The sequence below is a fragment of the Triticum aestivum genome, chromosome 3B, assembly GCF_018294505.1.
Source record: "Triticum aestivum cultivar Chinese Spring chromosome 3B, IWGSC CS RefSeq v2.1, whole genome shotgun sequence".
Lineage (NCBI taxonomy): Eukaryota > Viridiplantae > Streptophyta > Magnoliopsida > Poales > Poaceae > Triticum > Triticum aestivum.
In genome coordinates, this window is record NC_057801.1 from 673,527,776 (window position 1) to 673,599,711 (window position 71,936).

Here is a 71,936-nt window from a genome sequence, read left to right on the forward strand (position 1 = left end):
TGATGGAAGCTTACGTTGATGAAGTGAGAAAGCTAGAAGAGCACTTTGACGGCCTACAGATGGAACATGTTCCAAGAGCTCAGAACGACATTGCCGATGGCCTGTCGAAGTGCGCCGCACTTAAGTTACCTGTGGAACCAGGGATCTTTGTGCTCAAACTGACTCAACCGTCTGTAACGCCATCAACTGGACAGAGCAAGAAGAGGAAGTTGATTTCTGGTGACTATTTTCCGGCAGAGCTCCCCGAAGCCGCCGCCAAGAAGGTCCTCAAGATCAACACCAAGGGTGCTGAGGAGCAGTCTGCTCCGGCAAGCCTTAGGGTTTGTTCCGTTGAAGCAGACGCTCCCGACAAGTTTTGCTCCGGCAAGCTTGCCGGGGAACGTCAAGCTCCGGCTGAGCCGCAGGTTCTCGCCGTAGAAGCGGATGTTCCCGCAGCAGCAGATGTGCCTTTAGTCCTTGTTGTCGAGCCGCAAGCTCCAGCATGGGCACAGCAGATTGTCCGTTTCCTTCAGACAGGAGAACTTCCCGAAGAGCAAGAAGAAGCGGAAAGAGTAGCCCGGCAGTCAAGTATGTACCAGTTTGTCGACAACACACTGTACAGAAGAAGACTCAACGGCGTGAAATTGAAGTGTATTCACCGGGAAGACGGACAAAAGCTGTTGGCAGAGATACATGGAGGCATATGTGGTCACCACATTGGCGCAAGAGCACTTGCCGGCAAAGCGTTCCGGCAAGGTTTCTTTTGGCCGACAGCCCTCCAGGATGCAACTGCACAAGTAACCAAGTGTGAAGCGTGCCAGTTCCATTCCAAGCAGATACACCAGCCAGCTCAAGCTCTCCAGACGATCCCTTTATCCTGGCCATTTTCGGTCTGGGGGCTCGACATCCTCGGCCCCTTTCCCCGAGCTGTCGGGGGCTTTGAGTACTTGTACGTTGCAATCGACAAGTTCACAAAGTGGCCGGAAGTGGAAGCAGTGAGGAAGGTGACAGCACAGTCAGCAGTCAAGTTCTTCAGGTCGATTGTTTGCCGCTTCGGGATCCCTAACAGGATCATCACCGACAACGGCACGCAATTCACGAGCCGCACCTTCATGCAGTACGTCCAAGATCTTGGCGCCAAGGTCTGCTTCGCTTCTGTTGCTCATCCGAGAAGTAACGGTCAAGCGGAGAGGGCGAATGCTGAAGTGCTGCGCGGGCTCAAGACCAGGACTTTCGACAGGCTGCGCAAGTGCGGAAAGAACTGGATTGAGGAGCTGCCGGTGGTTCTTTGGTCGGTCAGGACGACGCCAAATCGAGCCACTGGCCAGACACCTTTCGCTCTAGTCTATGGAGCAGAGGCAGTTCTCCCCACGGAACTCGTATACGGGTCACCTCGAGTGCTCGCTTATGATGAGCTTGAGCAAGAGCAGTTGCGACAAGATGACGCGCTGCTCCTTGAGGAGGACCGTCTTCAGGCTGCTGTACGAGCTGCTCGATACCAGCAAGCTTTGCGCCGCTACCATAGCCGCAAAGTTAATGCCAGAAGTCTCGAGGAAGGCGACCTTGTTCTTCGGCGCGTTCAGTCCGCCAAGAATTCCAACAAGTTGACGCCGAAGTGGGAAGGCCCTTACCGGGTGAAACGAGTCACTAGGCCTGGCGCTGTCCGCCTTGAGACCGAAGATGGCATTCCGGTGAGCAACTCCTGGAACATTGAGCATCTTCGTAAGTTTTACCCGTAAGGCGCGGTTGCCGGAACCTGTTCCGGCAACCACCTTTTGTACAAGTCTTGCCGATGTTGCATGTAATCCTTTGTACAAAGCCGGGCGCAGACCCCGTGCATAAGTAAAGCTCATGTGCTCCGCACATCTTGTCAATTTCATGCTTTCTACTTTTCTTTGCATGCATTATCTGACACTTTGTGCAGCACCTACCCCCGGTAAGCAATAACGAGCCGTAAGGCTCCGTATCTTTATTTTCTCTTCTTTCTTCTTCTCAAAGGAAGGAAGGTTCCCTCGCCCACAAGTTTGCCGGGGGGAAAGGAGAAGATAATGGTGTGGACCAGGCGTCGTTCAAGGAAGTTTCGCCTTACCGGGAAGCAAACGACAGAAAAGCTAAGTTGCCAAAGTTTGAGCAATCAGTTTTAAAATTTTTAAGTTATCTTCCTCGAACGACCGTGGTTTGTATGGAAAACCTGTGCGCGGAGGAACCAACTCGTAGCTAGTTGCGCCCTTGTTTTGTTTTGAGTCCGCTCAACAACTTAAGTGAGCTGCGACTAGTTGCGACAAGGTTTCTTGTCGGTAGCGGCACCACCAGCAGGCTGCTGACGTCCCGCACTCGGCGCTCGCGGCTAAGGTGTCTGCGCCGACAAGTTCCCTAAAAGCGTAGGGCAAAAACATACAAAGGAAGGAATCAAGTAAAGGAAATAACATAGCAATCGCTACCCAAAATAGAGTCATATTACAAGATAGCTTGTCGCAGCTCTAACAGATTGTTCTCATAACATGACCAGCAGCGACAAGAAAAAGAGAAAACGGGCGGCCTAATCTACGCGATCGCCCTCAACCCTCTTGATCCCGCTCACCTTGTCCACAATGGGTGCGACAAGGGTCTTGAGCGCTTCCAGATCAGCATCCGGCGGCAAGGTCCTGAGGACGTTGGTGAGGTTGAGGCCTGGGTTGCGGAAGGCCACCTTCACCAGCACCTTTTGAAGAGCTCCCGCGCAGATCTTGCGCGACTCGTCGGCCAGCTGCTTTGGGATCTTCTCCCGGAGTCACTGGAGGGCCGTCGCCACGCCTTTGAAGAACAAGCTGAGCTTGGCGCTGGGTTGGAGGTGCTCATCGGAGGAGTACCCGAGATCCTCCATCCCCAGCTGCGCCAGCTCCCCGTCGATGGCTGCGGCAACATCCACGAGACCCTCGGTCCAGTGCTCCACATTCTCCCTAAAAGCGTTCTGGGCGGCAGCAGCACTCGCCAGCAGCGCCTCGTCGGCCTTGATCTTCTCCGACAAGGCCACCTCCCGCTCCCTGGCGCCGTCCAGCGTCTGAGTCAAAGTAGCCAGCTTCAACTCAAGATCCGCGTTGGAGTCCTTGGCGGCGCTAAGCTCTTTGCTCCTCTCAGCGAGACGACCTTGCAGCTCGCCATGAGCGGCGGCGTCCTTCTCGCGCTCACGCTTGAGCGCAGCAAGCTCCTCGCCGCTCGCCTTGAGATCGGCCTCCAGCTGCGCCACCTTCGTCTCCAGCTCCTTCTTGGCGGCCTCGGCAGCTGCGGCAGCATCCTTTGCTTCCTTGAGAGCCCCGCCAAATGTTTGCTCGCGCGCGGCAAGCTCCTCCTCGTGGCTGTCAAGGTTGACCTTGCGCTGCGCCAACTCGCCTTCCTGCGCGGATAGCTTCTCGGCAACAAGCCGCTGTTGCTCTTCAACTTCAGCCTTCTCGAGGAGGAAGGCTTTCCGCTCCTCGGCGACTTGCTCCCGCTCCTCTGCCAGGGACCGGAGAGTTTCCTGCCTGAAACCCCGGAGCTCCTCCGCGCGCTTCTCGATGTCCACTCCCGCCTTCGCGACAAGCGCTTCTCGGGATACCAGCTTGGCCTGTCGAGCGCGGTAGAGCGACAACAGCTTCCGCAGCAGCTGCTCCTCCTCAGGCTCGTCGCTGCTGCTGCTTGGCGCGTCGACCAGCGTCAGCCCAGCGGAGGCGAGCACCTCTCCATCCAAGATCTCTCCTTCGACCGGCGCCCTGGAGCTTGACGCCCAGGGGAGCTTGATGAAGATGCCGTCGCCGGCCTTCAAATAGGCGCCGGGCTGGGGCTCTTCGGAGCCTGGCGCTGCAGCAGCGGCGGAGGGATCGGCGGTCGGCGTAGCGCCTGACGCTCCTGCGGCCTCGGGGCCGTCAGTGCGATCGCCGGATCCCTCGCCAGCTTCTGCGGCGGCAGCTTTGGCGGCCTCTTCGCCGGCGGGATCATCAGCGCCGGCTTCTCCTTCGGTGGCAACGGCGTCGTCGGTATTGCTGCGCGCGTTCTCCTCGCCGGCGACCTCGGTTTCCATCGGCTCCGTGGCAGATGGATCTGACGAACGGAAAAAGGAGAAAAATCAAGCAAATATCCAAAAAGAAAATCAGAAGAAGAAGAACCCAAGGGAAGTTTTCAAGCAAGAGGATTACCTGTACTAGGACCTGCAGTCGTGGTCTCAACCACCGGAGGGTCGCTGGTGCTGTCCCTTGCCGGAGAATTCTCCCTTGCTAGAGAACGCTCCCTTGCCGGGGAATCCTCCCTTGGCGGTGTAGTTGAAGCAGATGGCATTTCGGGAGCGGCTTCCGGGCACTCCTGGTGAAGCTGCTCTGCTCCTACACAAACCAACAGTCAGATATCAGCAAAGAAAGAGCACCCATGCGCGCCTGACAGCAGGAACTAAACCATATACTTACGCTAGGGGCTGCGCTGGGGGCTGCTTTGAGGAATGGTTGCCGGGTCCGGCAAGGTGGTTTCGGACATGTCCCCTGCCGTCGCAATGGGATCATCCTCGATGACAATCACCGGGGCCTTGGCTCTCTTTGCCGCTCTCTGGGCCAGCGTCTTGAAAAGGAATGGGTTCAGAGTGAAGCAAATCAGATACAAGACAAAGCAACAAAATTGAAGAACTACAAGTACAGCAAAGAATCTTACTCTTCTTCTTCCTCGTCGGAGCTGAGCGCGGAGAGATCGAAGTCCGGCTCGCCTCCGGTACGACGAGGCGGAGGAGTAGGTTCCCTTATCCGCTTGGCAGGAGCTGTAGCGGTGGACCGGGAAGACCCCGCTCCAGTTGCCGCAGCGGCGTGAGGCGCTCCCGCGGCAACAGTGCTTGCCGCGGTAGAGCGTGTCGCACGGCACGGCGGCTGCTGACTCGCCTGCCGCCCCGCTACGTCCCCGGCCTTGCGGAGATGCCTTCTTGGTGGAGCAGGGGGCTCCACTGGCGGCGAGCTAGCTGAAGGTGGGGAGGAGGAGGAGCCGATCTTCAACGAATCACTCGCGCCCTCAGCGGGCTCGCTCGACTCAGGTTCAGGCCCGACAAGCTCTCCCTCGCCGGCAAGCTCCTCTCGCTCGGCAAGGCTTGCCGCCTCTGCTGCCTCTGCCTCCTCCACGGTGAATCCAAACTCGCCCGCGGCAGCTGCTGCCGCCGCCTCTTCCAGCCTAGTAGCGATGCGCTGCATCTCCGCATCGGTGGTCTCGCGAGTGAGGCTCTTCTGTTCATTGGAGCGGACCGCCACTTCTACCAAGCCGTCAAAGAACTCCTGCACGACGTCATCTGCAGGCTCTTGCCAAGTTGGGACAATTCCATGAGAAACGCACAGCGGCATCATTGCACGGATGCGGTCAAGCGAGGAGTTGTTGCACAGCGGAACGACACCCCTCGGCAACATGAACGCTTAGGGATGCTGAGGATCGCGCTTGAACAGTTCCAGGATCATCGCGTCCAGTTCCAAGACAGTGAAGTTGAAGTTGAGGCTTGGGCGCAGCCTCATGATATCCGCTGCATTCTGGAACTCCCAGGCGGGTCTCCTCCTCTCGTGCAGGGGGGCGATGCGGCGGCGAAGAAAATCTGCGCCAATGGTGCCTACGGTGAGCCCGGCAAGCCTGAGGCGTAGGATTCGGGTGACGGCAATCTTCAGCCTATCGTCTTCCGGGGCCACGTTGCTCCAATCGTTGCCGTGCGCTATTGGGGCTTGGCACTGGGCGGTAAAGGGCTGTGGGTTCTCCTCGACGATCCAGCACCAGTCTGCTCTCCATTCCTCCCACTTGCTGCGGAGCTCTCCCTCCAGATAAGCTTCCTTCTTGCCAACTCTCGAGATCCAGGCGATTCCGCCGGATAAAGGCTCCCCTCTCTCAACTCGGGGCATAAAGAAGTGGCGGAAAAGACTCCGACAAAGTTTTCGCAAAGATGTGCGAAAACTGCCATGGTTAGAACAGCATTGGGGGTGAAGTCAAGGAGGCGGAACCCGTAGGTGTTCATGATATCACAGAAAAATTCAGAGAAAGGCGGGCAGAGCCTACAGTAGAAGAATAGCGCGAAGAAAGGGTATCCATTCGGAGCCAGTTCCGAAGCGGCAGCTGGGAGTACCTTCGTACGTGGATGCGCTCGCGTCTCCGTCGACCAGAAGCGGTAGTAGTACTCCCTCAGCTCCTTCGCGGTGAGCTGGGGGGGGGAGATTGCCCGCTCCTTTCGCAGCGCCGCGAGCCGCTGCGCCTCGGCCGACTTCACGACCTTCCCCTTGTCGGCTTTCGGAGCCATGGCGGAGGTGGTGGGGGAGATCGACGGCGTTGGTGATGCTGGTGGCGATGGGGGGCGGAGCGCTGCTCTCTTTCAGCTTTGGGAAGAAGGGGGGAGCGGCGGAGATTTCTGAGATTGGAGTAGCAACCGGCGAGATGGGCGAACTGCCCCTGTTTCCCCTGCTTATAAAGAGGGAGGGGGCGGGCGTTCTGTCTTTCCAAATAAAGAAACCACCCACGATCTCTCCCATGACGCCGCATTCGACGCGTGCCGTTCGGGGAGGGTGCGGTGGATACAGAGTGAGATACGGCGTAACCCAGGCCGCGCATGCCCGTGCCCTGTTTTGGGCCGGCCCAACAGCGCTCGACACCGTGTGTGGCCCAGGCCCGGGGGCTCCTGTCGGTGTACTAGAGTAGGGGTACCCTAGTATCCCGAACTTGTGCACGGGCAGTTGCAGCACCCCGCGGCAAGGCTTGCCGGGTGATCGCCAAGGTCCTCCGTGGTTCCTGTGGGGCCATTCAAGAACAAAGTATTCAAGCCAAGGAGACAAGGCCCCAGCAAGAGGAGCTTGCCGGGAAGGCCAGCCAAGGCATCTCAAGGAACTTGCCGCGACGCGCCACGCATCCTGGCAAGGCCCGGTGAGCGACAAGCTTCCGGACGCGACAAGACAACGACCGCGGCAAGGCGCTTGCCGCGGCAAGCTACACTCTGTACCTGCGCTCCAGCACATCCACCAACGTGTCGCCCTAGGGCCTTTCCAGGCGCGCGTGGCAGGAGGCTGTGCAGCCAGCGGTGCACGGTGGCAAGCGGCGCTGACAATATTGCCATCATGGCGAGCGGTGGCGTCCCTGACGGTCCCTTTTTGCACTATTTGGGTGATGTAGACGGGCATTTAATGCCTTTGTCCCCTGCCGTCAGGGTTAGGTATGATACACTGTACAGGTAGTTGTACCAACCGCAATTCCTTTTCCATTTTTACCCTTGTCTACGTTGCCACCTGTCGGTGACCCCTTTAGCATATAAAAGGAGGCCCATGCGCAATGTAGAGGGGGGTTCAAAGGCAGGAAAACACTCATGCTCGGTCTCGTTAGCAGCTAGAGTGTACTGTAGCACTCAGCGCTCCCGAGCAAGAACTCAATACACTCACACATGCAGCAGTAGGAGTATTATCTCTCCGGAGAGCTCCGAAGCTGGGTAAACCGCTCGTGTGCTTCGCCTCGATCCGCTCTTCGTGCGATCTCCGCCCCCCGCCGAACCGAAAGGGGCCTGGCCCGCCGGCCCCATAGGTGTTCGTGGATCAGCCTCCCCGACAAGATCGAAGGCTACGCCCCTGGCTGTCAGGTCATATTTGGAAGTTTGAACTTCACGGCTGACATCCGCGGGGACTTGATCCTCGACGGATTCGAGCCACAGTCGAGCATGCCGTACTGTCATGATGGGCATGATTTAGCTCTGCAGCCGGACAGTACCCTGGAGGCCGCACTCGAACCCGCTCCGATCTTCGACTCGGAGCCGGCCGCGCAGACCAAGGATGGATGGCTAGACACCGCCTCGGGCGCTGCAACCTCTACGGCGATAGAGCCGAACACCGATCTTGTCCTCCATGAAGCTCGTGACTCCGAGGTGCCGGACTCCTTGCCGGACTCCGGACCTCCCGCGCCCCCTCCAGTCGAATCCGATTGGGTGCCGATCATGGAGTTCACCGCGGCGGACATCTTTCAACACTCACCTTTTGGCGACATCTTGAGTTCGCTAAAGTACCTCTCGTTATCAGGAGAGGCCTGGCCGGACTGTGGCCAAGACGGTTGGGATGCGGACGACGAAGAAATTCAGAGCCCACCCACCACCCACTTGATAGCCACTGTCGACGATCTAACCGACATGCTAGATTACGACTCTGAGGACATCGACGGTATGGACGACGATGCCGGAGACGACCAAGAACCAGCGCCCACCGGGCACTGGAAGGCCACCTCTTCATATGACATATACATGGTGGATATCCCGAAGGATGGGAACGGTGAAGGAATAGCGGAGGATGACCCCTCCAAGAAACAGCCCAAGCGCCGGCGTCAGCGGCGCCGCTCTAAATCCCGCCATAGCAAGAATGAGGATTCCGGCACCGGAGACGATAATACACCGGATAGCGCCGAAGACAACCCACTCCAGCAAGATCCAGCACAGGAGGAGCGGGACGCCAGCCCTCATGAGAGAGCGGCCGAAGAAGAGGTAGAGGACTATATGCCTCCCTCCGGAGACAAGGCAAGCCTCGACGACGACGAATTCGTTGTGCCTGAGGATCCCGTCGAACAGGAGCGTTTCAAACGCAGGCTTATGGCCACGACAAACAGCCTCAAGAAAAAGCAGCAGCAGCTTAGAGTTGATCAAGATCTGCTAGCTGACAGATGGACCGAAGTCCTCGCGGCCGAAGAGCATGAACTCGAACGCCCCTCCAAAAGCTACACCAAACGCAAGCTGCTCCCCCGATTAGAGGTGGAGGCATATGATCCCGCTTCACCAGGAGACAATACGGCTGATCGACCACCCCGTGGTCACGACAGAGAGGCCTCAAGGCCCTTCACTAGACCCATACCCCGGCATCACTCGAAAAGCACAAGGCCACAGGGGAACACTCCGGACCTGCGAGACATATTGGAGGATAAGGCAAGACAATCAAGATCGATCTATGGATCACGTGGGCGCCCCACGATACGTGACGATCACCGTCACCCCGGACACAGTAAGTCCGGCCGGGCCGAACACAACAGACAAAGCTCTTTTGAGCTCCGTCGTGATATCGCCCAGTACAGAGGCACCGCACACCCACTGTGCTTCACAGATGAGGTAATGGATCATCAAATCCCAGAAGGGTTTAAACCCGTCAATATTGAATCCTACAATGGCACAACAGACGCCGTGGTTTGGATTGAAGACTATCTCCTTCACATCCACATGGCCCGCGGTGACGATCTTCACGCCATCAAATACCTCCCCCTCAAGCTTAAAGGACCAGCCCGGCATTGGCTCAACAGCTTGCCAGCAGAGTCAATTGGGAGTTTGGAGGACCTGGAAGCCACATTCCTCGATAATTTCCAGGGCACTTATGTGCGACCACCAGACGCTGATGACCTAAGCCACATAATTCAGTGGCCAGACGAATCGGCCAGACAATTCTAGACATGGTTCTTAACCAAGAAAAACCAAATCGTCGACTGTCCGGGTGCCGAGGCCCTCGCGGCCTTCAAGCACAACATCCGCGACGAGTGGCTTGCCCGGCACCTGGGATAGGAAAAGCCGAAATCCATGGCAGCCCTTACATCGCTCATGACCCGCTTCTGTGCGGGTGAAGACAGCTGGCTAGCATGCAGCAACAACCTCAACAAAAATTCTGGCAGTCCGGATATCAAGGACCGTAGTGGCAGGTCGCGTCGCAACAAAAACAAACGCCGCATTAACGGCGATATCAGTAAGGATACGGCAGTCAATGCCGGATTCAGAGGCTCTAAACCCGGTCAACGGAAAAAGCCATTCAAAAGAACAACTCAGGGTACGTCCAATTTGGACCGAATTCTCGACCGCTTGTGCCAGATACATGGCACCCCTGAAAAGCCAGCTAACCACACCAATAGGGACTGTTGGGTGTTCAAGCAGGCAGGCAAGTTAATTGCCAAAAACAGCGACAAGGGGCTACATAGCGACGACGAGGAAGAGACCCGACCGCCGAACAATAGAGGACAGAAGGGTTTCCCCCCACAGGTGCGGACGGTGAACATGATATATGCCACGCACATACCCAAAAGGGAGCGGAAGCGTGCACTCAGGGATGTATACGCGATGGAGCCAGTTGCCCCGAAGTTCAATCCATGGTCCTCTTGCCTGATCACCTTTGACCGAAGGGACCACCCCACCAGCATTCGCCATGGTGGGTTCGCCGCATTGGTTGTAGACCCAATCGTCGACGGATTTCATCTCACCAGAGTCCTGATGGACGGCGGTAGCAGCCTAAACCTGCTTTATCAGGACACGGTGCGCAAAATGGGCATAGACCCCTCAAGGATTAAACCTACCAAGACAACCTTTAAAGGCGTCATACCAGGTGTAGAAGCCAATTGTACAGGTTTAGTTACACTGGAAGTGGTCTTCGGATCCCCGAATAACTTCCGAAGCAAGGAGTTAATCTTCGACATAGTCTCGTTCCGCAGCGGCTATCATGCCTTGCTCGGACGTACCGCGTTCGCAAAGTTCAACGCGGTGCCGCACTATGCATACCTCAAGCTCAAGATGCCAGGCCCTAGAGGAGTCATCACGGTCAATGGAAACACTGAACGCTCCCTCCGAACGGAGGAACATACAGCGGCTCTCACGGCAGAAGTACAAAGCAGCCTTTTAAGGCAATTCTCGAGTCCGGCCGCCAAGCGGCCGGACACAGCTAAGCGTGCCCGGAGTAACCTACAACACGACCACCTGGCACGTTCCGAGCACTCGTAGCAGTGCGGCCCCAACCCCAGCCCCTGTAAAATATTAAGACAGACCCTTCGCGTACTCGATTACGCTCTGAAGATACCATGGGCATGGGGCAAGGGGCTCGACCACGATAAGCCCAGACTGCGGCTCAACCGCACCAGGGGCTCTTAAGTGTGTCGTTTCTTTTTCTTTTCCTTTTATTTTTTACCTACAGGACTCCGTTCGTCGGAGGCCCTGTCCGGAAGCAGACATGCCGAACCCACGATGCAACAGCCAGGGAAGGAAAAAGGCTACGACGAAAATCCAGGTGGTCTCCATTATGAGCATTAACTCTGTTTTATGCATTATACCGTAGCCTACCCCTAGAGGGGGACATGTTAAACAGTCCCATCCCTTGCTTACCTCACCACTTGTATCGTCCTGCACTTACAGCAGTTTTTATTTGAATAAAGCAATGCAGTACATTTTTGCTTCCAATTGCATTTCTTTCTTACACATATGTTCATCTATGAAATGTTGCATCCGTACGTTTTGGTACGGCTAAATACACCAGGGGCTTATGTTTCCCGCGTTATGGTGTGATAAGTCCGAACACTTTCACAAGTGCGGCACCCTAGCATTATATGCATCGGCTCTGAATCATGTTCTTGGGTCAATAGTTGGGTTTGCCCGGCTCCCATGTTTTGGTACCTTACGTTCCGTTTTATCGGCTAAGGTAGCACTGGGAGAACCACTGCGATTGCGCCCCAGTTGAGCTGGGTTAACGCCTTAGTGGAGAAAGCTAAAACTGACCGTCATGATGAGGTGAGAGCTTGTCGCTGTTCGAGAGGTTCTTTGCGAGTCCCTAAAGACTTATGCCGCTTCGAGCAAGGATCCGGATTCTGTCCGGCCAAGGCGTGGATAGCGCCCCAAATTCGGCCTTCCGAAAAATAGGGGCTTCGCCGAAATTTAAAATTATAGAATTCTATGGCTAAGTGAGAGTGTTCAAGCATTATAAGTCCGGTTGCCTTGTTCGTTGTGTTGAGCGCCTCCCTAGATGGACCCAAAAATGGGAACAAGAGCGCTCAAGTTTATCCCGAACACCCTAGCACTCGTGGCATGGGGGCTGAAGCCGACGACTTGCCATCTCTCAGATTTGATAAACAGCCGCACAAAAGGTAATATTTTAAATTAACAAGCGTTGCTTAGCGCATATGAACCAAGTTTTCAGTGCACAGGATAACAAAATGCGAGTCTACTCAAATATTATATCTTTGGAGCACTCACCCGCAATAGTGCGGGCGCCCTTCAGCACACTCTTATAATACATCTCGGGCGTACGATACTCCTTGCCCTCTGGTGGTGGGTCCGTCACAAGCTTCTGGGCATCCATCTTGCCCCAGTGCACCTTTGCACGAGCAAGGGCCCGACGGGCACCTTCAATACAGGCGGAGTGCTTGATGACTTCAACCCACGGGCACGCATCAACCAGCCGCCGCACCAGGCCGAAGTAGCTCCCAGGCATGGCCTCCTTAGGCCACAGCCGAACTATGAGGCCCTTCATGGCCTATTCGGCCGCCTTGTGGAGCTCGACCAGCTGCTTCAGCTGGTCGCTAAGGGGCACCGGATGTCCGGCCTCAGCATACTGAGACCAGAAGACCTTCTCCGTTGAGCTCCCCTCCTCGGCCCGGTAGAATGCGGCAGCATCGGACACGCTGCAGGGAAGATCTGCGAACGCTCCTGGAGAGCTCCGAATTCGGGTAAGCGACGGGTAATTAACACTCACATGCTTACTTTGCATGAAAAATGCCTTACCCGCTACTATTTTCTTCACCGCCTCTATCTCCTGGAGGGCCTTGTAGGCTTCAGCCTTAGTGGCTTTGGCACTCTCAAGAGCCGTTGCAAGCTCAGACTCTCGAGTCTTCGAGTCACGCTCCAGGCTCTCGTGTTTCTTCACGAGATCCTGGAGCTCTTGCTGAACCTCCGCCACCCGCGCCTCCTATTTCTCTCGCTCGGTGCGCTCCTCAGCCGCATTGCGTTCGGCCGTGGCCACCGCCTCCTTCAGGGTCGCCACCTCGTTATTGGCCCCTGCAATACCCCAGTTATCCTTGTCATTTTTCTTGCAACCAAATCCTTTTTTGTAAGGTACAATTTTCATAAGGTATTACTCACCTTATTTTTCCTCGAGCTGCTTCTTGGCATGGCCGAGCTCATTCTCGGACCGCTCGAGGTTTTCCTTCAAAGTATTGACCTCCGCAGTCAGTGCGGCAGAGGTCAGTAGCACAACCTGCAATCCCATATTGACATATTTTCATGACTCCTACGTTTATCTATCTAAAGATCCTCAGTCCGGCTTTTCTTTCCGAACACCGAACCGAGCATCAGGGGCTACTGTCTATGCGGTACCATTTTACATATATTGACATTCTTACCTCAAAGCCTGTTAGAAGGCTGCTGCAGGCTTCGGTCAGCCCGCTCTTGGCGAGCTGGACCTTCTGAATCACCGCACTCATAACAGTGCGGTGTTCCTCTTTGATGGAGGCGCCGTTGAGCGCCTCCAGCAAATTATCCGGCACCTCCGGTTGGACGGAGGCAGCCGGCGTCGCGGTCTTGCCCTTCTTACGAAGGGGTCGCCCGCCGGACTCCGGAGCCACTATGGGTTCCGGGGCTGAGTCCGGTGCAAAGTCTGGGAGGTTGTCCTGCGACACCTCCGGGGCCCTCTCCTCCTGGTGGGTCCCTTCCTGGGATCCCACCTCGGCATCGTCCGCATCACGGGGGGTGGAGGCAGTCGGAAGAGAATCCATGTTCGACGCCCCTAAGGACCCGCTCGACGAAGTGGGGAGATCATCCTTAGGCGGACTGCAGGGTTGGATGCAACCTTAGAAAGACATAATGTGGCGGAAAACGAAAACCTTGAAGTTATTCGGGAGTCCGAATACTTACGATCTCGCCAGAGGCTTGGCCCTTGGAGGCCAGTCCTCATCGTCGTCACTGGTGTTGGCGGAACAGTTCGGGGGAAGAGTTTTTCCCCTCTTGGACCCTTCGGCCTCCCTTGTTGGGGAGGCCTTCCTTTTCTTCCCTTCCCCTGCTGGGGGAGAGGCTTGCTTCTTCGCCTCCTCGCCTTGGTGGGAGGAGTCGGCCTCAGATTCGTCATCCGATAGCACCTGAAAACGGGAACTCTTCCAAGTCCCCGTGGCCTTCTTCTTGGCCTTCTTCTCCGGCACCACGTGGGGTGCCGGAGCCAGCAGCCCCATTAGGCGGGCGTCAGCTGGGTCCTCTGGCAATGGGGCTGGACAGATAGCCTGTGCGGCCTTCTTCAACCAGTCCTGTCAAAGGAAAGGGAGTTTAGATCCCGCATAGAGTCAAACTATGAATAACAAGCGTCCCTTAAAGGACAAACTCATTTACCTCGTCAGTCGGGCGCTGCGAGCGGAATCCGCGATCTTCGGTAGTGGATGCGGGAGCTTCGGCGCCCTTGAATAGCACCTTCCAGACATCTTCGTACGTAGTGTCGAAGATCCTGCTCAGGGTCTGGTGCTGCGCCGGATCGAACTCCCACATGTTGAAACCCCGTCGTTGGCACGGGAGAATCCGGCGGATGAGCATGACCTGGACTACGTTGACGAGCTTGAGCTTCTTGTCCACCAGCTTCTGAATACAGGCTTGGAGTCCGGTCAGCTCCTCCGAATTCCCCCAAATCAGGCCACTCTCTTTGCAGGAGGTGAGCCGTGTAGGGATGCCGGATCTGAATTCGGGGGCCGCCGCCCAATCAGTGTTACACGGCTCGGTGATGTAGAACCACCCCGATTGCCACCCCTTGATGGTTTCCACGAAGGTGCCCTCCAGCCACATAACGTGGGACATCCTGCCCACCATGGCGCCTCCGCACTCCGCTTGGCTGCCCTTCACAACCTTCGGCTTGACACTGAAGGTCTTGAGCCACAAGCCGAAGTGGGTCTGGATGCAGAGGAAGGCCTCGCACACGACTATAAACGCCGAGATGTTGAGGATAAAATTCGGGGCCAGATCATGGAAATCTAGGCCGTAGTAGAACATGAGCCCCCGGACAAAGGGATGAAGTGGGAAGCCCAGTCCGCGGAGGAAATGGGGAAGGAATACTACCCTCTCATGGGGCCAGGGGGTGGGGATGAGCTCTCCCTCGTCAGGGAGCCGATGCACGATGTCGCTAGACAAGTATCCGGCGTTGTGCAGCTTCTGGATATGCCCCTCCGTGACGGAGGAGGCCATCCACTTGCCTCCCGCTCCGGACATATTTGGAGAAGGTTGAGGTGAGATGTGCGGGCTTGGGCGCTAGAGCTCGAGTTCGCGGAGATGTATAAGCCAAGGAGGAAGAAGGCGTAGGTAAAAGGATTGGATCTTTGTCCCCTTATATGGGAGGACGGAAACATGCGTCCCCACCAGCCTGATAAAACTCGCTTATCTCCCAAGCGCCGCAATCAATGACGCGGTTGGGTTACCCACGTCCGTATTGATGGGAATCCCGGAATAAGGGGAACACGATCTCTGCTTCGACAAGACGTGCCAAGGAAACCGCCTCGCTAAACACGCTGAGATGGAACAATAAAAACAATTTGAAGGCTTGGTAGTGGTGTGATGTTACGCCACAAAATACGTCAGTAGATTGAACTTGTGTAATATTATTCTCTCTACGGTTGTATGTGGAATTTATTTTTGCAGAGCCAGACACTATCCTGGTGTTCACAATCGTCTATAAATTATTCGGAGGAGGAACCCGCCTTGCAATGCCGAAGACAATAGTGCGCGCTGGACTCGTCGTCATTGAAGCCTAGTTCAGGGGCTACTGAGGGAGTCCCGAACTAGGGGGTGTCCGGATAGCCGAACTACCATCATCGGCCGGACTCCAAGACTATGAAGATACAAGATTGAAGACTTCGTCCCGTGTCCGGATGGGACTTTCCTTGGCGTGGAAGGCAAGCTTGGCGATACAAATATGTAGATCTCCTACCATTGTAACCGACTCTGTGTAACCCTAGCCCTCTCCGGTGTCTATATAAACAGGATGGCCTTAGTCCATAGGACGAACAACAATCATACCACAGGCTAGCTTCTAGGGTTTAGCCTCCTTGATCTCGTGGTAGATCTACTCTTGTAACCCACATCATCAATATTAATCAAGCAGGACGTAGGGTTTTACCTCCATCAAGAGGGCCCGAACCTAGGTAAAAACATCGTGTCCCTCGTCTCCTGTTACCATCCGCCTAGATGCACAGTTCGGGACCCCCTACCCGAGATCCACCGGTTTTGACACCGACAGGGATCCCATCACCGGTGGCCATCTTCATCATCCCGGCGCTATCCATGACGAGGAGGGAGTAGTTCACCCTCGGGGCTGAGGGTATGTACCAGTAGCTATGTGTTTGATCTCTCTCTCTCTCGTGTTCTCTTTCGTGTCCCCTCTATGGCACGATCTTGATGTATCCCGAGCTTTGCTATTGTAGTTGGATCTTATGATGTTTCTCCCCCTCTACTCTCTTGTGATGAATTGAGTTTCCCCTTTGAAGTTATCTTATCGGATTGAGTCTTTTATGAGAACACTTGATGTATGTCTTGCGATCCACTTGCTGTATGTTTTGGTGATCAACTTGCGGGTTTCATGACATTGGGAACCTATGCATAGGGGTTGGCACACGTTCTTGACTCTCTGGTAGAAGCTTTGGGGCACTCTTTGAAGTACTTTTATGTTGGTTGGATGAATATGAGATTGTGTGATGCATATCGTATAATCACGCCCACGGATACTTGAGGTGACAATGGAGTATCTAGGTGACATTAGGGTTTTGGTTGATTTGTGTCTTAAGGTGTTATTCTAGTACGAACTCTTTTATAGATTGATCCGAAAGAATAACTTTGAGGTGGTTTCGTACCCTACCATAATCTCTATGTTTGTTCTCCGCTATTAGTGGCTTTGGAGTGACTATTTGTTGCATGTTGAGGGCTTGTTATATGATCTATCTATGTTATTATTGTTGAGAGAACTTGCACTAGTGAAAGTATGAACCCTAGGCCTTGTTTCCTATCATTGCAATACCGTTTACACTCTCTTTTACCACTTGTTACCTTGCTGTTTTTACAATTTCAGATTACAAATACCTTTATCTACCTTCCATATTGCACTTGTATCACCATCTCTTCGCCGAACTAGTGCACCTATACAATTTGCCATTGTATTGGGTGTGTTGGGGACACAAGAGACTCTTTGTTATTTGGTTGCACGGTTGTTTGAGAGAGACCATCTTCATCCTACGCCTCCTACAGATTGATAAACCTTAGGTCATCCACTTGAGGGAAATTTGCTACTGTCCTACAAACTTGTGCACTTGCAGGCCCAACAATGTCTACAAGAAGAAGGTTGTGTAGTAGACATCAGGCGTTCGGGAGGGGGTCGACGGTCGAGAGTCCCTAATCTCTGAGGAGCCTCCATGAGACATCATGTCAGAGTAATGGGCCATGGGTAGCCTCACCCAGGTCCCAGGACTTATCAATACTTTGGGCTAGCTTTGCCTAGCCGGGCCCCCAGCTGAAGCTCCGCCCTCTGAGGGTCGGCCGGTTGTACGGCCGGCTACCAGAGGGCAGCCAACCTCAACCTACAGCAGTGCGAGTGGCCGGCTCTAGCCCGCCGGCCTCGAGAGAGGGCGGCATCAAGCAGGCGGCCACCTCACGGCCTCAGTACAACCGAGCCCCCATCGAGAGTACAAGTTAAAGCATGGCTACAGTGAAGCACGTCGCCCCTGATGCCCGGGGCAGGCATGGCTACAGTGCTCCGTATAGGTGGAGATCTCCACACGACGGGGCACTATGCCATGTCTCCCCTAACGTCGCTCCGAGCAGGCGGAGTCCTGTTCCCCACGACGGCCTGTCGGTACGGTCTGCCGGCGGCGGGCCCTATCGGGCAGAGACTCCGTAGAAGACGGCGGAAGCCCAATCAGTCGGACTCGGGAAGGGCCGACCTCCAGCAGGCGGCCGTCCCTTGCCCCGAGGCAAGCATGCCATTAAGCTGATAAGACCAGGTGTGGCTACAGTGATCTCCCACCAAGCGGCGGGACTGTAGCCACGCTGAAGATGACCAAGCCCTCGTCACCGACGGCACGGCTACAGTAAGCAGCCACCAACCAGTCGGTGGGGCCCACCAATCGGCAGGCCCCAATGGTCGGCGGAGAAGCCGAAGGTCGGAGACACTGACAGCCGGGCCCAGCACCCGGATGGATTACCATTGTACCCCTGGGGGGTAGGCCTATATAACCCCCAGGGCACCCATGCAAAGGGTTCCAACTCTTATAGAACTAGCCAGTTACCTAGGGCAGGGAAGAGCTAGCATTGCCTTCTCCTACCTCTAGACACAGCTCAAGGAGCACCTTGTATCACTAGTGCCTTAGTGATCATGCGGAGACCCCGCAGAGCAGGAGTAGGGGTGTTATCTCCACGGAGAGCCCCCAACCTGGGTAAAGTTCGCCGGTGCACGTGTCTACGCCTTATCCCGCTTCGAGGCATCGGAGACGTTCTACTCGCTCCCACCACAATAAGCCATCCTTTGGCATATGTCGCACCCAACCCCCGACATTTGGCGCCCACCATGGGGCGAGGTGCACCGTCTTCCGGAGATCTGCTCTAGACTGGAACCCTGTTCCTTTCTGGCGAGCAAAGCCAGCCCAGCACGCTTGATGGTGTTAGCCCTGACGCGCTACACAGCACGGAGATCGCCTGCACGGCGAGCTGCCTCGCCGACCTCGTCGGCAGGATCGACCTCTCTGACGAGCCGGCCTCCGACGCAGGCACTAGCTACCCTGAGAGCCGCCTCGTCAGCCTCCTCGACCAGCTTCATGTCACCAGCGAGCCTGCTGTGGACCTGGAGTCTGTTGGCTCCACCGATTCGATGATCGTCGACTCCGACGCGGCGTTGTTCGATGCGTTCCCCACCAACATGGTGGTCTACGACAAGCCGCCTCCTCACGAGCACAGCGGCGGGAGCACCATCATGGAGGTGCTCGTCATCAACATCGGGGAGCACTCAGACGAGCACGCTCGAGACCCTCTCGACGCGGCTCTGCGCGACCTAACGGCGCCCATCCCAGAGGGCGCGGATGCTGAGGTGCTAGAGGCACGCCGCCTCCAGCTTCTCGAGAGCGCTGGCCGCCTGGCCAGCATGCACCGGCTTTTAGATGCCTACCGGCGCGAGATGGATCGAGTCGTGGGTGGGGTGGCACACCGGCTCCTGAAGGGCCTAGCCACCTCAGCACGGTTCGGCAGCATGGCGCGACCATCGCCAGTATGTTCGGGGCTGTCAGCGTAGTCATGGTAGTAGAGCGCAAGGAGGAGGATAGAGCATTGCCAGTCCAAAGTCCAGTGTATTACTTAAGTGAAGTACTGTCCGCCTCCAAGCAGAACTACCCACACTACCAGAAGATGTGCTATGGCGTGCATTTTGCTGCCAAGAGGCTGAAGCCTTACTTTCAAGAGCACCCAATAACCGTCGTCTACATGGCTCCGCTTGCTGAGATCATCGGGAGCCGAGACGCCTCTGGCCGAGTGGCCAAATGGGCTATTGATTTGGCCCCTTACGCCATCTACTACCAGCCCCGCACCGCCATCAAGTCACAAGTGTTGGCCGACTTCCTCGTCGACTGGGCCGAGACCCAGTATTTGCCGCCTACACCAGACTCCACCCATTGGCGGATGCATTTTGATGGTTCAAAAATGCGCACCGGTCTGGGAGACGGCGTTGTCCTCACCTCTCCCAAGGGCGACAAGCTCAAATATGTGCTGCAAGTCCACTTCATCGCCTCCAAGAATGTAGCAGAATATGAGGCACTCATACACGGGCTCCGGCTTGCCAAGGAACTCGGCATCCGCCGGATCCTGTGCTATGGTGACTCCGACTTGGTGGTCCAGCAGTCGTCAGGCGACTGGGATGCCAAGGATGCAAACATGGCAAGCTACCGCTTCCTCGTGTAGCAACTCAGTGGATACTTTGACGGGTGCGAGTTCCTTCACGTACCAAGAAACGACAACGAGCAAGCAGATGCCTTGGCATGGATTGGCTCCACCCGACAAGCAATACCAGCCGGCGTCGCCCTATGCCGCCTTCTCAAGCCGTCAGTCAAGCCGTCTCCTGATTCAGATTCCATCTTTGTGTCGGCCCCTCCCGAAGCAGTCGGATCCGACTTAACGGTCCCAGAAGCCGGCAAGGGGATTTTGACAGGCGGCCCGGGGACTGCTGCAGCCGCACCCAGCTCGGGGACTCTAGAGCGCGGCCTGGGGACTTCAGCAGTCGGCCCGGGGACTTCATCATCACAGCAGGCGGAAGCAGCTGCCAACCCGCCGCCTCTCGGCCCAACCGCCCTCATACAAGTTGCAGTGGTGGCAGTCGAAGAAATTGCAGCACCATCCTGGGCTCAGCCAATCCTCAAGTTCTTGGTGAATAAAGAGCTGCCTGCTGATGAGATCTCAGCCCGGCAAGTGCAAAGGCGAGCATCAGCCTACACCATAATCAACAGAGAGCTAGTGCGACGAAGTGTCACCGGAGTTTATCAGCGCTGGTGGAGCCGGACCAAGGCCAAGCAATACTCAGGGATATCCACCAAGGCGAGTGCGGCCACCACGTGGCTTCAAGATCACTCGTGGCCAAGGCTTTTCGCCACGGGTTCTTCTGGCCGACTGCTCTAGAAGAAGCCAAAGAACTAGTTCAGAAGTGTCAAGGGTGCCAGAGGTTCCGCTCCAAGCCACATCTGCCGGCTTCTGCACTCAAGACCATTCCCATAGCCTGGCCCTTTGCTGTCTGGGGGCTGGATATGGTAGGACTATTCAAGACGGCCCGTGGTGGCATGACTCATTTGCTTGTCGCTGTGGACAAATTCACCAAGTGGATAGAGGCAAAACCAATCAAGAAACTGAACGGGCCGACTGCCGTGACCTTCATCGCCGACATCACCACACGATACGGCATACCACATAGCATCATCACCGACAATGGCACCAACTTCGCCAAGGGAGCCTTGGCTCGTTTCTGCGCAACACAGGGCATCCGCCTAGACTTGGCGTCCGTTGCCCACCCGCAGTCAAATGGCCAAGTCGAGCGTGCAAACGGTCTCATTCTGTCCGGTCTCAAGCCCCGACTGGTCGAGCCTCTGGAGTGTTCGACCGGCTGCTGGCTCGACAAGTGCCGGCCGTCCTCTGGAGCTTGCGCACAACTCCGAACAAGTCAACCAGCTTCACGCCTTTCTTCCTCATCTACGGTGCCGAAGCCATCATCCCGACGAACATCGAGTTCGACTCCCCAAGAGTCACCATGTACACCGAGGCGGACGCCAAGGAGGCGAGAGAAGACGATGTCGACTTGCTGGAGGAAGGTCGGCTGTTGGCACTCAGCCGGTCGGCCATCTACCAGCACAGTCTGCGCCGATACTACAACCGCAAGGTGAAGCCAAGAGACTTCCAAGAGGGAGACCTTTTGCTCCGTCTGATCCAGCGAACAGCCGGATAGCACAAGCTCTCGGCACCTTGGGAAGGCCCTTTCATCATCAGTAAGGTGCTGGGCAACGATTCCTACTATCTGATCGATGCCCAGAAACCCAGAGCGCACAAGAGAGACGATTCAGGCAAAGAGACGGAGAGGCCATGGAACGCAAACCTCCTGCGAAGGTTTTACAGTTGAAAGCAGTATGTATCACGCTACCTTTTGTACTATGTATAAAGACTCCGGGTCCCTCGAGAAGAGCTTGGGGACTACCCTCTTTTATCTGTATGATAAGTATTGTGCCTATAAGAATGTGTAGTTTTATTTCTTCCGCCTGGCACCGGGTTCGACCAGTCGGCCCGGAGCCTCGCCGCCTTCTGCTATATGCCGCCTCCTGCAGCCGGACAAGTAGTGTGTCGGCACCAAAAACTTTCCTTTGTCAGAAGCCACAGCTCGCAGAGCGACTGCATGGCGGGCACAGGTTGCCAGACAGTGCCCCACATGAAAAAACGACTAAGGAAAGAACGCATATAGTAGAGGCCGGCATCACACCTAATCGTCCGGCTGCCGAGCAGCCGGCCGGCCGGCCTCTGCTTTTATTACCGCATGCTCCGAATGGCTAAGTACTAGCCCTCCCACAAACAGCTAAGTACTCAACCCAGCCACAGTCCGCAGAGCGGCTGCTTGGCCGGCAAGAGGATAGCCAAGGGAGGGCGGCAAAGGATAAAACCAAGGAGCAAGAGGGAAGAAAAAGCTAGAGGTCGGCACAGAGCAATGATAGAATATTTACAAGGATAAAGGCCTACTGGCTGGCATTCAAACAAAGTTCGACATACACCCCACGGGTGGAACTGAAATTTAACCAAGTTGCCCAAGACTATAGTAAAACAGGGAAAGAGAGAAAATCCTAAGGAGCAGTGGAAGGTTCCGGCTGGGCAGTGCCGGTTGGCGCAGCAGAAGTTTCCGGCTGAATGCTAGAGTTGGATGTGCCACCAGACACGGCAGGCGGCTCCGTCTGGGCAGAAGAGTCGGCGGCGGTAGTCGGGCGGTGGAGGGCTGGAGGACGGAGTCAGTGGCATCCATCGGAGGAACGGGTGGTTGGTCGATTCCCGCCTGGCCGTCTCCAGTAGCAGTCGGCGCCCCGGTGCGCGGCTTATTGCTTGAGGCCCGGTCAGGCTGGGGCTGACCGTCCACCCCGACCTCCGGCATGTCGACATCGCTCTCCTCCTCCTCCTCCTCCTCCTCCTCCTCCCCTTCTTCCCCTTCATCGCTAGAGTTGATGACTTCAGCCGAATCTTCGCTATCCTCCGGGTTCAGCCCAAGCCACTCCTGCGGCGCTTTGTGTTGGGGAACGTAGCAAAAATTCAAAATTTTCCTATGTGTCACCAAGATCTATCTATGGAGAGACTAGAAACAAGGGGAAGGAGAGTGCATCTACATGCCCTTGTAGATCGCTAAGCGGAAGCGTTCAAGATAACGGGGTTGAAGGAGTCGTACTCGTCGTGATCCAAATCACCGGAGATCCTAGTGCCGAACGGACGGCACATCCGCGTTCAACACACGTACAGCCCGGTGACGTCTCCCATGCCTTGATCCAGCAAGGAGAGAGGGAGAGGTTGAGGAAGACTCCATCCAGCAGCAGCACGACGGCGTGGTGGTGGTGGAGGAGCATGGCAATCCTGCAGGGCTTCGCCAAGCACCGCGGGAGAGGACGAGGACTTGGGAGAGGGGGAGGGCTGCGCCAGAACTTTGGTAAAGCTCCCATGCGCCTCCCCACTATATATAGGGGTGGAGGGGGCTGGTTCCTTGCCCCCCAAGTCCATTGGGGCGTTGGCAAAGGTGGGAGGAAAGAAATCCCATCATTTCCTTCCCCACCGATTGTTATCCCCCCTTTTTAGGGATCTTGATCTTATCCCTTCGGGATATGATCTTATTCCTTCTAAGGGGGAATCTTGGTGCGCCTTGACCAGGGGTGTGGGGCCTTTCCCCCACTGCCCACGTTCATGTGGGTCCCCCCATGCAGGTGGGCCCCACTCTAGAACCTTCTAGAACCTTCCCGGTACAATACCGAAAATTCCTGAACATTTTCCGGTGGCCACAATAGGACTTCCCATATATAAATCTTTACCTCCGGACCATTCCGGAACTCCTCGTGACGTCCGGGATCTCATCCGGGACTCCGAACAACATTCGGCAACCACATACAAACTTCCTTTATAACCCTAGCGTCATCGAACCTTAAGTGTGTAGACCCTACGGGTTCGGGAACCATGCAGACATGACCGAGACATTCTACGGTCAATAACCAACAGCGGGATCTGGATACCCATGTTGGCTCCCACATGTTCCATGATGATCTCATCAGATGAACCACGATGTCAAGGACTCAATCGATCCCGTATACAATTCCCTTTGTCGAACGGTATTGTACTTGCCCGAGATTTGATCGTCGGTATACTGATACCTTGTTCAATCTCGTTACCGGCAAGTCTCTTTACTCGTTCCGTAACACATCATCCCGCGATCAACTCTTTGATCACATTGTGCACATTATGATGATGTCCTACCGAGTGGGCCCAGAGATACCTCTCCGTCACACGGAGTGACAAATCCCAGTCTCGATTCGTGCCAACCCAACAGACACTTTCGGAGATACCTGTAGTGCACCTTTATAGCCACCCAGTTACGTTGTGACGTTTGGTACACCCAAAGCATTCCTACGGTATCCGGGAGTTGCACAATCTCATGGTCTAAGGAAAATATACTTGACATTAGAAAAGCTTTAGCATACGAACTACATGATCTCTGTGCTAGGCTTAGGATTGGGTCTTGTCCATCACATCATTATCCTAATGATGTGATCCCGTTATCAATGACATCCAATTTCCATGGTCAGGAAACCGTAACCATCTATTGATCAACGAGCTAGTCAACTAGAGGCTTACTAGGGACATGGTGTTGTCTATGTACCCACACATGTATCTGAGTTTCCTGTCAATACAATTATAACATGGATAATAAACGATTATCATGAACAAAGAAATATAATAATAACTAATTTATTATTGCCTCTAGGGCATATTTCCAACACTTTGGCACCTTCCTCGACCACCTCCGGGACGAAGACGCTGGTATCGGTGAAGTCGGCGATCGCCGCCGCCCTGTTGATGAGTTCAGATTCCACCGCTGCCAGCTCCTCCTGCGCCTCCAGCCGGAACGTGGTCAACTCGGCTAGATCTAGCCCAGGGTACCACACCTTGAAAAATTTCAAGGCCCGGCACGCTCCTGCCCGGGCTGCCGAGCCTTTCCAGGCTTCCAGGCGGCTAGCCGCCACCTCCAGCCAGTCGGCAGTCCGGCTTGGAGTGCGTGGGGCTGGCAAGCCTGGCCAGAGGGCGAAAACCGCCTGGGCGCCGATGCGCTGAAGGCGGCGCAGCATTTGATGGGCAGGCCGAAGGCGGGCCTGGATGCTAAGGACCTGCTCACCAAGAGTCCGGGGGGCGTCAGCAGCAATTTGCACGCCCTCTGCCCTCCGCTCCTCGCGCTGGGCATCGATCATCTTGATCGCGGCGACAGAATGGCCCGGGAAGAAGTCTGCTTGGGCAGAAGAAAGAAAAAAAACCAAAGTTATAAGCAAGGGATCGGCCCAGATGAGGGCCGACAGTTCGAAACAAGGAACCAAGAGAATGAAGCTTACCATCGACCAAGTCTTCAATGCTGCTGAAGCAGGCCGTCATCTGGCTCCTTGTCGGACCAGGCGGAACGCTCGACTTCAAACTCGGCGAGAATGTTAGCCTCTTTCGTCTTCACCTCCAACTGGGCCGCCTTGAGGGCCTCCGCCTGTTCGGCAAGCTGAGCGACCAGGCGGTCCCGCTCTTCGGCCAGCTTGCCGCACTCCACCTCCTTGCCCCGCAAGGCGGTGTTAGCTTCGCCCAGCTGCTGCTGCAAGGCGGCATTGGCCTTTGAAGAAAGAAAGAGAAGGAAGAACTTCAGTCAAATAACAAAGAAGGATGCAGATAACTAAGGAGATTCGGCCCGACTGCTCAGCAGTCGGCCCGAACCTCGGGGACTACGCTCTGCGGGTGTGCTGGCGCGCCCCCGCAGAAGAAAGGAACAGAAACTTACTCCGGCTCTCAGACAGATGGCCGGTCTGCGTCTCCAGCTCCTGGACCCTGGAGTTGTAGGCGACCGCGCGGAGGTTATGATAGTCCTGCAGAGGGGAACATCAGACAAGATCAAAATTTTAACTCTGACAAAGATGAAGTTCCGGACCGCCTGCTCAGTAGCCGACCCAAAACTTGGGGACTACACCTAGTGGGTGCGCTGGCGCGCCCCCACGAAAATTGACAAAAGATCAAAAAAATGAAGAAGCAGGAAGCTTACGTGGATAGTAGCTCACGATTCCAAGAACGTCTTGTTGCAGCACCTGAGGGCTTCGGCTTCGGCCTAGAGCTTGGCCTGGATGTCGAGGGACGCCCATTGAGGGCGCCCGTCCCGCCTCCACGCACCCAGCCGGTCGGCGCGGCGTTGGACGCCTCAGTACCAGGGACCGACGAGCTCGTGGCTCCAGTCTCCAGCGGTCGCGGCGCCGAGGCCGCCTTCTCAAGACAACGTTTCGCGGGCCTGCGGACCTGAGGAGTTAGGTCCGTCACCACCAAGTTCTCAGCCAGTGGCACTGGCGGCTCAGCTGGCTGCTCGACCCGCGCTTCGCTAGTCGGTGGCGGCGGCGGCACAAAGACGTCCGTCATGGCCACGTCGCCGCCCTCCCTATCCATGACCGGGTGCTCATCGCCGGTTCCCCCGGTCGTCGCTTCAAACTCCGGCGGAGGGGGCGTGGTGTTCAATGGCGTCACGAGTAGCGGCTCCTGGCGACGCATGGCCTCTGCGAGCCGGTCCCTCTCTGCGGCTTCGGCCTATGCCTGCGCCAGCCTCCTCGCTGCGGAGGCCGCGGCCTTGTCCGCCTCCGCCTTCGCCAGGCGGTCGGCCTCTTCGTCGCGCGCCTCCCGCGCGCTCCGCTATGCCGCCTCCCGAAGGTCGGCAGCCGGATCGATCCGCCGGCTGGTGGAGGAGGTCGTCATCGGCCTCATGACCGAGGCGGCACCCGACTTCTCGAGTGTGAGAGGGGCCCTGAAGATATGAAGACACGACAAGGATTTTACTTTTGGGCCGGATCGACAGAAGGAGTAAAGTCTAGAGAAAGACACTTACGCCGACACCATGATGGGCACCTTCGGCTGCTTCTGATACTTGGCTGCCTTGGTTGCGGCCTCTTGCCGCCTAGTCATCGCGGCCGGGTTCTTGGGTTTCTTCGGCGCGCTGTCGAACAGGGCAGCGCCTTGCTTCTGTTTTCGCTTACCACCACGGGCGGGTGGCCCGGTAGAGGGACCGGCGCCGGTGTTGGCCGTGCTCCGAGTGGGGCGCGGCTCGTCCTCGTCATCGTTGTTGTCGGGCCAAGTCTCCACGCCGCCGCCTTCCTCGGTGGTGCCTGCTCCGCCGCCACCGCTGCCTGTTGCATCGTCCGCCAGGGCGCCGCCCCCAAGTTGGGGTCATCCTCGTCGCTCACCGCTCTGTCCGGGTGGTAGTCACCACCCGGCCCCGCGATGGCGGCTGCCGCCTCGGACATGTAAATCTGTACTCAAGAGAGGAGTCGAATCATAAGAAGAACAAGACCCAAAGACAAATCTAATGGAAGGAATCGAAGGACTTACGGCAGGCGGCGAATTGTGGCGGGAGTACGGCCGCTTCCTGTACCGCCATTTTTCCTCCGACATCTTGAGGTTGGAGATCTCGTTCACCATCCACGCTACCTCGGCAGGCGGCATCCCCTTCGTGCACAGCCAGCACGGGTCGCGATGCCCGCCCATCCGAAAGATAGAATGAGGGCGGCTCTGGAGCGGGAGGATCCGGGGCTCGACAAAAGGCAACGAGGAGATCGGAGGCCACGAGGCACTCCGACTCTTGGAGCACCCGGAGTCGACCGATGGCAGCCGCCGCGTCCGCTGACACCGGCTTCGGCTTGTACCCCCAGTTGAGCCGAAGCCCGGTGGGGGGCCGGCCTCATAAGGCGGCAGGTTGAGGAAGTCGGCGGCCGGATCTACATTCTTGATGTAGAAGTAGGACTACTGCCACATCTTCACCGACTGGGCCAGCTTGATGGTGGGGAAGGCGTTCCGCTTCGCCGGCCGGCGCACGGCGACGTAGCCCCCGCACTCGGCCGGCGTGTCCTTGGTGGAGGTGCCGAGCTTCCCGTAGAATAACGCTCCCCACAGCTCGAGTGTGGGGAGGATGCCGATGTAGCCCTCGCACGCGGTGACCAAGGCGGAGGGCAGGGTCACGGAGTTGGGCGTCAGATGATGAGGCTGGAGGTGGTTGAAGTCGAGGAACGAGCGGAAGAAGTCGCTCGCCGGGAGGCCGAAGCCGCGGAGGAAGTGCGAGTGGAGGATGACCCGCTCATCCCCCTGCGGCACCGGTGAGATCTCGGTCTCAGGCGGCACCCGCGCCTTGACGAATGCCGTGCTGGGCATCCGGCGCGTGTCGCGGAGGAAGGTGATATGGTCCTCAATGACCGTCCAGTCGTCCCAGTTGCCGCCCTTCTCACGCGCCATGGCTACCGGTGGAGCTGCGGGAGGGGTGAGAGCGCAACGGCGGCGGCGGCTGCACCACGGCCGGCAAGGAGCGGCGACAACAGCTACGATGGAGAGCACGAGAGGAAGAAGAAGAAGTGGGAGGGGGCGCGCGTGCTTCGCCGCTCCCTTCCCTCCCCCTACTAATAGCCCCTGGGCTATGAAGCCGAGGGACGGGACATGGGACGTGGGATTAACTGCGCCCACGCCCCCATGTCCCCACGATCCCCATGAAGATTTACTGCACAGTGAATGATCGCGGGAGCCACGACCGCCCGCCTCGGCGTAGTGGATCCGCCCGCGCGCCGAGGCCCGGTAGTGGCGGGCCCGGCCCACTGTCACGTCCCATCGGGAGCGTGGGATGGCAGGCTGGCCGGGCTGGCGGGCGCCGCGTGGTGCTCCCACGGTGGGCGGCTGCCTGGGAAGCTTAGCAGGCACGCCACCTATTCTCCCGCCGTGAAGTTCGAAATTGGCCGACGACCCCGCCTTGTCGAAGCCAGCCTTAGAGGCCGGCGCGCCGCAAGTCGGACCAAGATGTCGGTGCGCCACAAGGCGGATCACAGCGCTCTCCGGAGCTCGGTAAGGGGGGAAAGCCGCTGAGTCTTCACGGCCCCTCGACCGCGACGCTTCGCCGGCTTCGGGGACTACTGTCGGAGTAATGGGCCATGGGTAGCCTCACCCAGGTCCCAGGACTTATCAAGACTTTGGGCTAGCTCCGCCTAGCTGTGCCCCCAGCTGAAGCTCCGCCCTCTGAGGGCCGGATGGCTGTACGGCCGGCTACCAGAGGGCGGCCAACCCCAACCTACAGCACTGCGAGTGGCCGGCTCCAGCCCGCCGGCCTCTAGAGAGGGCGGCATCAAGCAGGGGGCCACCTCGCGGCCTCGGTACAACCGAGCCCCCATCAAGAGTGCAAGTTAAAGCATGGCTACATTGAAGCACGTCGCCCTTGACGCCCGGGACAGGCGTGGCTATAGTGCTCCGTATAGGCGGAGATCTCCGCACGACGGGGCACTGTGCCATGTCTCCCCTGACGTCGCTCTGAGCAGGCGGAGTCCTGTTCCCACGACGCCCTGTCGGTACGGTCTGCCGGCGGGGGGCCCTATCGGGCAGCGACTCCGTAGAAGACGGCGGAAGCCCAATCAGTCGGACTCGGGAAAGGTCGGCCTCCAGCAGGCGGCCGTCCCTTGCCCCGAGGCAAACATGCCATTAAGTTGATGAGACCAGGTGTGGCTACAGTGATCTCCCACCAGGCGACGGGACTGTAGCCACGCTGAACATGACCAAGCCCTCGTCACCGACGGCACGCCTACAGTAAGCAGCCACCAACCAGTCGGCGGGGCCCACCAATCGGCGGGCCCCAACGGTCGGCGGAGAAGCCGGAGGCCGGAGACACTGACAGCCGGGCCCAGCACCCGGACGGATTACCATTGTACTCCTGGGGGGTAGGCCTATATAAACCCCCCAGGACACCCATGCAAAGGGTTCCAACTCTGGCCCAGGGCAGGGAAGAGCTAGCCTTGCCTTCTCCTACCTCTAGACACAGCTCAAGGAGCACCTTGTATCACTAGTGCCTTAGTGATCATGCGGAGACCCCGCAGAGCAGAAGTAGGGGTATTATCTCCACGGAGAGCCCCCAACCTGGGTAAAGTTCGTCGGCGCACGTGTCTACGCCTTATCCCGCTTCCAGGCACCGGAGACGTTCTACTCGCTCCCACCATGGTAAGTCATTCTTTGGCATATGTCGCACCCAACCCGTGGAGAGCCCCCAACCAGGTTCGTCGGCACACGTGTCTACGCCTTATCCCGCTTCCAGGCACCGGAGACGTTCTACTCGCTCCCACCATGATAAGCCATCATTTGGCATATGTCGCACCCAACCCCTGACACATCGGTTTCTTATTTCCTGGATGCACTACATGCAAATTGATTCCTAGAGAGTATACAAAAATAAAGTAAAAAATAGGTCGCCCACCGTGGGGCTCGACCCACGACCACAAGGTTTCTTATTTCCTGGATGCACTACATGCAAATTGATTCCTAGAGAGTATATAAAAATATACTCGCTCCCACCATGATAAGCCATCATTTGGCATATGTCGCACCCAACCCCTGACACATCGGTTTCTTATTTCCTGGATGCACTACATGCAAATTGATTCCTAGAGAGTATACAAAAATAAAGTAAAAAATAGGTCGCCCACCGTGGGGCTCGAACCCACGACCACAAGGTTTCTTATTTCCTGGATGCACTACATGCAAATTGATTCCTAGAGAGTATACAAAAATAAAGTAAAATATAGGTCGCCATGGGGCTCGAGCCCATGACCACAAGGTTAAGAGCCTTGCGCTCTACCAACTGAGCTAGACAGGCTTTTCTGTTCTTGTTTTGATTTCTCAGTAAATCTTCCTTGTGACACGCACAGAAGGTGTCACTGCATCCTACTCCCCCTAGCAAAAGAGGAAATAAACAAAAGTAGTGCATCTAACACAACATATTTATCTTTATCTCCATATTGTACACTTGGTGCTCTCTCTATCTAGGTTTATATGATGTGCACCTATTTGTAGGTCCTCATTTTAACCACCCATATACGTGCTACATGCCACCAAAAGCATAATAGGAACACCGATTTAGCATTCAGAAACAACAACGGGACAGTTCATGTTTGACGAGATCTACAAAATCGATAAGTCGACAATAATGGACAGGAATTAATTAACCCGAGGTGTGCACCTATAGAATACACTACTTGCAAGGCTGCTCCCTTTCCTCAAGACCTCAACAATCAGCATTTTTCATGGTGAAACAGGAGCGCGCTGGCCAGAAAGGGCGATCATAGCAGCCACACAAGCATCAGCAAGCAGGCTCGCGGGAACAAGCACTAGGAGCCTGCCAGCGATCTACAATCAGTTAGCCCATGTTCAACTGATCAACTGTCACCAGAGGACGCTTTGCAGCCGCAGCAGCCACCGCGTTCAGTTGGAAAGTTACCCTCTGGCTCTGGCTCTGGCTCTGGCTGTGAGACTGATGTTGCTCGCTGCCCCTCTGATCCTGCGAATAGTTTGGACTAGGATTGGAAGGAATTGTGTCGGCTCCCTCGTTGTCATCTTCTGCCTCTTCAGTCTGAGCTGGTGGCTTCAGTGCGGGTAGGAGCTGGTAGTTTTCACTCAACAAAGTGTCCTGCTCTGGTGGCAGAGGAATGGAGCCAGGCGGAGCAATAGACTTGGGCAGCGGGATCTTGTTCCGGCTGCGTGCCAACTCAAGCAGAACCTGTGACATCAACAAAATAACTCGTCAACCACATATGCATACAGAGTACTTTGTGTCAGCTAGAGTTTCCAGGGATCTGATAAAACATGAAACAAGCACTTGACTTCAAAGCATAGCCACAAGGGTTGTTCATAGCCTTTATGTACGCAAGATCTTGTTTAGTTTCACTTACCGGCTAACCCGCTAGTGAGTACACTTGTGAGTGACCCTCAATCTCTAGTATCTTTGTACTACCTAATAATATGATTCATCAACATTTTAGGTATATCTTCAGATGCCAGAGTCATACACATTGAGAATCGTACCCTGTTCATTTCGTGTTTCTATACAAGTCCAGCCATGCATTCCAAAACATTGTTTTCTACTCCCTCCGTTCCTAAATATAAGTCTTTGTAGAGATTTCATTATGGACCACATACGGATGTATATAGATGCATTTTAGAGTGTAGATTCACTCATTGTGCTTCGTATGTAGTCCATAGTGGAATCGCTACAAAGACTTATATTTAGGAACGGATAGTGGAATCGCTACAAAGACTTATATTTAGGAACGGAGGGAGTACTATGCTTAGCATGTTCCTGGAGATTTGGAGAGGTGGGAGTGGGGGGCACAGGGAAAATATCTGGTGCACCGGAGCTTGTGGTGCTACCGGTGCACCAAACTCACATTGTGCTTTTACAATGTTCAAAAAATTATGAAAAAAATTAGCACGCTTGCACAACATCAATGTAGATTGTCACAAAATTTCAAGTCAAAATTCAAAACATAACTCCCAAAACAAAAATGACAAATTCAACACTGAATAGTACATAACATAACTTGGGCTTTAGATTTGGCCCATTATCACACTGATGTTAAATTTGTCATTTTTATATCTCAAAAAATATTTCAACTTTTTATATGATATTTTGTGATATCATACATTGATGTTGTGTTAACATGCTAGAATTTTTTTCTGATTTTTTAAAATATTCTATGACATCCGGTGCACCGGTAGCACCACAAGTGCGGGTGCACCGGATACATTCCCGGGGGGCACCAGTGTACCAGTGAATTGGCAGATAACCGTCATTACAGGGTGTTATGTGGGGAATTCCATCTCGGAGGAAACCCACAGGCCACAGCAGTCACATTCTGCAGCACTTCAAATATGCATCCATCCAAGACACTGATCTGGAGTCACCTATATAAAGGTCCCGTAGCTGCAGTGACTGATGCAAGTTATCAATAAAGAAGTCTCCCCCTAATCTCTATTCGCCACTACCCCGTTACCTTTCTGATCTGTGATGGCCACAGTGCCTCCTAGTCGATACCTCATCAGCCCTCTAACAGATGCTCTCCCTTCTATGTGATTATTTGACTTGACCCATCCATGAAGAGTGTCCAAATCTGAGGCTCTAACAGATGCTTGATTATTTGACTTGACCCATCCATGAAGAGTGTCCAAAAACGGAAGTTATCAAGAATACACATAATATATCTAAAGAGTAAAGCCAACTAATAAGGAAACCGAGTATTCTTGTTTCCAGTTGCAACAGAAGGCTGCTACGGTACAAAGCAGCATCTCTGCACTAACAGAAGAGGGTATTTATTTCTTGCTTGGTTCTCAAAGGTTAAATTGCGTATATGGAACTACTAGTTGCACATGATTCCTAAGATTTTAGACCCTTCAGCAGATAAGCATTCAACTTTCCAAACAAGAAATGGGCTTAGCTGAACATTCCTAACAAGATATGGTGTCATGGACTGAACTTAAGTCAATGTTCTGCCCCAACTGGTCTCTCCTTGCATCATGTGTGCAGATATGGAAGGTTTTCCTTGATGGAGGTTAGAAAGTGCTCTTTTGCTTTTTTTACTTTTAGAAGGGGTTCTGTTCTGCTACCTTCACTTCTGACTTTTCCCACCAATTGGTATATTGAACTTGTATCAGCAATGATATTCGTACGTACAGGTTCGACAAAAAGTTTTACGTACCAGTTCATTGAAGTGACGGTTGCTAAAATCGTGGGAGCAGTAACAATCTAAAATAAACCAGTATGTATGGATTTCATAAGATTTTTAAATAAGAATAGGATTTTCCTTACATCGAGAAGGCGTTCGTTTCTGCTACTAGCTGCACACTGGGATTTAAATCACGGTGCTCCCTGATTACCCCACCAAACTGGCAAAAGTTCTGTCAGTTCCAACTTCCTAAAGGATAAAGAGTCATCTCGGTCCTAGTGGTAGGGTGATACTGGTAATGTACTTGAGATGAATCTGGGTTCGACTCCCACATTCCCTCCTTTTTTTTCATTATAATTTCAGTATAAAATTGTCTGATATGTTGGTCCCTCGGACGGCTACAAGTGTAGAAAAAACGACATATCATGAGCCCAAGGACTAAAAACCACAATCTCTGTATTGCGTTGCGGATGGTGGCTTCTAACCACCATGTCTGAAGCTTTGCTTGATGTGTTCTTATTGTGGAACGCCATATCTGGATTGTTTCTTCCGCGACACATCTGCACATCATCTACAGTGCTTGCTTATCCTTTCCCCAATGGAGTCCATAACATTCCCTCCGAATCTGATAGGTTCACAAGAAAGCCGGTCCTGGATCTAGAGTTTAAAGTGGACCCGTGTCCTCGTCATTGACCAATTGAATAAAGCTACGATACCTAATAATTTGTCGGAATCTAACGAAGATATATAGTGCTAGGGTTTTTGGTGAGATTGGTCGTACTCTTACCTCGCGGGGCGGCGGCTGGGAGAAGGAGAAGTTGACCTTGGCCTGGATGGCGAGGCGGACGTCGTCGGCGTCGAGCTGGGGCTTGGCTGCGTGGTCGGCGTAGACCTGGGCGTCGCCGAGCACGTCCCCGACGTAGCGGTAGGCCAGGTCCAGGAACTGGTGCACGACGCGCGGCTCGTACTCGCCCTCGCCGAGCCCCATCGACCGGAGGAGCTCCCGCACCACGCGCGCGTCGCGAGGCTCGTCCGGGCAGGAGGCTGCTCCCGCTGCCGCCGCCGCGGACGGAAGCGATGGCCGCACGCCGCCGCTGTCCATGCTCTGATTGCTGTGTCCTGGCTGGTGGGGGTTCCGGGGAACGAATCAGGGTTAGATGTTCTGACTTTTAAAAGATGGAAAGTTGTATCGCTGCCAACAAAGACGCTTTGACCGAGTGGTTAAGGCGTGTGCCAGCTAAGTACATGGGATTTCCCCGCGAGAGTTCGAATCTCTCAGGCGTCGTCAACTTTTAGTCTACTCTCTGTCCTATTTCATTCTACTCCTTTTTTGTCTATGTCTTATTTCTATCTACTCCATTTTCTCTCCGCCTTATTAATTAATTAATTAATTTTTGTGAAAGTCTTTTTCTCCAAAGCATCAAGTTTTTAATTCTTTGGCTTATTTCTCTATGCTCCATCTTTTCCGTGTTTTTTCTCTGTCTTATTTCATTCTACTCCATTTTTCTCTGTCTTATTTTTATATAATCAGGCGTTAAAGATTAAAGCCACTGTCATTTTTCTCTCTACGGCGGTGGACTTGGGGGCTGGCGCCTTGGAGCCACTGAACCAGGCCGAAGTAGCTGCTCGGCAATGGCTCTGTGGGCCAGAGGTTGATGCAGATGTCCTTCATGACCGACCTCGCCATGCGGTACAGCTCCATCAGCTACTTCATTTGGTTGTTCAATAGCGGCGGATGCGATGGCACCTGGAGCTGGGCCCAGAAACCCTTCTGCTCGGAGTCGCCCTCAATGGAACCATAGTAGCAGTCGGCATCCGACGCGCTCTAACACGTCTCCGCCGTATCTACTTTTCCCAACGCTTTTTACTCTTGTTTTGGACTCTAATTTGCATGATTTGAATGAAACTAACTCGGACTGACGCTGTTTTCAGCAGAACTACCACGGTGTTATTTTTGTGCGAAAATAAAAGTTCTCGAAATGGAACGAATCTTTTTGGAGATTTTTTATGGAATAAAAGAAAAATACTGGAGCCAAGAACCATCGGAGGGGGGCCCTGGGTGAGCACAACCCACCATGGCGCCCCTCCCCTCCTGGCGGGCCCTGGTGGCCCCGCTGACCATATCTCCGACGCTATAAAATCCTATTTTTGGAGAAAAAATTAGGGAGGAAGAATTATCGTGTTTCACGAGACGAAGCCGCCGCCGCCTCCTATTCTTCATCGGGAGGCCAGATGTGGAGTCCGTTTGGGGCTCCGAAGAGGGGAATCTTTGATCTTCGTCATCACCAATCCTTCTCCATCGCCAATTCCATGATGCTCCCCACCGGGAGTGAGTAATTCCTTCGTAGACTCGTTGGTCGGTGAGGGAGTCGGATGAGATTCATCGTGTAATCGAGTTAGTTTTGTTAGGGCCTGATCCCTAGCATCCATTATGTTCTAAGATTGATGTTGCTATGACTTTGCCGTGCTTAATGCTTGTCGCTTTGGGCCCGGGTGCCATGATTTCAGATCTGAACTGTTTATGTTATCATCATTAGTATATGTTCTAGATCCGATCTTGCAAGTTATAGTCACCTATTACGTGTTATGATCCGCAAACCCCAGAGTGACAATAGTCAGGATACTTTCTGGTGATGACAGTAATTTAAGGAGTTCATATATTCACTATGTGCTAATGCTTTGTTCTGGTTCTCTATTAAAAGGAGACCTTAATATCCCTTAGTTTCTTATGGACCCCGCTGCCACGGGAGGGTAGGACAAAATATGTCATGCAAGTTCTTTCCATAAACACGTATGCCTATTTATGGAATACATGCCTACATTATATTTATAAACCGGAGCTAGTGTCATATCACCCTAGGTTATGACTGTTATATGATGAATATCATCCAACGAATTCACCGATCCAATGCCTACGAGTTTTTCACATATTGTTCTTGCTAAGTTACAATTGCTATTGCTGCTGTTACACTTGCTACAAGTATCATTGCTATCACTGTTACCATTACTACTACTGTTGCTACTACCATCAAAACTATCATATTACTTTGCTACTATTACACTCTGATTTTTGGCCCTTTCTTTTTCTTTTAATTTTCTGAGATTTTTGCTTGAGTTTTCTTTTTCCGTGGCTATGTGGTCTGGAAAATGAATAAGATGACCTCTTCTTTTCTTCCAGAGTGGCTTGTCATCCCCAAATCCTTCCCTAGACCTTTCCATTTTCATCTTGGACCAACCTCAATATTATTTTCCTTGGGAATATTCATTTTTCTGTTAAAGGAATAACTCAATTTGCCTTAGGTTGTGAAGCAACCTATATGTCCATCACCCCTAAAATTCCCAAATAATTCTCATAGATTTTTTGGGTCATATCTTCATCAAATATGGCAAAACTTTTCATTGCCATGTTCAAAAATAATCCTCAAATAATTATTTTCCTATTCTACCCTAAATAGCACTTTGTGAAGCAAGTGATATTTATCTTTACTTGATTGACCCCAAACTTTTTGGACATCTTTTCTTGTACAAATAATTGACTCATGCCAAAATTTAACTTCATTTGCCTAGCCAAGCTCCCGCGATGATTTTTCAAAGTTCCTGTCTGATGGAAGCCTTTGTGAAGAAAGTACTGGCTAGGGTTATCCAAATGAATCAAAAAATTTGCACACTCCTTCATGTGCTCATATCATTGACCTCCTCCAATTTTCAGCTCTATCCAATCATCTATGTGAGCACAGCTTCAAATCTTTAGTTCTGGCAATATTTTCAGGTTGTGAAGCGAGTCTATTTTATGTTGCTTCATTAATTCTGAAAAATTACGAGATCATCTATCCATATAACATCCCTCCACCAAATTTGGGATCATTTCATTGATCCATTTGACCACCAATATTATTGCAAGTTTCTGGATAGTGGGGATGTTTATGAAGGAAGTACCACTTTGGCTTGCCCAAATGGTCTAAAAATTTTATAGCACTCTCATATGCCTAAATCATCCCTCCATGTCCATTTTCAGCCCAACCCAACACTCCTAGCGAGTGCTTCTTCCTCATTTCTAAATCTGGTCAGTAGGATACTTTCTACAACAACTACTAGATAAACCCCTCCTCTTGATCTGAAAACTTGCCATCTTATTAACATTAATGAGTGATAAACACCAGTCAAAGATCAGCCTTAATCTCCAAGCGTGTGAGCCACAACAAACTCCAAACACCTTGATGTTCACTTGTATTTTTGCTCCCCGTGATCATGCTAGTGCCACAAATGCTTGGTTTCTTCCTCCTTGGCATTATCCTCTGCTCACCTTGTCTCTTTGACATAAATTGGCCGATCGAAGTGCAATGTGTGCACCAGTGCACACGGTGACCACCACCCTGGTACGCCATGGACGCGAGCTGAGTGTTGTTTTGCTCTGGGTCCCTCCTCCCGGGCCATTTCCCTCGCGCCCTCGACACCTAGCCATGTCTAGGAGTTTCCTCTCGTCGCCGCCCTTCGCCCTGGACCCCTCCCCTCCGGCAGCTTCCTCCTTGGTGCTCGCTACCGCGCGCCCACGGGCGAATAGTGGCCTTTCGGCTCTGTTCGCGCCTCGGCCGCTTCCTCCCCGTGCTCCTCGACCTTGTCCGCCCCGTGAGCCTGCCCTCTATTGCTCCCCGTCGTCTTCCGTCAAGCGAGCTCGCGTGCCCACGCGTCCGCAGCGACGCCAGCTCGGCCATCCTCGCCCCGCCTGTTTAAGCCCCTCCCCGCGGCCTCCAAGCACACCACGTGCCTCTCCCACCTCCCAGAACCCCGCCCAGCCTCCCCGAGCTCGAGAAGCTCTTCTGCCCCTCCCATAGCCGAAGCGTCGCCGTGGTGCTCCGCTCAAATTCGCCTAACGCCGAGCTTCTCCCTCCACTTTTCCACCACCAGAGGATCACCCAGACCCCGGCGAACCTCCTCACCTCCCCGTTTCTCTCCGGAGCTAGCGTGGCCGCGTGTCCCCAACCTTGGCCATCGCCGTTGCTCTCTGCCACCGCGGCCACCTCGCGCTCGACCCCTCCCCGGCGCCCGTGACCAAGCCAGATTGATGCGGCGCCCTTCCCCGATCCCGCCGATGGTCTCTCCCCGGCCAGAGGTGGCCGGGGCCGCCCAGCCGGTCGCCGGCGCGCGCGGCCATCCTCTGCATCACGGGCGAGCGCAAGGTTGAAGGCGCTGACCTGGCCAGGCGGGCCCCGCTTCGCCTCGACCCCACCTGGCAGCCTCACGCATTGACTTAGCCGTTGGGCCCGCGCTTATAAGGGGAAGCGTATTCTCAGTTTTACGCTTTTGTTTCAGTGAAGGTGTAAAGTGCTGCAGCTTCAGCCAGAAATACGCCTTCATTGTTCCGAAAGCGTAGTTCCTGGAATGTGCCTTCTGTTTAACCCAGTCGGCCGAAACCGCTATATATTGAATGTTCACTCGTTAAGCAAAGAAAACGAATACTTTTATTTAATTTTCTGTCTATCGAATGAACGCCCGTGTCTCTTCAACCATAACTCCGAATCAGGTGATTCCAGTACCCACGTCTTCGCCTCATCGAGCCCGTTCAGTTGGTCACATTTTCACTATGTTTGCACATACTGGAAATGACCATTTTGCCTTGCCCCTAATCAGCCCCCTCTGAGGGAGAAACCTCCCCGGCAATTTGTTCCGCGGCTTCACCACACTTCTCCCCGGTGTATCCTTCATCCCCAGGCAAGCCACAACACCCACTTGCATGATAGTCATGCAGTAGCCATGGTTTTCAACTTGAATATTTAATAAATGTCTGCTTGTTTTGCAACTGCTATTGTTGTTTCGGTAACGCTTGTAGATCTGTGTTCACTTTCGTGCTATGTTCCGATGCATCTGGTTATCATGTACTAGTTGCCAGTATTTCTTTCGTATGTCAGGCTTGGTAGTAGTACATGTTGGTATTGGTAATGTTCTTCGTTGCATGACTATTGTCGGTTACCAAGTATCGTGGTTATGCATGTTCCTTTGCATCTAGCTGGTTACATGATTACTTGGTAGTGTTGTCATTATATTCTTGCATGGTATTTACTTCTGATGCTAGTGGTTATGCTATGCTTATAAGTAGTGTTATACTTGTGATATTCATGGTCGTCAATATGCCATGCTCAGTTGGATATATGATTTATTGTTGTTGAGATGTTAAGAAGTGATGGTGCACCTCCATGCTTATGTTGATATCATGCTCATGCATTGTAGTTGCATCATGTTATTTTAATATGGCTTAGCATATTGCATTCAAGTTTAACCAGACTTAATTGAACTTGAACAACTGTTGGCTGAGTCATGGTGCCACCAAATCGACCTGACCAGTGCAACCACACTTGCCTTATGGGGGGTTGTCGTGGATTTGTCACGACAGATGTCCTAGTGTGAGGACTTAGTCGTGAGGCCAACACATCTATGTGGTAGCTTGAGAGGGGTTGATCGGGATGAGAGACGCGAGGCGGATCAACACACAAGACAAGGATTTAGACAGCTTCGGGCCCTAGGAAACATCATCCGGTAGTAGCCCTACATGTCGTTTGTGGCTTGGTCTCATTATGCTCATGAGGGAGTCGCCGCATAAACCGGCTCTCCTAATTGTGTCTAGCCTTAGAGATTACTCCTCCCCTCTTGGGGTGCCCTGCCCCTCCTTATATAAGTTGAAGGGGTGGATTACATGTGGAGTCCTATTAGGATTAGGACTAGTCTATCTTCTAATACAAGCCGGATACAAGTCCGGGTCTTGACTCCTTGTAAGGGAAATATTCCTCACGCCCTTCCTCTTAAACCGGCCCACCATTAACATGAGTCGGCCTTCTGGGCCTAGTCTTCTATCTGACCCACCGTCGGAACCATTAGTATGTCGCCAGGCTCCTCGAGTCGTCAGACCAGTGAGCCACCGGACTCGTGAGTTGCCAATCCTCCGGCGGGTTACCAATGGAACGCCAAGTCCCAGCCGAGTCATATATCCGGCTGGGTCATACCGCAGGGTATATCCCCGACATTAGCCCCCAGTTTAATTTGGATTTATCCATGTTAAACTGATCCTGCAACATAAACACAAGAACAAATTTGCCAGGTTGTGCTTCGGGTTAAAAATTCTTGTAAACCGGCACCTGATCATCCTTAAGTCCTTGTCATTTCCTCCTTGATACATGTCTATGATCTCGTAGAAAATCTCCTTTAATATATATGTTCAAACTTTGCCAATGCAAAAATTTCGGGCACTTCTTCTGAAAATCCAGGTCAATAGGCCAGCTTCATAATCAATTTGTTGCCATTGGTTTCTCCCAGAAATATTATAAGAAATATTCCATTTGAGTCGACCTTCAATGCTCTGACTTGACAAAAATATTGGTCTTGAAATATTCAACTGATATTCAGCTGACTTAAAGATGTAGATCTTGCGATTTATGATTGCCAAAATTGACGGGTTATAAACAAATGATGTCGGGTCATGTAATTGACTTTCCTGAGCTATCCAAGCCAAAACTGAGAATATGATACCTGGTTTGTTTCAAAGAACTGAAAACTTGAAAATGTTCCTCCATTATATGCATATCACCTGTAGCCCCAAAGTCTTCAGAAGGGAACGTAGTAACAGCTTAAGACTTGCTTCAATATAAATGTTGCAACCTTGAAGAAATCCAAGTTTCTCATCTCAATCACTAGTCAAAACTGCATATACCACATATGTAGCCCCCAAGTGCCGGGTTATCATGCTTGCAGCAACCTGGGACTTGTAATTGCCTTGTGCTCATAAAAAACTTCAACCAATATAGCCCCAAGGACCGGGTCATTATGCAATAATGAGCAGGGACTTTGTAGATATGATCATGTAGACTTTTAAGTGTAGCCTCCAAGAGCCGGCTCATTACAATGTGATGAGTCGGGTCTTCAATAAGGCAAGTAAAAAATGACCTTGCATTAGCCCCAAGTGTCATGGTGCATGCTTGCAGCGACATGGGACTTCCATATTTGATATAATCATGATTTTAATAATGTAGCCCCCAAGTGCCGAGTCGTAAGCCTGCAGCGACTCGGGACTATTCCTTCCATTGCAGAATAAATCATATCCATTGATAAAGAAATAATAGCCATTGCGCTGAAGCGATTTTGAAAACCTCAATCATAATACTGGTTATTGTTAACCATAATAAAAATCCAGCCATGTTGGCTATTCAAGATTTGAGTAACATAATCCGGTATGAAAACCTTAATCATCCAATATCATCATGAAAATCCAGCCGACTTTGGCTATTAAAGATTTGAACACCTTATCGGTTGACAAGTAAATCCGGAGTTTAAATACCCGGTGGCTTTTGGCCAATAGCGACTTAATCCGCATTCATTGTAAACTGGAATTTTTGTAACCCGGCGGTTTATAGCGTTTGTGAAAATCAATAATGGATAACCCTTTTGTAACACCAATTTCAATTTCTGATGATGGGCTTGAACTTAATCATTTATGTAAGTCATAGCTCTGCAAATCCTGCACAGAGTTTAAACAACATATGCCCTGGCGACTCAACGTCGAAAGCCAGGGCCGGTTTAGAAAAACCTCATATAATCATAAAAAAATAAATATCATACCTGTGATACTTGTTAACACAGCCAACTCATCATATGTCTTGTAGCAAGGGTGACAACCCAAAAGTTTGAGCGTGCAATGCCCTGTTCGATTGTCATATTCTGCCGGCTTACAATGCCATAGGCAGCAAGGGGTAATATCCCAAACTTAGAGCAGAATGCTTCCAAGCATTTAATATCATCATATACTGGCGACTTGTCGTCCAAAGCCAGGATGGGTTATCATAAACCATTGATATACTCAAATATGAGTTGTAAGAATTGAGGCTACATGGCCTGAATCACCTTAAATCATATGTCAATATAATACCAAGATGAATCCAAAAAATGTTCAAAAAACCAATCAAAGCGAGAAAATGAGGCTTTCGTAGGCCGCCAAGCCTAAAGCTCTGAGGCTTTGATGGGCCGCCAAGCCACTGAGTTGACCTTTTACACTTCGTGAAACCGGCCTCACATGACCGCTGTTTTAACCTTGAAAAGTTCAAGGTCTATGTAAGATTGACTGTCAAGAGTATGGCTTGTCATTCCAGGATTACCCAGGCGGAGTGGTAGTTTCTACAAAGCAGGAGAACCCGGAAGGTTTTGGTGAATACACCTGGTGTTCCAAACCAGCTCACAAGGGTAGTAACACTATGTTCTCTTTGGTGAATACACCTATATTTGAACAGGAAGCCCCCAAGTGCTTGTGGCATTGAGCCGATCAAGAGGAATATTCACAGCTATGTTCTCTTTGGTGAATACACCTATGTATGAACAAGAAGCCCCCAAGTGACCTATGAAATTGTTGCATTGCGCCGATCAAGAGGGATATTCACAACTATGTTCTCTTTGGTGAATACACCTATGTTTGAACAGGAAGCCCCCAAATGACCTTTGAAATTGTGGCATTGCGCCGATCAAGAGGGATATTCACAGCTATGTTCTCTTTGGTGAATACACCTATGTTTGAACAGGAAGCCCCCAAGTGACCATATGAAGTGATAAGACAATAAGGCAGGATACCGATGTTTGAATCGCGCATCATGGCAGCAAGTTCTCTTTGGCACCCTTTAATTTTTCTAAGAGAACTTGCGAGAGATTAATTCTTCTTGAGCTGGGATTTTAAACCAGATACTGAGAGCTTCAAAGCTTTGTGGGAGACAAATTTCCCTTGAACCGGAATACTTTCTGATAACCCGGAAACTTTCTTTTGAGCCGAAATTTTCACCAATGTAGCAGTAGCCTCCGGGACCGGGTTATTTTCCCTTCAGTGACCCAGGGTCATGAATTGGCTGAGTCATGCCATTGTAGCCCCCGAGTCTCAAGACGAATCAAGGAGTTGGCTTGAGATTCTTCATATTTGACCATGATATAAATCGGTATGAGTATTCAACACAGTAATATAATAGTCCCTTTTGAAGTAGACAACTTGCCCTGCCTTAGAAAACTTGCAATCCAGAGTAATTGCTCTTTTAAAGAAAGAAATATGTAATATAAAAATATACTAGATGGATTTCACCTGATACGTTAGGCCAGTAATTATGCACCGCGGAGTTGATGATCACCATGGTGAAGCTGAAATCAATCATAGGTGAGCCGGCCATGACATTGTAAGCCAGCGCGGACGGGCGAGTCAATCGCATGCGCGGTTGTAAGTGCATATAGTGCCACCCCTAGTTGGTTTTGGAGTATTGACGACAAAGATGGTTGAGGGACTAATGTGTTTGTGAGAATTGCAGGATAACGTAGGTAGTGTCCCTCATTGATTCGGTTTACCTACCGGAGATGACCCCTAAAAATGTATGAAGACATTGACGACAATGGTGGTATGTGAAGATATTCATATTGAAGACTATGACATGAGAAGACAATGAGTGAAGACTATGGGGCGCGAAGACTGTGTTGTTTTGCTGTTTCCTTTTCTTCTTTGTTGAGTCATAGGAACCACCGTACTATTAAGTGGGGTCCAAGTGAACAAACTCAGAATGACTGAAGTGATGCTCAACCCAAATCCTATGTCTTCGAGCGAAGACAATGAGAGCAAATCTTATCCAGAGCTGGATGAGTCAGCTTTGCTTGTAGCCCAAGTAAAGTTGCCGTGTGTGTTTGAAATCTGACCGTTGGAACACGTGTCAGTTCCTTAGTGACCCAGGGTCATTTCGGACATATCAGGTCGGGTTGCCTTGTGGCTATAAATAGCCTACCCCCTACACCATAAATTGGTGGCTGCTCAGAGTTAGTTTACGGCTTTTGTTGTTTGAGAGCAACCCACCTCGAAGCCTTTGAGAGAGAGAAATCCTTGCGAGGACATAGCCCAAACACCCAGAGCCAAAGAGTGTTAGGCATCACTAAAGTCTTTCTGTCTGAGTGACCTAAAGACTTATTACACTTGAGGACTGTGTATCCTCCAGCCGGTTAGGCGTCGCGTTCTGAGCATCCAAGAGTCATTGTGGATCGTCGGTGAACGAAGTCTGTGAAGGTTCGGAAGTCTACCTTGAAGACTTACCAGAGTGATTGGGCGAGGACCGTGTGTCCTTAGCTCAAGGGGAATAAGGTGAAGACGCAGTCTTCTGAGTTGAATCTCAGCCTCCCAAACCAGATGTACAGTTGTCACAGCAACTGGAACTGGTCCAACAATTCCTGTGTCTTCAACAAGTGACTGGTTCTATCCTCTAACCCCCTTTACCTTAAGTTTGTCTTCGTGAAGTCATTGCCTATTTGTCATACCTGTTTGACTTCATTGCTTGACTACTATCGTTGATTGGCTTCATACTATCTTCCATCATGATCCTTACTACCAAGCTGCTATTAGTCTTGATACTTTCACATTATTGCATACTTGACTATGGTTTGCTCGTTGCAGTTTATCTTCCGCTGCATATCAATTAGGTCATTTCTATTGTTTGTCTTCGAAACTTCCATGTTTTGAAGACTTTGATAAAAATCGCCTATTCATCCCCCTCTAGTCGATAACTAGCACTTTCAATTGGTATCAGAGCAAGGTACTCCCTTGTTCCGTGTGATTCGGTTTAACCACCTGGAGTTTAGCTATGTCGACTGCAGGATTGAGGAATGTATCTTGCCCCACCTTTGACGGTCATGAGTATCCTTGGTGGAAGGCCATGATGAAGAAGCGACTCATGGCTATGGACAGCGAACTGTGGACCGTCACTGAAATTGGTCTTACCGATCTATGCAAGATGGGAGAGGCCGATGACATTCACAAGTACACTCTACTAAACCTCATAGCGAAGGATGTCATCTGCTCCTGTCTGTCCCGAAATCAGTTCAGGAATGTCATGCACCTCAATCATGCGAAGCTAATCTGGGACCGGCTTTCTGAGGTCTATGAAGGTCATCTTAATCGTCATGATCCTTGGCTTGATGACTACAAGGAGTCTCTTAAAGAGATGACCTTTCCACCTGAATCGTCCTCATCTTCACCATGCCTCATCGCAGGGGGTGCTAAGGTAACTGAATGCTACCTCTCTGAAACTAGTGATGATGAATCAGGTGATGAATTTGGCCCCAGCTATGTCAAACTTGCTTCCCTTGCCACTAAACAACAAAGAGCCTTGGAAAAGGTTCAAAACATGCTTTGTAAGAGCGATGATATGTTGGGTGAAGAAATGGATCAGTCAAAAGCATTGGCTGAGAGTCTTCAGAGACTTCATTCCAAGTTTGACGCCCTTCAAGATCAACATAATGCTCTCTTGTCTGATCACGAGAAGCTTTCTTCTGAATGTCTTCAAAGAAAGCAAGATCTTGAAAAGATAAGAGTGGACTATGGAGATCTTCTGAAGGAGCGCGATTCATTACTTTCTCAACAAATCAGTGTTACACAGGATGGATTTGAACCACCATGTCTAAAATGCATTGAGCGTGATAACGCTACCTCTATTGCTGAATGTTCCACTGCTGATGCTGTTGCATTGTCTTCAACTACTGATGTGGAAACTAACCCCTCTACGGAGGATACCACTACTATTGCTGATGAAAATGCTAGGTTGAAGACATTGCTTGAAACAGAGATGTATAAAAGTCTGAAAGGACATCAGACACTTTGCGATGTCCTCAAAAAGCAGATTCTGAATCGGAACCCTAGGAAAGAGGGTGTCGGGTTCGAGAGGAAAATGAATGTTGATGGTTCCTACTGGAAGCCTGAGCAGTATCCCAAAACCACATGGGTTGCTGCAAAGGAACCTTCAGTGGATCCATCCACCTTATCTAGCTTTACCTGTGCTAATCCTATTATCATTGATGAATCCTTTGATGCAAACTATAAACTGTTCAAAAATCAGAATGGTGAAGTGTTTGCCAGGTATATTGGTACTAACTGCAGGAATGGACCACCTATGAAGAAGATCTGGGTTCCCAAAAGCTGTCTTGAGAATCTTCCAGTGAATGTCATCATGACACCACCAAGGAAGAAGACAAACCCCAGACCTAAGGCGTCATATGGTCCAAAGGCTTCATACAGGACTCACCTGAGTCACCCTAACACCAATGTTTTGCAGGGAAATCATACTCAGACTTATGAATATGAGCGTGTGTCCTCAAACTGCTATGTTCATAGAACTAAGAATTTTTCTACTTATTCATATGAGTATCATTCATCTCCTGCAAGGCTATTTGCTAGGGCTTCAACGCCAAAGTTCTCAGATGCTGCACTTAGACTCATTGCTTCTAAACCACCCCTGAAGATGTGGGTGGTGAAGAAGAATTAACTCTCTTTTGCAGAATAAGGTCTCCAGCCTGCTATCAAAGGCGTCCAATACTATTGCTGGGGACCTAAAACACATTAAGGGACGCATGATAAAATGTCTTACTATGTATTTCACATATGAATCGCTTACCAGTCATACTATGGGTTCTAACCTTGATCTAAGCTGTGATAATCCTTGTGTGCGTCAAATGCTTATGCTTCACAACATACTTTGTGAAGTCTATCATCCTAACTGCACTGTAGGGTATGACACCTCGTGCTTCAGAATGGATTATGGACAGCGGATGCACTAATCATACGACTGGTGATTGAAGTCTTCTCATGGACTCAACCTTACGTCCATCCGACAAGAGTCACGTCACATTTGCTGACACTGGTAAAAGCAAGGTATTGGGTCTAGGTAGAGTTGCAATCTCAAAGGATCAACACATGGATAAAGTGATGCTTGTTGAATCCCTTGGGTTCAACTTAATGTCTGTCTCAATGCTTTGTGACTTGAACATAATTGTGCTATTCGGAAAATATCATTGCCTTGTACTAATGGAATCTGACAAGTCTCTAGTCTTTGAAGGGTATCGGAAAGATGATCTATACATGGTAGATTTCTCAGCAGGTCCACAGCTTGCCGTATGTCTTCTTGCAAAAGCTTCGGAATGCTGGCTCTGGCATCAGAGGCTGGGGCATGCTGGCATGAGGAACTTACACACACTCGTCAAGAAGAAGCATGTCATAGGCATTGAGGGTGTCAAGTTCAAGAAGGATCATTTTTGTGGTGCTCGCGAAGCTGGAAAGATGACTAGGGCAAAGCACCCCTCGAAGACAATCATGACGACATCTCAACCCTTCGAGCTGTTACACATGGACTTATTTGGCCCTACTCACTACTCTACCCTCACAACAACAGCTTGTCTCTATGGCTTCGTTATTGTTGATGACTACTCAAGATATACATGGGTGCACATAATTCTCTACAAGACTGAAGTACAAGATGTCTTCAGACGCTTCACCAATTGAGCCATGAACAATTATGGCGTCAAGATCAAGCATATCAGAAGTGAAAACGGCACTAAATTCAAGAACATCGGGCTTGATCTTTATCTGGATACAATGGGAATCACTCATGAGTTTTCTGCTCCATACACACCTCAGCAAAATGGCATTGTAGAGCGCAAGAACAGAACCCTCATTGAGATGGCTCGAACAATGCTCGACGAGTACAAGACACCAAGAAAGTTCTGGCCTGAAGCTATTGATACAGCATGTCACATCATCAACCGTGTTTACATCCACAAGCTTCTGAGCAAAACATCCTATGAGCTCCTTACTGGCAAGAAGCCAAATGTCAGCTACTTCAGAGTCTTTGGTGCTAGGTGCTGGATCAAGGATCCCCATCACAAGTCAAAATTTGCACCTAAAGCTCACGAAGGCTTCATGCTCGGTTATGGAAAGGACTCGCACTCTTACAGAGTCTTCAACCTCTATCACTACAAAATCATTGAAACTGTGGATGTGCGATTTGATGAAACCAATGGTTCACAAAGAGAGCTCCTGCCAAGTACACTAGATGAAGCTCCGTCAAGCGAATCAATCAAGCTGATGGGAACAGGTGAAATCATGCCCTCTGAAGCATAGCCTAAAGAGGAACTTATCATTTCTGCACCAAACCAACCTGAAGACAATGCTCAGACCAAAGACAATCGTCCCAATGATGACAATGATCAACAAGAGCAAGGTCTTCGTCCAGTTCATCCTTGTGTTGCTAATGAAGTACAAATTGAGAAGATAATTGATAGCATCAATGCGCCTGGTCCACTTACTCGCTCAAGAGCAACTCAGTTAGCAAATTTCTGTGGGCACTTATCGTTTGTGTCAATATCCGAACCCAAGAAAGTTGCTGAAGCCTTTATGGAACCTGAATGGATTCAAGCTATGCAAGAAGAACTTCAATAGTTCAAGCTGAACAATGTTTGGGAACTTGTCAAGCGTCGTGACCCTCGCAAGCATAACATTATTGGCACAAAATGGATATATCGAAACAAGCAATATGAGCATGGTCAAGTCGTCAGAAACAAAGCACGTCTTGTGGCTCAAGGATATACTCAAGTTGAAGGAATTGACTTCGATGAAACATTTGCTCCTGTGGCTAGGCTTGAAGCTATTCACATACTGCTAGCCTATGCTAACCACCACAACATCCTACTATATCAAATGGATGTGAAGAGTGCATTCCTCAACAGAAAAATTGAAGAAGAAGTGTACGTTGCTCAACCACCTGGCTTTGAAGATCCAAAATATCCTGATATGGTGTACAAGCTAAACAAAGCACTGTATGGCCTCAAACTAGCTCCTCGCGCTTGGTATGATACGATCAAAGACTTCCTGAAGAGCAAAGGCTTCAAACCTGGATCCCTCGATCCCACACTCTTCACGAAGACATATGATGGTGAACTGTTTGTGTGCCAAATATATGTGGATGACATTATCTTCGGCTGCACCAACCAGAAGTATAGTGATGAGTTTGGATACATGATGCAAGAGTAATATCAGATGTCCATGATGGGTGAGCTGAAGTTCTTCCTTGGTCTTCAAATTCATCAGCAAAGGAATGGCATCTTCATATCTCAAGAAAATATCTCAAAGACTGTCTAAAGAAGTTTGGAATGCAAGATTGCAAAGGTTACACGACGCCAATGCCAGCCAAACACCATCTTGGTCCCGATGACAATGGTAAAGAGTTCGATCAAAAGGTATACCGCTCCATGATTGGTTCCTTACTTTACCTATGTGCATTTAGGCCAGATATTATGCTTAGTGTTTGCATGTGTGCTCGATTCCAAGCGGCACCAAAGGAATCGCATCACTTAGCTGTGAAGCGAATTCTTAGATATTTGGCTTACACCCCAACACTCGGATTATGGTATCCAAAGGGCTCAAGATTTGATTTGGTTGGATTCTCGGATGCTGATTATGCTGGAGACAAGGTGGATCGCAAGTCTACATCAGGCACATGTCACTTTATGGGACGATCACTTGTCTGTTGGTCTTCAAAGAAGCAAAACTGTGTATCAACTCTCAACTGCTGAATATGAATACATTGCTGCTGGATCTTGCTGCGCTCAGCTTCTGTGGATGAAGCAAACTCTCAAGGACTATGGCATTAATCTGAAACAAGTACCTCTCTTCCGTGACAAGAAAGCGCCATCAAGATTGCCAACAATCCAGTCCAGCACTCGAAGACTAAGCACATTGAAATTCGTCATCACTTTCTCGAGTCATCAGACAAGTGAGCGGCCAGACTCGTGAGTCGCCAATCCTCCGGTGAGTTACCAATGAAACGCCAAGTCCCAGTCGGGTCATATATCCGGCCGGGTCATACCGTGGGGTATATCCCCGATAGGGGTCCTAACTGAGTCTATTGTCATGCCTCTCGCCGGTGCCTCCAACAAGGAAAGGTTATACACGGGCGCTACCTTGGCCAGGTAGGACGACATAAGCCTTGTGTGCCCGTAGTTGTTGTTTGGTGCCCGTATTGCCACAATGGTGGCTGTTGGATGTCTTTGGTAGACATCGGGGCCACTAATACGTCTCCAACGTATCTACTTTTCCAAACACTTTTGCCCTTGATTTGGACTCTAACTTGCATGATTTGAATGAAACTAACCCGGACTGAGATTGTTTTCAGCAGAACTGCCATGATGTTGTTTTATGTGTAGAAAAGAAAAGTTCTCGGAATGTCCTGAAAATCCACGGAGGCACGTTTTGGAATTAATAAGAATTTCTTGGCGAAAGAAATACACCAGGGGGCCCGCACCCTGTCCACGAGACAGGGGGCACGCCCCCCCTATAGGGCACGCCCCCTATCTCGTGGGCCCCCTGGACCTCCACCGACCTCAACTCCAACTCCATATATTCCATCTCGGGGAGAAAAAAATTAGAGAGAAAGTTTCATCGCGTTTTACGACACGGAGCCGCCGCCAAGCCCTAATCTCTCTCGGGAGGGCTGATCAGGAGTCTGTTCGGGGTTCCGGAGAGGGGGATTCGTCACCGTCGTCATCATCAACCATCCTCCATCACCAATTTCATGATGCTCACCGCCGTGCGTGAGTAATTCTATCGTAGGCTTGCTGGACGGTGATGGGTTGGATGAGATTTACCATGTAATAAAGTTAGTTTTGTTAGGGTTTGATCCCTAGTATCCAATATGTTCTGAGATTGATGTTGCTATGACTTTGCTATGCTTAATGCTTGTCACTAGGGCCCGAGTGCCATGATTTCAGATCTGAACCTATTATGCTTTCATGAATATATGTGTGTTCTTGATCCTATCTTGCAAGTCTATAGTCACCTATTATGTGTTATGATCCGACAACCCTGAAGTGACAATAATCGGGATACTTCTCGGTGATGACCGTAGTTTGAGGAGTTCATGTATTCACTATGTGCTAATGCTTTGTTCCGGTTCTCTATTAAAAGGAGGCCTTAATATCCCTTAGTTTCCACTAGGACCCCGCTGCCATGGGAGGGTAGGACAAAAGATGTCATGCAAGTTCTTTTCCATAAGCATGTATTACTATTTATGGAATACATGCCTACATTACATTGATGAACTGGAGCTAGTTCTGTGTCACCCTATGTTATAGCTATTACATGAGGAATCGCATCTGGCATAATTATCCATCACTGATCCATTGCCTACGAGCTTTTCACATATTGTTCTTCGATTATTTACTTTTCCGTTGCTGCTGTTACAACTACTACAAAAACCCAAAAACTATTATCTTTAGTTTTGCCACCGTTACCTTTATTATCATACTACTTTGCTACTAAATACCTTGCTGCAGATACTAAGTTATCCAGGTGTGGTTGAATTGACAACTCAATTGCTAATACTCAAGAATATTCTTTGGCTCCCCTTGTGTCGAATCAATAAATTTGGGTTGAATACTTTACCCTCGAAAGCTGTTGCGATCCCCTACACTTGTGGGTTATCAAGACTAATTTCTGGCGCCGTTGCCGGGGAGCATAGCTCTATTCTCTGAGTCACTTGGGATTTATATCTATTGATCACTATGAAGAACTTGAAAGACGCTAAAACCAAGATTTATCCCTCAACTGCGAGGGGAGGTAAGGAACTGCCATCTAGCTCTGCACTAGATTCTCCTTCTGTTATGAGTAAGCTTGCAACACCGAAACCTGCTACCGCTATGAATTCTGATATGTCGCATGCTATTGATGATGCTACTTCTGCTATGCATGATGAAACTACTTCTGTGCGTGATACTACTTTGCCATTAGGTGAATTTCTTGATGAACAACTTGCTAGAGTTAGAGAGAGTGAAATTATTGAAGATGCTATTATTGATGATAGTGATGATAAAAATTCTCCCAATGATTATGTATTGCCTGTTGTTCCTGAGGGTTATGTTATGAATGAAGAAGCTGCTAGAGCTATCTTTGCTTGCAATGATAGATATGATCTTAAGAAATTATTAGCTAAATGGAAGTAGCAGTCTCTTAATGCTAGAATGAAACCTGACCCTGCTTTTGCTACTTCACCTATCTGTGTTACTGATAAGGATTATGAGTTCTTTGTTGATCCTAAGATTATTACTCTAGTTGAATCTAATCCTTTTTATGGCCTTGAATCTGAAACTATTGTGGCACATCTTACCAAGTTGAATGATATAGCTACCCTGTTCACTCATGATGAAAGATCTCGCTATTTTTATATACTTAAGATATTTCTGTTCTCGTTAAAGGGTGATGCTAAGACTTGGTATAATTCTCTTGCTCCTGGTTGTGTGCGTAGTCCCCAGGATATGATTTATTACTTCTCTGCTAAATATTTCCCTGCTCATAAGAAACAAGCTGCCTTGCGAGAAATATACAATTATGTGCAAATCAAAGAAGAGAGTCTCCCACAAGCTTGGGGGAGGCTTCTCCGGTTACTTAATGCTTTGCCTCATCATCCTCTCAAGAAAAATGAAATACTTGATATCTTTTATAATGGACTAACCGATGCTTCCGAGGACTACTTGGATAGTTGTGCTGGTTGTGTTTTCAGGGAAAGAACAGTCGACGAAGCTGAATTACTATTGAATAATATGTTGGCTAATGAAAATAATTGGACTCTTCCTGAGCCAATTCCTGAACCAATTGAGCCAACTCCTGAGCCTATTCCTAAACCCACTCCGAAGAAGAGAGGTGTTTTATTTCTCAGTCCTGAAGATATGCAAGAGGCAAAGAAATCAATGAAAGGAAAAGGTATTAAAGTTGAAGATGTTAAGAATTTACCACCTATTGAAGAAATACATGGTCTTAATATACTGCCTGTTGAAGAACCACATTGTCTTGATAACCCGACACAGGTAGTAAAGGTAAATTCTCTCTACAGATATGATAAAGTTGAAATCCCCTCTACTAAATTTCATAACCCTTGCTTAGATGAATTTGATGAATTTATGGCTAGACAAGAAAGTTTTACTGCTTATGTTGGTAGAGAGTTAAAGAATAATGCTTTTGAGATAGGATGCGTGAGCGATAATATGGCTAGAGTTAAAGGTGAACTCCAACTCATTAGCAAATATGCGTCTATGGTTGCTACTCAAGCTGAGCAAGTACTTAAAGCTCAAAATGATTTGCTTGAGGAATTAAATAATAAAAATGACTTTGCTGTTAGAGTGGCTACTAGAACTGGTAGAATGACTCATGAACCTTTGTATCCTGAAGGCCATCCTAAGAGAATCGAGCAAGATTCTCAGAGAAATAATTTAGAGACACCTAGTTCTTCTAAAAAGAAGAAAACGAAAAATGATAGGACTTTGCATGCTTCTAGTGAACCTACTGTAGACATACCTGAGAATCCCAATGATATTTCTATCTCTGATGCTGAAACACAACTAGGTGATGAACATGATGTTGGAAATATGCCCTAGAGGCAATAATAAAATAGTTATTATTATATTTCTTTGTTCGTGATAATTGTTTGTTATTCATGCTATAATTGTGTTATCCGGAAATCGTAATACACGTGTGAATACATAGACCACATGTCCCTAGTAAGCCTCTAGTTGACTAGCTCGTTGATCAACTGATAGTCATGGTTTATTGACTATGGGCATTGGATGTCATTGATAATGGGATCACATCATTAGGACAATGATGTGATGGACAAGACCAAATTCTAAGCATAGCACAAAGATCGTGTAGTTCGTTTTGCTAGAGCTTTTCCACATGTCAAGTATCATTTCCTTAGACCATGAGATTGTGCAACTCCCGGATACCGTAGGAGTGTTTTGGGTGCGCCAAACGTCACAATGTAACTAGGTGACTATAAAGGTACACTACGGGTATCTCCGAAAGTGTCTGTTGGGTTGGCACGAATCGAGACTGGGATTTGTCACTCCGTATGATAGAGAGGTATCTCTGGGCCCACTCGGTAATGCATCATCATAATGAGCTCAATGTGACCAAGTGTCTGATCACGGGATCATGCATTACAATACGAGTAAAGTGACTTGCCGGTAACGAGATTAAACGAGGTATTGGGATACCGACGATCGAATCTCGGGCAAGTAACGTACCGATTGACAAAGGGAATTGTATACGGGGTTGCTTGAATCCTCGACATCGTGGTTCTTCCGATGAGATCATAGAGGAGCATGTGGGAGCAAACATGGGTATCCAGATCCTGCTGTTGGTTATTGACCGGAGAGGCGTCTCGGTCATGTCTGCATGTCTCCCAAACCCGTAGGGTCTACACACTTAAGGTTCGGTGACGCTAGGGTTGTAGAGATATAAGTATGTAGTAAACCGAAAGTTGTTCGGAGTCCCGGATGAGATCCCGGATGTCACGAGGAGTTCCGAAATGGTCCGGTGGTAAAGAATTATATATAGGAAGTTTCGTCCATCCAGAAAGTTTCGGGGGTTACCGGTATTGTACCGGGACCACCGGAAGGGTCCTGGGGGTCCACCGGGTGGGGCCACCTATCCCGGAGGGCCCCATGGAATGAAGTGGGAGGGGAACTAGCCCCCGGTGGGCTGGTGCGCCCCCCTTGGTCCCCCTGCGCCTAGGGTTGGAAACCCTAGGGGTGGGGGGCGCCTCCACTTGGCTTGGGGGGCAAGCCACCCCCCTTGGCCGCCGCCCCCTTGGAGATTGGATCTCCTAGGGCTGGCACCCCCCCTAGGGGGCCTATATAAAGGGGAGGGAGGGAGGGCAGCCGCACCCCATGCTCTTGGCGCCTCCCTCTCCCCTGCTACACCTCTCCCTCTCGTAGAAGCTTGGCGAAGCCCTGCCGAGATCGCTGCTGCATCCACCACGACGCCGTCGTGCTGCTGGATCTTCATCAACCTCTCGTTCCCCCTTGCTGGATCAAGAAGGAGGAGACGTCTTCCTCAACCGTACGTGTGTTGAACGCGGAGGTGCTGTCTGTTCAGCACTAGGATCATCGGTGATTTGGATCACGACGAGTACGACTCCCTCAACCCTGTTCTATTGAACGCTTCCGCCCGCGATCTACAAGGGTATGTAGATGCACTCCTCTCTCTTGTTGCTAGATGAACTCATAGATTGATCTTGGTGAAACGTAGGAATTTTTTTATTTTCTGCAACATTCCCCAACAGTAGTATCAGAGCTAGGTCTATGCGTAGTTCTCTTTGCACGAGTAGAACACAAATTTGTTGTGGGCGTAGATGTTGTCAACTTTCTTGCCACTACTAGTCTTATTTTGCTTCAGCGGTATAGTGGGATAAAGCGGCCCGGACTGACCTTACACGTACGCTTACGTGAGACAGGTTCCACCGACTGACATGCACTAGTTGCATAAGGTGGTTAGCGGGTGTCTGTCTCTCCCACTTTAGTTGGAGCGGATTCGGTGAAAAGGGTCCTTATGAAGGGTAAATAGAAGTTGGCAAATCACGTTGTGGCTTTTACATAGGTAAGAAAACGTTCTTGCTAGAACCCTATTGCAGCCACATAAAACATGCAACAACAATTAGAGGACGTCTAACTTGTTTTTGCAGCATATGCCTTGTGATGTGATATGGCCAAAAGTTGTGATGAATGATATATATGTGATGTATGAGATCATGTTCTTGTAATAGGTATCACGACTTGCATGTCGATGAGTGTCGGTGTCAAAGCCGACGGATCTCGGGTAGGGGGTCCCGAACTGTGCGTCTAGGCGGATGGTAACAGGAGACGAGGGACACGATGTTTTTACCCAGGTTCGGGCCCTCTTGATGGAGGTAAAACCCTACGTCCTGCTTGATTAATATTGATGATGTGGGTTACAAGAGTAGATCTACCACGAGATCAAGGAGGCTAAACCCTAGAAGCTAGTCTATGGTATGATTGTTGTTCATCCTATGGACTAAGGCCATCCGGTTTATATAAACACCGGAGAGGGCTAGGGTTACACAGAGTCGGTTACAATGGAAGGAGATCTACATATCCGTATCGCCAAGCTTGCCTTCCACGCCAAGGAAAGTCCCATCCGGACACGGGACGAAGTCTTCAATCTTGTATCTTCATAGTCTTGGAGTCCGGCCGATGATAGTAGTTCGGCTATCCGGACACCCCCTAGTCCGGGACTCCCTCAGTAGCCCTTGAACCAGGCTTCAATGACGACGAGTTCGGCGCGCATATTGTCTTCGGCATTGCAAGGCGGGTTCCTCCTCCGAATAATTTATAGACGATTGTGAACACTAGGATAGTGTCCGGCTCTGCAAAAATAAATTCCACATACAACCGTAGAGAAAATAATATTACACAAGTTCAATCTGCTGACGTATTTTGTGGCGTAACGTCACACCACTACCAAGCCTTCAAATTGTTTTTATTGTTCCATCTCGGCGCGTTTAGCGAGGCGGTTTCCTTGGCACGTCTTGTCGAAGCAGAGATCGTGTTCCCCTTATTCCGGGATTCCCATCAATACGGACGTGGGTAACCCAACCGTGCCATTGATTGCGGCGCTTGGGAGATAAGCGAGTTTTATCAGGCTGGTGGGGACGCATGTTTTCGTACGCCCATATAAGGGGATAAAGATCCAATCCTTTTACCTACGCCTTCTTCCTCCTTGGCTTATCCATCTCCGCGAACTCGAGCTCTAGCACCCAAGCCCGCACATCTCACCTCAACCTTCTCCAAATATGTCCGGAGCGGGAGGCAATTGGATGGCCTCCTCCGTCACGGAGGGGCATATCCAGAAGCTGCGCAACGCCGGATACTTGTCCAGCGACATCGCGCATCGCCTCCCTGACGAGGGAGAGCTCATCCCCACCCCCAGGCCCCATGAGAGGGTAGTATTCCTTCCCCATTTCCTTCGCGGACTAGGCTTCCCACTTCATCCCTTTTTTTGGGGGCTCATGTTCTACTACGGCCTAGATTTCCATGATCTCGCCCCGAATTTTATCCTCAACATCTCGGCATTTATCGTCGTGTGCGAGGCCTTCCTCTGCATCCAGCCCCACTTCGGCTTGTGGCTCAAGACCTTCAGTGTCAAGCCGAAGGTTGTGAAGGGCAGCCAAGCAGAGTGCGGAGGCGCCATGGTGGGCAGGATGTCCCACGTTACGTGGCTGGAGGGCACCTTCGTGGAAACCATCAAGGGGTGGCAATCGGGGTGGTTCTACATCACCGAGCCGCGTGACGCCGATTGGGCGGCGGCCCCCGAATTCAGATCCGGCATCCCTACACGGCTCACCTCCTGGAAAGAGAGTGGCCTGATCTGGGGGAATTTGGAGGAGCTGACCGGACTCCAAGCCTGTATTCAGAAGCTGGTGGACAAGAAGCTCAAGCTCGTCAATGTAGTCCAGGTCATGCTCATCCGCCGGATTCTCCCGTGCCAACGACGGGGTTTCAACATGTGGGAGTTCAATCCGGCGCAGCACCAGACCCTGAGCGGGCTCTTCGACACTACGTACGAAGATATCTGGAAGGTGCTATTCAATGGCGCCGAAGCTCCCGCATCCGCTACCGAAGATCGCGGATTCCGCTCGTAGCACCTGGCTGACGAGGTAAATGATTTTGTCCTTTAAGGGACGCTTGTTATTCATAGTTTGACTCTATGCGGGATCTAAACTCCCTTTCCTTTGACAGGACTGGCTGAAGAAGGCCGCACAGGCTATCTGTCCGGCCCCATTGCCAGAGGACCCAGCCGATGCCCGCCTAACGGGGCTGCTGGCTCCGGCACCCCACGTGGTGCCGGAGAAGAAGGCCAAGAAGAAGGCCACGGGGACTCAGAAGAGTTCCCGTTTTCAGGTGCTATCGGACGACGAATCCGAGGCCGACTCCTCCCACCAAGGCGAGGAGGAGAAGAAGCAAGCCTCTCCTCCAGCGGGGGAGGGAAGAAAAGGAAGGCCTCCCCAACAAGGGAGGCCGAAGGGTCCAAGAGGGGAAAAACTCTTCCCCCGGACTGTTCCGCCAACGCCAGTGACGACGACGAGGACTGGCCTCCAAGGGCCAAGCCTCTGGCGAGATCGTAAGTATCTGGACTCCCGAATAACTTCAAGGTTTTTGTTTTCCACCACATTATGTCTTTCTAATGCCGCATACAACCCTACAGTCCGCCTAAGGATGATCTCCCCACTTCGTCGAGCGGGTCCTTAGGGGCGTCGGACATGGATTCTCTTCCGACTGCCTCCACCCCCCGTGATGCGAACGATGCTGAGGTGGGATCCCAGGAAGGGACCCACCAGGAGGAGAGGGCCCCAGAGGTGTCGCAGGACAACCTCCCGGACTTTGCACCGGACTCAGCCCCGGAACCCATAGTGGCTCCGGAGTCCGGCGGGCGACCCCTTCGTAAGAAGGGCAAGACCGCGACGCCGGCTGCCTCCGTCCAACCGGAGGTGCCGGATAATTTGCTGGAGGCGCTCAACGGCGCCTCCATCAAAGAGGAACACCGCACTGTTATGAGTGCGGTGATTCAGAAGGTCCAGCTCGCCAAGAGCGGGCTGACCGAAGCCCGCAGCAGCCTTCTAACAGGCTTTGAGGTAAGAATTTCAATATATGTAAAATGGTACCGCATAGACAGTAGCCCCTGATGCTCGGTTCGGTGTTCGGAAAGAAAAGCCGGACTGAGGATCTTTAGAAAGATAAACGCAGGAGTCATGAAAATATGTCAATATGGGATTGCAGGCTGTGCTGCTGACCTCTGCCGCACTGACTGCGGAGGTCAATACTTTGAAGGAAAACCTCGAGCGGTCCGAGAACGAGCTCGGCCATGCCAAGAAGCAGCTCGAGGAAAAAGAAGGTGAGTAATACCTTATGAAAATTGTACCTTACAGAAAAGGATTTGGTTGCAAGAAAAATGACAAGGATAACTGGGGTATTGTAGGGGCCACTAATGAGGTGGCGACCCTGAAGGAGGCGGTGGCCGCTGCCGAACACAATGCGGCTGCGGAGTGCACCGAGCGAGAGAAACAGGAGGCGCGGGTGGCGGAGGTACGGCAAGAGCTCCAGGATCTCGTGAAGAAAGACGAGAGCCTGGAGCGTGACTCGAAGACTCGAGAGTCTGAGCTTGCAACGGCTCTTGAGAGTGCCAAAGCCGCTAAGGCCGAAGCCTACAAGGCCCTCTAGGAGATAGAGGCGGTGAAGAAAATAGCAGCGGGTAAGGCATTTTTCATGCAACGTAAGCATGTGAGTGTTAATTACCTGTCGCTTACCTGAATTCGGAGCTCTCCAGGAGCGTTCGTAGATCTTCCCCGCAGAGTGTCCGATGCTGCCGCATTCTACCGGGCCGAGGAGGGGAGCTCAACCGAGAAGGTCTTTTGGTCTCAGTATGCTAAGGCCGGACATCCGGTGCCCCTTAGCGACCAGCTGAAGCAGCTGGTCGAGCTCCACAAGGCGGCTGAACAGGCCATGAAGGGCCTCATAGTTCGGCTGTGGCCTAAGGAGGCCATGCCTGGGAGCTACTTCGGCCTGGTGTGGCGGCTGGTGGATGCGTGCCCGTGGGTTGAAGTCATCAAGCACTCTGCCTGTATTAAAGGTGTCCGTCGGGCCCTTGCCCGCGCAAAGGTGCACTGGGGCAAGATGGATGCCCAGAAGCTTGTGATGGACCCACCACCAGAGGGCAAGGAGTATCGTACGCCCGAGATGTATTATAAGAGTGTGCTGAAGGGCGCCCGCACTATTGCGGGTGAGTGCTCCAAAGATGTAATATTTGAGTAGACTCGCATTTTGTTATCCTGTGCGCTGAAAACTTGGTACATATGCGCTAAGCAACACTTGTTAATTTAAAATATTACCTTCTGTGCGGCTGTTTATCAAATCTGAGAGATGGCAAGTCGTCGGCTTCAGCCCCCATGCCACGAGTGCTGGGGTGTTCGGGATAAACTCGAGCGCTCTTGTTCCCATTTTTGGGTCCATCTAGGGAGGCGCTCAACACAACGAACAAGGCAACCGGACTTATAATGCTTGAACACTCTCACTTAGCCATAGAATTCTATAATTTTAAATTTCGGTGAAGCCCCTAGTTTTCGGAAGGCCGAATTTGGGGCGCTATCCACGCCTTGGCCGGACAGAATCCAGATCCTGCTCGAAGCAGCATAGGTCTTTAGGGACTCGCAAAGAACCTCTCGAACAGCGACCAGCTCTCGCCTCATCATGACGGTCAGTTTTAGCTTTCTCCACTGAGGCGTTAACCCAGCTCAACTGGGGCGCAATCGCAGTGGTTCTCCCAGTGCTACCTTAGCCGATAAAACGGAACGTAAGGTACCAAAACATGGGAGCCGGGTAAACCCAACTATTGACCCAAGAACATGATTCGGAGCCGATGCATATAATGCTATAAGTTCGGGGTGCCGCACTTGTGAAAGTGTTCGGACTTATCACACCATAACGCGGGAAAACATAAGCCCCTAGTGTATTTAGCCGTACCAAAACATACGGATGCAACATGTCATAGATGAACATATGTGTAAGAAAGAAATGCAATTGGAAGCAAAAATGTGCTGCATTGCTTTATTCAAATAAAAACTGTTGTAAGTGCAGGACGATACAAGTGGTGCGGTAAGCAAGGGATGGGACTGTTTAACATGTCCCCCTCCAGGGGTAGGCTACGAAATAATGCATAAAACAGAGTTAATGCTCATAATCGAGACCACCTGGATTTTCATCGTAGCCTTTCTCCTTCCCTGGCTGTTGTATCGTGGGTTCGGCATGTCTGCTGCCGGACAGGGCCTCTGACGAACGGAGTCCTGTAGGTAAAAAATAAAAGGAAAAGAAAAAGAAACGACACACTTAAGAGCCCCTAGTGCGGTTGAGCCGCAGTCTGGGCTTATCGTGGTCGAGCCCCTTGCCCATGCCCATGGTATCTTCAGAGCGTAATGGAGTACGCGAATGGGTCTGTCTTAATGTTTTACAGGGGCTGGGGTTGGGGCCGCACTTCTACGCGTGCTCAGAACGTGCCAGGTGGTCGTGTTGTAGGTTACTCCGGGCACGCTTAGCTGTGTCCGGCCGCTTGGCGGCCGGACTCGAGAATTGCCTTAAAAGGCTGCTTTGTACTTCTGCCGCGAGAGCCGCGTATGTTCCTTCGTTCGGAGGGAGCATTCAGTGTTTCCGTTGACCGTGATGACTCCTCTAGGGCCTGGCATCTTGAGCTTGAGGTATGCGTAGTGCGGCACCACATTGAACTTTTCGAACGCGGTACGTCCGAGCAAGGCATGATAGCCGCTGCGGAATGGGACTATGTCGAAGATTAACTCCTCGCTTCGGAAGTTATCCAGGGATCCGAAGACCACTTCCAGTGTAACTGAGCCTGTACAATTGGCTTCTACACCTGGTATGACGCCTTTAAAGGTCGTCTTGGTAGGTTTAATCCTTGAGGGGTCTATGCCCATTTTGCGCACCGTGTCCTGATAAAGCATGTTTAGGCTGCTACCGCCGTCCATCAGGACTCTGGTGAGATGAAATCCGTCGACGATTGGGTCTAGAACCAATGCGGCGAACCCACCATGGCGAATGCTGGTGGGGTGGTCCCTTCGGTCAAAGGTGATCGGGCAAGAGGAGCATGGATTGAACTTCGGGGCAACTGGCTCCATCGCGTATACATCCCTGAGTGCACGCTTCCGCTCCCTTTTGGGTATGTGCGTGGCATATATCATGTTCACCGTCCGCACCTGCGGGGGGAAACCCTTCTGTCCTCTATTGTTCGGCGATCGGGTCTCTTCCTCATCGTTGCTATGTAGCCCCTTGTCGCTGTTTTCAGCAATTAACTTGCCTGCCTGCTTGAACACCCAACAGTCCCTATTGGTGTGGTTAGCTGGCTTTTCAGGGGTGCCATGTATCTGGCACAAGCGGTCGAGAATTCGGTCCAAATTGGACGGACCCTGAGTTGTTCTTTTGAATGGCTTTTTCTGTTGACCGGGTTTAGAGCCTCTGAATCCGGCATTGACTGCCGTATCCTCACTGATATCGCCGTTAATGCGGCGTTTGTTTTTGTTGCGACGTGACCTGCCACTACGGTCCTTGATATCCGGACTGCCAGAATTTTTGTTGAGGTTGTTGCTGCGTGCTAGCCAGCTGTCTTCACCCGCACAGAAGCGGGTCATGAGCGATGTAAGGGCTGCCATGGATTTCGGCTTTTCCTGTCCCAGGTGCCGGGCAAGCCACTCGTCGCGGATGTTGTGCTTGAAGGCCGCGAGGGCCTCGGCATCCGGACAGTCGATGATTTGGTTTTTCTTGGTTAAGAACTGTGTCCAAAATTGTTTGGCCGATTTGTCTGGCTGCTGAATTATGTGGCTTAGGTCATCAGCATCTGGTGGTCGCACATAAGTGCCCTGGAAGTTATCGAGGAATGCGGCTTCCAGGTCCTCCCAACTCCCAATTGACTCTGCTGGCAAGCTGTTGAGCCAATGCCGGGCTGGTCCTTTAAGCTTGAGGGGGAGGTATTTGATGGCGTGAAGATCGTCACCGTGGGCCATGTGGATGTGAAGGAGATAGTCTTCAATCCAAACCGCGGGGTCTGTTGTGCCATTGTAGGATTCAATATTGACGGGTTTAAACCCTTCTGGGATTTGATGATCCCTTACCTCATCTGTGAAGCACAGTGGGTGTGCGGCGCCTCTGTACTAGGCGATATCGTGACGGAGCTCAAAAGAGCTTTGTCTGTTGTGTTCGGCCCGGCCGGACTTACTGTGTCCGGGGTGACGGTGATCGTCACGTATCGTGGGGCGCCCACGTGATCCATAGATCGATCTTGATTGTCTTGCCTTATCCTCCAATATGTCTCGCAGGTCCGGAGTGTTCCCCTGTGGCCTTGTGCTTTTCGAGCGATGCCGAGGTACGGGTCTAGTGAAGGGCCTTGAGGCCTCTCTGTCGCGACCACGGGGTGGTCGGTCAGCCGTATTGTCTCCTGGTGAAGCGGGATCATATGCCTCCACCTCTAATCTGGGGAGCAGCTTGCGTTTGGGGTAGCTTTTGGAGGGGCGTTCGAGTTCATGCTCTTCGACCGCGAGGACTTTGGTCCATCTGTCGGCTAGCAGATCTTGATTAGCTCTAAGCTGCTGCTGCTTTTTCTTGAGGTTGTTTGCCGTGGCCATAAGCCTGCATTTGAAACGCTCCTATTCGACGGGATCCTCAGGCACGACGAATTCGTCGTCGTCGAGGCTTGCCTCATCTCCGGAGGGAGGCATATAGTCCTCTACCTCTTCTTCGGCCACTCTCTCATGAGGGATGGCGTCCCCTCCTCCTGTGCTGGATCTTGCTGGAGTGGGTTGTCTTTGGCGCTATCCGGTGTATTATTGTCTCCGGTGCCGGAATCCTCATTCTTTCTATGGCGGGATTTAGAGCGGCACCACTGACGCCGGCGCTGGGCTGTTTCTTGGAGGGGTCATCCTCCGCTATTCCTTCGTCGTTCCCATCCTTTGGGATATCCACCATGTATATGTCGTATGAAGAGGTGGCTTTCCAGTGCCCGGTGGGCGCTGGTTCTTGGTCGTCTCCGGCATCGTCGCCCATACCGTCGATGTCCTCAGAGTCATAATCTAGCATGTCGGTTAGATCGTCGACAGTGGCTATCAAGTGGGTGGTGGGTGGGCTCTGAATTTCTTCGTCGTCCGCATCCCAACCGTCCTGGCCGCAGTCCGGCCAGGCCTCTCCTGATAACGAGAGGTACTTTAGCGAACTCAAGATGTCGCAAAAAGGTGAGTGTTGAAAGATGTCCACCGCGGTGAACTCCATGATCGGCGCCCAATCGGATTCGACTGGAGGGGGCGCGGGAGGTCCGGAGTCCGGCAAGGAGTCCGGCACCTCGGAGTCACGAGCTTCATGGGGGACAAGATTGGTGTTCGGCTCTATCGCCGTAGAGGTTGCAGCCCCCGAGGCGGTGTCTAGCCATCCATCCTTGGTCTGCGTGGCCGGCTCCGAGTCGAAGATCGGAGCGGGTTCAAGTGCGGCCTCCAGGGTACTGTACGGCTGCAGAGCTAAATCATGCCCATCGTGACAGTACGGCACGCTCGGCTGTGGCTCGAATTCGTCGAGGATCAAGTCCCCGCGGATGTCAGCCGTGAAGTTCAAACTTCCAAATCTGACCTGACGGCCAGGGGCATAGCCTTCGATCTGCTCCAGCTGGCCAAGCGAATTGGCCCGCAGTGCGAAGCCGCCGAATACGAAGATCTGTCCGGGGAGGAAGGTCTCACCCTGGACTGCATCATTGTTGATGATTGAAGAAGCCATCGGGCCTATCGGTGACGACACAGAGGAACTCTCGATGAAAGCACCAATGTCGGTGTCAAAACCGGCAGATCTCGGGTAGGGGGTCCCGAACTGTGCGTCTAGGCGGATAGTAACAGGAGACGAGGGACACGATGTTTTTACCCAGGTTCGGGCCCTCTTGATGGAGGTAAAACCCTACGTCCTGCTTGATTAATATTGATGATGTGGGTTACAAGAGTAGATCTACCACGAGATCAAGGAGGCTAAACCCTAGAAGCTAGCCTATGGTATGATTGTTGTTCGTCCTATGGACTAAGGCCATCCGGTTTATATAGACACCGGAGAGGGCTAGGGTTACACAGAGTCGGTTACAATGGTAGGAGATCTACATATCCGTATCGCCAAGCTTGCCTTCCATGCCAAGGAAAGTCCCATCCGGACACGGGACGAAGTCTTCAATATTGTATCTTCATAGTCTTGGAGTCCGGCCGATGATAGTAGTTCGGCTATCCGGACACCCCCTAGTCCAGGACTCCCTCAATGAGTATGACAACCGGCAGGATCCATAGGAGTTGTCTTAATTATTGTATGACCTGCATGTCAATGATTATACGCCATGTAATTACTTTAGTTTATTGCTAAACTGTTAGCCATAGTAGTAGAAGTAATAGTTGGCGAGAAACTTCATGGAGACATGATGATGGAGATCATGATGATGGAGATCATAGTGTCATGCCGGTGACGAAGATGATCATGGAGCCCCGAAGATGGAGATCAAAGGAGCTATATGATATTGGCCATATCATGTCACTATTTGATTGCATATGATGTTTATCATGTTTTTGCATCTTGTTTACTTAGATCGACGGTAGTAAATAAGATGATCCCTCATAATAATTTCAAGAAAGTGTTCCCCCTAACTGTGCGTCGTTGCGAAAGTTCGTTGTTTCGAAGCACCACGTGATGATCGGGTGTGATAGATTCTAACGTTCACATACAACGGGTGTAAGACAGATTTACACATGCATAAACACTTAGGTTAACTTGACGAGCCTAGCATGTACAAACATGGCCTCGGAACACAAGAGACCAAAAGGTCGAACATGAGTCGTATGGAAGATACGATCAACATGGAGATGTTCACCGATGATGACTAGTCTGTCTCACGTGATGATCGGACACGGCCTAATCGACTCGGATCATGTATCACTTAGATGACTAGAGGGATGTATAATCTGAGTGGGAGTTCATTGAATAATTTGATTAGATGAACTTACTTATCATGAACTTAGTCTAAAATCTTTACAATATGTCTTGTATATCAAATGGCCCACGTTACCCTCAACTTCAACATGTTCCTAGAGAAAACCAAGCTGAAAGATGATGGCAGCAACTATACAGACTGGGTCCGGAACCTGAGGATCATCCTCATAGCTGCCAAGAAAGATTATGTCCTAGAAGCACTGCTAGGTGAAGCACCCATCCCAGAGAACCAATACGTTATGAACGCTTGGCAGTCTCGTGCTGATGATTACTCCCTCGTTCAGTGCGGCATGCTTTACAGCTTAGAATCGGGGCTCCAAAAGCGTTTTGAGCAACCCGGAGCATATGAGATGTTCGAAGAGCTGAAAATGGTTTTCCAAGCTCATGCCCGGGTCGAGAGATATGAAGTCTCCGACAAGTTCTTCAATTGTAAGATGGAGGAAAATAGTTCTGTCAGTGAGCACATACTCAAAATGTCTGGGTTGCACAACCGCTTGACTCAGCTGGGAGTTAATCTCCCGGATGAGGCGGTTATTGACAGAATCCTCCAGTCGCTTCCACCGAGCTACAAAAGCTTTATGATGAACTTCAATATGCAGGGGATGGAAAAGACCATTCCTGAGGTATATTCAATGCTGAAATCAGCGGAGGTAGAGATCAAAAAGGAACATCAAGTGTTGATGGTGAATAAAACCACTAAGTTCAAGAAAGGCAAGGGTAAGAAGAACTTCAAGAAGGATGGCAAGGGAGTTGCCGCGCCCGATAAGCCAGTTGCCTGGAGTGAGTCAAAGAATGGACCCAAGCCTGAGACTGAGTGCTTTTATTGCAAGGGAAGTAGTCACTGGAAGTGAAACTGCCCCAAGTACTTAGCGGACAAGAAGGCCGGCAACACCAAAGGTATATGTGATATACATGTTATTGATGTGTACCTTACCAGCACTCGTAGTAGCTCCTGGGTATTTGATACCGGTGCCATTGCTCATATTTGTAACTCAAAGCAAGAGCTGCGGAATAAGCGGAGACTGGCGAAGGACGAGGTGACGATGCGCGTCGAGAATGGTTCCAAGGTCGATGTGATCGCCGTCGGCACGCTACCTCTACATTTACCTACGGGATTAGTTTTAAACCTCAATAATTGTTATTTAGTGCCAAGTTTGAGCATGAACATTGTATCTAGATCTCATTTAATATGAGATGGCTACTCATTTAAATCCGAGAATAATGGTTGTTCTATTTATATGAGAGATATGTTTTATGGTCATGCACCGATGGTCAATGGTTTATTCTTAATGAATCTCGAACATGATGTTACACATATTCATAGTGTGAATACCAAAAGATGTAAAGTTGATAACGATAGTCCCACATACTTGTGGCACTGCCGCCTTGGTCACATTGGTGTCAAGCGCATGAAGAAGCTCCATGCTGATGGACTTTTGGAGTCTCTCGATTATGAATCATTTGACACATGCGAACCATGCCTCATGGGCAAAATGACCAAGACTCCGTTCTCCGGAACAATGGAGCGAGCAACCAACTTGTTGGAAATCATACATACTGATGTGTGCGGTCCAATGAGCGTTGAGGCTCGCGGAGGATATCGTTATGTTCTCACTCTCACTGATGACTTGAGTAGATATGGGTATGTCTACTTGATGAAACACAAGTCTGAGACCTTTGAAAAGTTCAAGGAATTTCAGAATGAGGTAGAGAATCAACATGACCGAAAGATAAAGTTCTTGCGATCAGATCGTGGAGGAGAATACTTAAGTCATGAATTTTGGTACACACTTAAGGAAATGTGGAATCGTTTCACAACTCACGCCGCCTGGAACACCTCAGCGTAACGGTGTGTCCAAACATCGTAATCGCACTTTATTGGATATGGTGCGATCTATGATGTCTCTTACCAATTTACCGCTATCTTTTTGGGGATACGCTCTAGAGACAGCTACATTCACTTTAAATAGGGCACTGTCTAAATCCGTTGAGACGACACCGTATGAATTATGGTTTGGGAAGAAACCTAAGTTGTCGTTTTTGGGGATGCGCTACATATGTCAAGAAACTCCAACCTGAAAAGCTCAAACCCAAGTCGGAAAAATGCGTCTTCATAGGATACCCTAAGGAAACCATTGAGTATACCTTCTACCTCAGATCCGAAGGCAAGATCTTTGTTGCCAAGAACGGGTCCTTTCTGGAGAAAGAGTTTCTCTCGAGAGAAGTAAGTGGGAGGAAAGTAGAACTTGATGAAGTACTACCTCTTGAACCGGTAAGTAGCGCAACTCAGGAAGATGTTCCTGTGGTGCCAGCACCAACTGAAGAGGAAGTTAATGATGATGATCAAGGAACTTCGGATCAAGTTACTACTGAACTTCGTAGGTCCACAAGGACACGTTCCACACCAGAGTGGTATGGCAATCCTGTCCTGGAAATTGTGTTGTTAGACAACGGTGAACCTTCGAACTATGAAGAAGCGATGGCGGGCCCAGATTCCAACAAATGGCTTGAAGCCATGCAATCCGAGATAGAATCCATGTATGAAAACAAAGTATGGACTTTGACAGACTTGCCTGATGATCGGCGAGCGATAGAAAATAAATGGATCTTTAAGAAGAAAATGGACGCGGATGGTAATGTTACCATCTATAAAGCCTGACTTGTCGCTAAGGGTTATCGGCAAGTTCAAGGGGTTGACTACGATTAGACTTTCTCTCCCATAGCGAAGCTGAAGTCCGTCCGAATCATGTTAGCAATTGCCGCATACTATGATTATGAGATATGGCAAATGGACGTCAAAACGGCATTCCTTAACGGCTATCTTAAGGAAGAACTGTATATGATGCAGCCGGAAGGTTTTGTCGGTCCCGAGAATGCTAACAAGGTATGCAAGCTCCAGCGATCCATTTATGGGCTGGTGCAAGCATCTCGGAGTTGGAACATTCACTTTGATGAGATGATCAAAGCGTTTGGGTTTATGCAGACTTATGGAGAAGCCTGCGTTTACAAGAAAGTGAGTGGGAGCTCTGTAGCATTTCTCATATTATATGTAGATGACATACTTTTGATGGGAAATGATATAGAACTTTTGGACAGCATTAAGGCCTACTTGAATAAGTGTTTTTCAATGAAGGACCTTGGAGAAGCTGCTTACATACTAGGCATCAAGATCTATAGGGATAGATCGAAACGCCTCATAGGTCTTTCACAAAGCACATACCTTGATAAGATATTGAAGAAGTTCAATATGGATCAGTCTAAGAAGGGGTTCTTGCCTGTGTTGCAAGGTGTGAAATTGAGCTCAGCTCAATGCCCGACCACGACAGAAGATAGACAAAAGATGAGTGTCATCCCCTATGCCTCAGCTATAGGGTCTATTATGTATGCCATGCTGTGTACTAGACCTAATGTAAACCTTGTCGTAAGTTTGGTAGGAAGGTACCAAAGTAATCCCGACATGGAACACTGGACATCGGCCAAGAACATCCTAAAGTACTTGAAAAGGACTAAGGATATGTTTCTCGTTTATGGAGGTGACGAAGAGCTCGTCATAAAGGGTTACGTCGATGCTAGCTTCGACACAGATCTGGATGACTCTAAGTCACAAACCGAATACGTGTATATTTTGAATGGTGGGGCAGTAAGCTGGTGCAGTTGCAAGCAAAGCGTCGTGGCGGGATCTACATGTGAAGCAGAGTACATGGCAACCTCGGAGGCAGCACATGAAGCAATCTAGGTGAAGGAGTTCATCACCGACCTAGGAGTCATACCCAATGTGTCGGGGCCGATCACACTCTTCTGTGACAACACTGGAGCTATTGCACTTGCCAAGGAGCCCAGGTTTCATAAGAAGACCAGGCACATCAAGCATCGCTTCAACTCCATTCGTGAAAATGTTCAAGATGGAGACATAGATATCTGTAAAGTACATATGGACCTGAATGTAGCAGATCCGTTGACTAAACCTCTCCCTAGGGCAAAACATTACCAACACCAGAACTCTATGGGTGTTCAATTCATCACAATGTAACTAGATGATTGACTCTAGTGCAAGTGGGAGACTGTTGGAAATATGCCCTAGAGGTAATAATAAAATGGTTATTATTATATTTCTTTGTTCATGATAATTGTCTGTTATTCATGCTATAATTGTGTTATCCGGAAATCGTAATACACGTGTGAATACATAGACCACAACATGTCCCTAGTAAGCCTCTAGTTGACTAGCTCGTTGATCAACAGATAGTCATGGTTTCCTGACTATGGACATTGGATGTCATTGATAACGGGATCACATCATTAGGAGAATGATGTGTTGGACAAGACCCAATTCTAAGCGCAGCACAAAGATCGTGTAGTTCGTTTTGCTAGAGCTTTTCCAAATGTCAAGTATCATTTCCTTAGACCATGAGATTGTGCAACTCCCGGATACCGTAGGAGTGCTTTGGGTGTGCCAAACGTGACAACGTAACTGGGTGATTATAAAGGTACACTATGGGTATCTCCGAAAGTGTCTGTTGGGTTGGCACGAATCGAGACAGGGATTTGTCACTCCGTATGACGGAGAGGTATCTCTGGGCCCACTCGGTAATGCATCATCATAATGAGATCAATGTGACCAAGTGTCTGGTCATGGGATCATGCATTACGGCATGAGTAAAGTGACTTGCCGGTAACGAGATTAAATGAGGTATTGGGATACTGACGATTGAATCTCGGGCAAGTAACGTACCGATTGACAAAGGGAATTGTATACGGGGTTGCTTGAATCCTCGACATCGTGGTTCATCCGATGAGATCATCGAGGAGCATGTGGGAGCCAACATGGGTATCAAGATCCCTTGTTGGTTATTGAGCGGAGAGGCGTCTCGGTCATGTCTGCATGTCTCCCGAACCCGTAGGGTCTACACACTTAAGGTTCGATGATGCTAGGGTTGTAGAGATATAAGTATGCAGTAACCCGAAAGTTGTTCAGAGTCCCGGATGAGATCTCGGACGTCACGAAGAGTTCCAGAATGGTCCGGAGGTAAAGAATTATATATAGGAAGTCAAGTTTCGGCCATCGGGAAAGTTTCGGGGGTTACCTGTATTGTACCGGGACCACCGGAAGGGTCCCGGTGGTCCATCGGGTGGGGCCACCTATCCCGGAGGGCCCCATGGGCTGAAGTGGGAGGGTAACCAGCCCCTGGTGGGCTGGTGCGCCCCCTCTTGGGCCCCCCTGCGCCTAGGGTTGGAAACCCTAGGGGTGGGGGGCGCCTCCACTTGGCTTGGGGGGCAAGCCACCCCCTTGGCTGCCGCCCCCTGGAGATTGGATCTCCTGGGGCTGGCGCCCCCCTAGAGGGCCTATATAAAGAGGGGGGGGGGGAGGGAGGGCAGCCGCACCCCATGCTCTTGGTGCTTCCCTCTCCCCTGCTACACCTCTCCCTCTCGTAGAAGCTTGGCGAAGCCCTGCCGAGATCGGTGCTGCATCCACCACCACGCCATCGTGCTGCTGGATCTTCATCAACCTCTCCTTCCCCCTTGCTGGATCAAGAAGGAGGAGACTTCTTCCTTACCGTACGTGTGTTGAACGCGGAGGTGTTGTCCGTTCAGCACTAGGATCATCGGTGATTTGGATCACGACGAGTACGACTCCCTCAACCCCGTTCTCTTGAACGCTTCCGCCCGCGATCTACAAGGGTATGTAGATGCACTCCTCTCTCTCGTTGCTAGATGAACTCATAGATTGATCTTGGTGACACGTAGGAAATTTTTTATTTTTTGCAACGTTCCCCAGCACATGAACCTAGTGATAATGTTAATGATAATGTTCATGTTGATGCTCAACCTAGCAAAAACAATGAAGTAGAGGTTGAACCTACTGTTGATCTTGATAACCCACAATCAAAGAATAAATGTTATGATAAGAGAGATTTTGTTGCTAGGAAGCACGATAGAGAAAGAGAACCATGGGTTCAGAAACCCATGCCCTTTCCTCCTAAACCATCCAAGACAAAGGATGATGAGGATTTTGAGCGCTTTGCTGAAATGATTAGACCTATTTTCTTACGTATGCGCTTAACTGATATGCTTAAAGTACATCCTTATGCTAAGTATATGAAGGATATCATTACAAACAAAAGAAAGATACCGGAAGCTGAAATTTCCACCATGCTTGCTAATTACACCTTTAAGGGTGGAATACCAAAGAAACTTGGAGATCCAGGGGTACCGACTATACCATGCTCCATTAAACGAAACTATGTTAGAACTGCTTTATGTGATCTTGGAGCCGGTGTTAGTGTTATGCCTCTCTCTTTATATCGTAGACTTGAATTGGATAAGTTGACACCTACTGAAATATCTTTGCAAATGGCTGATAAATCAACTGCTATACCTGTCGGTATTTGTGAGGATGTGCTTGTTGTGGTTACAAATGTCACTATCTTAACGAACTTTGTTATTCTTGATATTCCTGAGGACGATAGTATGTCTATTACCCTTGGTAGACCTTTTTTGAATACTGCAGGGGCTGTTATTGATTGCAACAAAGGTAATGTCACTTTTCATGTTAATGGTAATGAGCATACGGTACACTTTCCGAGGAAACAATATCAAGTTCATAGCATCAATTCTATTGGAAAAGTTCCAACTATCATTATTGGAGGTTTTGAATTTCCTCTCCCTACTGTCAAGAAAAAGTATGATATTCTTATTGTTGGGGATTTTCATATCCCCATTGAGATAACTTAGTG

At 50.7% G+C, this 71,936-nt stretch overlaps 1 protein-coding gene and 1 non-coding gene across 2 annotated transcripts; both read right to left on the reverse strand.

Moving 5' to 3' along the window:
• Positions 1–29,963: 29,963 nt before the first annotated feature.
• TRNAK-CUU (transfer RNA lysine (anticodon CUU)) lies at positions 29,964–30,140 on the reverse strand. Its single transcript has 2 exons — positions 30,104–30,140; positions 29,964–29,999 (listed from the first exon to the last, which is right to left on the reverse strand). It is a non-coding gene; the product is annotated as a tRNA-Lys (tRNA).
• Positions 30,141–30,384: 244 nt separating this feature from the next.
• Positions 30,385–34,152, reverse strand: LOC123071636 (transcription initiation factor TFIID subunit 9). Its single transcript, XM_044495214.1, has 2 exons — positions 33,770–34,152; positions 30,385–31,040 (listed from the first exon to the last, which is right to left on the reverse strand). The coding sequence occupies exons 1-2, from the start codon at positions 34,082–34,084 to the stop codon at positions 30,681–30,683; spliced, it is 675 nt and encodes a 224-aa protein (XP_044351149.1). The 5' UTR covers positions 34,085–34,152; the 3' UTR covers positions 30,385–30,680.
• Between the last annotated feature and the right edge of the window lie 37,784 nt (positions 34,153–71,936).

What these genes read in the sequence shown, in the direction of transcription:
- LOC123071636 (XM_044495214.1), bottom strand. Translation starts at nt 34,084, where the DNA reads ATGGACAGCGGCGGCGTGCGGCCATCGCTTCCGTCCGCGGCGGCGGCA. An exon ending in CCCAGCCGCCGCCCCGCGAG is followed by an intron (nt 31,041 to 33,769) that starts GTAAGAGTACGA and finishes TTGATGTCACAG; the next exon opens with GTTCTGCTTGAGTTGGCACG.